The sequence below is a fragment of the Macaca mulatta genome, chromosome 9, assembly GCF_049350105.2.
Source record: "Macaca mulatta isolate MMU2019108-1 chromosome 9, T2T-MMU8v2.0, whole genome shotgun sequence".
Taxonomy (NCBI): Eukaryota; Metazoa; Chordata; class Mammalia; order Primates; family Cercopithecidae; genus Macaca; species Macaca mulatta.
Window position 1 is genome coordinate 92,926,918 of NC_133414.1, and position 72,089 is coordinate 92,999,006.

General features: G+C 36.4%; 1 long non-coding RNA gene across 1 annotated transcript; it reads right to left on the reverse strand.

The window, feature by feature from the left end:
* Positions 1-5,657: 5,657 nt before the first annotated feature.
* LOC144331402 (uncharacterized) lies at positions 5,658-50,464 on the reverse strand. Its single transcript, XR_013398502.1, has 2 exons — positions 50,354-50,464; positions 5,658-6,116 (listed from the first exon to the last, which is right to left on the reverse strand). It is a non-coding gene; the product is annotated as an uncharacterized LOC144331402 (long non-coding RNA).
* Positions 50,465-72,089: the final 21,625 nt, after the last annotated feature.

A 72,089-nucleotide genomic window follows, 5' to 3' on the forward strand; every position in this document is an offset into this window, starting at 1 on the left:
CAAGGGTGAAATTGGATCTGTCGGAGGAAAAAGAAGTCATGCACTTAGCAGTACTGGGAGAGGAAAATGAAATGTCATTAGAGATTCAGCATGGGAGTGAAGGATTTTCAAATAATCCCTAAAGTTAAGAGATGTGACAATGCCAAGGATTATAGTACACAATGCTTGAAATTCCTGAAGGCAGTGTTCATATCCCACACTTGTAATTTTATGGTAATAAATCCCCATTAGGCTGCTGGCTGCTGTAAAGGCACTAGCACCTAGCATAAGTCTGGAAATATAGTGGGCTCCACTAGTTAATAGTTCAGAGAATACTGGGCATATAGAAGACACTGAAGTAAGACCATCTAAATTGAGGTCACATGGCAGTTGTTTACAATAAATGTGATGAATGAATGAATGTTGGATGAACAAATAGAAAAAATTAAGGGAAATTAAGCCTTTTGTGTTACATCAGGGAATATATCACAAATCTAAGAAGATTTTCACAAGTCAGTCACCGTGAACACAGTTAAATACTTTTTAAAGGATTGAGTTTATTACTGATTTAGACAGTGGAAATTTGTATCCAATGCTTGTCCAGAGGAAAGAGAGACAGTTCTGCTAATCCAACTTTTTTTAAAAATTCCGAACAAATACAATCTACTATAGGGGAATAAAATATTATCTTGGCCCTATCATATGTGCTGTATCTCTGGACAACCTACTGTAGGTTGGCTATTTCCATAATCCTCAAAGGACATTCTGATTACAAATTTCACTTTAAAGGTGTACTTAAACTTCGAAAGGGTGGGCTATATGAGACAATGGAGCATTTCAGTCAGTAGAAAGTCTTATCCCTATTGTGGGTTAGAAAAGGGAACTTATAATAATGTTGCACTGTTTTTAGTTCCATTTACAGATTTCATAAGTGTTATATGTCATTGATATAGTTTGGCTGTGTCTCCACACAAATCTCATCTTCAGTTCCCATATATTGTGAGAGGAACTCAGTGGGAGGTCCTGGAATCATGGGGCAAGTGAAATCAGGGGGAAAATTGCTCCAAGAGACAAGAGTAATAACAGTGAGTGTAAATAATTGTAAAATATTTATTAATAATTGGCAATACTACATTACATGCTGCATATGTGCAATTTAGTTTAATCATTTCAAGAAGCCTGAGGATTTGCCATTTGCATACATAGATGTAAAATTAAGGGCAAGAGAAAATTCATTGAATACAACTACCTAAATAACTCGGTTAAATAAGGCTCATTATGTCTATTCAGTGAGGAAGATAAGCTACTCTATTCTAATTTGACAGTGACTAAGTGTAAGAGCAAGGATGGGACCAAGCACTGTCCATGCTCCTTCCTAGAATACCTAGTGTTATTCATTGAATAAACATTTCTGAACATGGATTTCAGGGGTGATTTTCTAAGTGCTGGAGATACAAAATTGGACATGACCTATTGAGAACTCCATAACCGACTTATGTAAATGATACAGTTTGGCTGTGTCCCCACCCAAACGTCATCTTGAATTATAGCTCCCATAATTCCCATGTGTTGTGGGAGGGACCCTGTAGGAGGTAATTTTTTGATGTGGGTGTGTTTCACCTGTGCTGTTCTCATGACAGTGAATGAGTCTCATGAGAACTGATGGTTTTATAAAAGGGCAGTTCCCTTGCATGTACTCTCTTGCCTGCTACCAAGCAAGACATGACTTTTGCTCCTCCTTTGCCTTCCACCGTGATTGTGAGACCTCCCAAGACACGTGGAACTATGAGTCAATTAAATCTTTTTCCTTTATAAATTACCCAGTCTTGGGTATGTCGTTATTAGCAGCGTAAGAACAGATGAATACGGTAAAGCAAAATAAAATCATTGCCTTGTCCCATTTGACTACAACACACCATTTTTGGGATGTGTAGTCAAGCCTGGATTTCCTACATAGAACAGTATCACCTGTGTGCAGCTAATTTCTAACAAAAGTCATGATACATGAGTCGGGAGATACTATCATTTACTGCTGACTAAGGAAAGATTCTCTCTGGTTTCTTCAGATATTCTTAGAGAAGATATCAAAACAATATTCTGACTTTTTCTACATTTAACAATTCAATGATTTCCCTGGAGTCACTTCTGACATTTGAACATGTAAATATAGTAATCTAGAAACTCCTAAATATGTTTGCTTTGGGGATGAAAATATTTTTATTTCTTGGTTTGGTAAAGTAATATGTTTTAAAAGGATAAAAGTTAAGTTTAGAGAGTAAGTAATCAGCTATAATTCCACTATTCACAGATAGATTTTCTATGCATGTGTCTGCATATGTATATACTCCATATTTATATGGTTATATGAACACGTATATATTGTAAAACATTTTATTACTTAATATATGCTAGCCCGTAACCGTTTTTTTGTTTTTTTGGTTTTTTTTAAAGAAATATTACCATACAGGTCTTATCCTATTGTGCCTAAGAAATAACTAGGATCAAAAGAAGTTGCATGGCAGCTCACTCAATGGCAGGTCTGGGGTTTAAAATAAGACATCTGATTTTAAGACATGACACACTAAGGAGTTGGTCATTGTATTATTATTTTTGAGATGGAGTCTTGCTCTGTCACAAGGCTGGAATGCAATGGCACGATGTGGGCTCACTGCAACCTCTGCCTCCTGGGTTCAAGTGGTTTTCCTGCCTCAGCCTCATGAGTAGCTGGGACTACAAGTATGTGCCACCACATCCAGCTAATTTTTATATTTTTAAGTAGAGACAGAGTTTCACCATGTTGGCCAGGATGGTCTCCATCTCTTGACCTTGTGATCCATCTGCCTCGGCCTTCCAAAGTGCTGGGATTACAGGCATGAGCCACCGTGCCTGGCCTGGTCATTGGATCTTTAACTTCAAAATCTTATATTCTGCAATGAGGGAGGTTCCTAGATGCACAGGCTTTAAAATGGTACTTTCAAGTAACCTAGTTTTTGAGTAATGGGATTGGATGCTGTGACTCAGTAATTGGTCAGGTTTGAGCTCTGTGATAGAGCTGGTATGCAGCCAGGTTCAATCAAAAGACCACATATGCAGCAAATGTACCAAAGTACATTTGCTAGAATAAATTGGCATGATTTGGAATGCATCAGAAACTCTGCAAGTTATCTTCAATAAAAGCATACAGAATAGAAACAATCTAAAATTAAAAAAAACAAAACAAAAACAGTCAAAATTATGAATTTTTCAATTAGACCTTTTGGATTAGGTACACTTTGTATTTCCCTTCCAATTATTATTTTATCAATGTCTCTTTCCTCCTCTGTTCTGATTTTTAAATACCGAGGAAGAAGTACATAGTGGCCTGTGTAACTTAAATGATATACCAGCAATGTGTGTTTCAACAGGTACATACACTGAGTTAGCTTAATTGTAGGAGTGCAAGTGGAAAATTGTGCCACAAACTACTTAATTAATAAAATATATGTTTGAAATAAAATGGTAAGAATTTGATAACAGGTTCTTTCTACCCTAGCTATTGTATATAACTTTCATTTGTGGTAAATTAATTGTCAAGATATGAGTTGAATTCCTTACTTTAGTCATGCTTTTATGAAGTCTAATTTATGACTAGAGAAAGTTGGAATTATTTGCTCTACATTCGTTGTAATTACGTGGTAATATTATAAAGAACAAAAAAAATCAACTGAAAAATCAGTAAAACAATGTTTTGGCAGGCTAAAACTCCTGAGGTCTCATTTTTCCCAATCTATAAATGAAGAGGAAGAATCAGTCATCCATAGTTCCTGTAACTGGAAAGAGGGAATCAGTGACTATGAGAGTAGGATTATACATCTGCTGACATGCCATGGCTTCACTATAGCTGGGGAATACTTCTCTCCCCTTGACGTGCAGTGTGACCATTGTGACTTGCATTGATGAATGGGCCAGTGTGGCACAGGACTCAAGCAGAAGTTTGAAATGTGCTTTCACTATTGGGCTTGTTTTCTTATCATCTCTACAAGAACCACATATTGTGGAAAGCTGTTGCTCTTCTATTCTGGCACCTGAGAAGAAGAATGAAACAAAATTGCCCTACTCTACCCACAGATACACATCTTTAAAGAAAACCATCTTAGCTGACTGTTGCGGGAATTCAGGGACCCCAAACAGAGGCACCTGCTGAAGCCGTGGCAGAACATAAATTGTGAAGATTTCATGGACACTTATCACTTCTCCAATCAATACCCTTGTGATTTCCTATTCCTGTCTTTATTTTAATCTCTTAATCCCATCATCATCTTTGTAAACTGAGGAGGATGAATGTCACCTCAGGACCCTGTGATGATCGTATCAACTGCACAAGTTGTTTGTAGAGCATGTGTGTTTGAACAATATGAAATCTGGGCATCTTGAAAAAAGAAAAGGAAAACAGCGATATTCAGGGAACAAGACAGGTAACTTTGAACTGGCCACCGGTGAGCTGGACAGAGCAGAGTTATATTTCTCCTCTTTCAAAAGCAAATAGGAGAAATATCGCTAATTGTTTTTCTCAGCAAGGAGCATCCCTGAGAAAGAGAATGCGCCCTGAGGGTAGGCCTATAAACGGCTGCCTTAGAAGCGCGCTGTCTTTTATGGTCGAAGTCAAAGGGATAAAATAAGCCCCGGTCTCCTGTAACCTGGTCTCCCAGGCTTATTAGGAGGAGGAAAATTCCTGCCTAATATATTTTGGTCAGACAGGTTGTCTGCTCTCAAACCCTATTTCCTGATGAGATACTATCAATGACAATGCATGCCCGAAACTTCATTAGCAATTTTAATTTTGCCCCATCCTGTGGTCCTATGATCTCACCCTGCCTCCACTTGCTTTGTGATATTGTATTACCTTGTGAAGTATGTGATCTCTGTGACCCACACCCTATTCATGCACTCCCTCCCCTTTTGAAAATCGCTAATGAAAACTTGCTGGTTTTACGGCTCGGGGAACATCACGGATCCTGCCGACATGTGATGTTGACCTAGGACACCCAGCTTTAAATTTCTCTCTCTTGTGCTCTTTACCTTTGTTTCTTAAACCAGCCAAGACACTTAGGAAATAGAAAAGAACCCACATAACCATCGGGACCAGGTTCTCCCTATAGCTGACCTGGAGACAAACAAATGTTTCTTTTCACATGCCCCTGAAATGTCAATGTTTTTCATGCAGCAAATTTGAGCAATATGGTAGGAAAAATGAATCTCAGAGTCTATGGATTCTCCAAGGTTTGAAAGCTACTCCTAAATGTCATCATTTTGAGCCCCTAGTCACTGACTTCTGTGATATCACCAGCAATGTTTTCTCTCCTCTACATTCTATATGAAAGGAATGGAAAGGCCCATCAGCCCCATCAAATAATTTATACTTAAGTAAACAAAGGGCAGGCTGTCTAATAGAATGTCATAAGAAACCATTTTCCAAAAAATTGATAGAATGGAAAATTACTCTCATAAACAAATAAACTGTACCAGACGAAGCCATGAAAATCTGAGAACATCAGAGAAAATCTAAGTTCGAACTCTTTGAAGGCTAGCTCACTCATACCTAGGTGTTTCGTGAGAAGATGACAAATAAATGATCTAACAGTAATTCCACAGCGTGTCAAGCTGATTTGCATTGCTATAAAGAAATATCTGAGTCAGGATAATTTACAAAATACAAAGTTTAATTGGCTCACAGTTTTGCAAGGCTGTACAGGAAGCAGGGAGCAGCATATCACATGGCAAAAGCAGAAACAAGAGAGAGAGGAGGAAGCTGCCATACACTTTTAAGCAATCAGATCTTGTATAAACTCAGAAAGAGAATTCTCTCATCACCAAGGAGACGACAATAAGCTATTCGTGAGGGGTCTGCTTCCATGATCCAAACATCTCCCAGCAGGCCCCATGTCCAACAGTGGTCATTACATTTCCATATGAGATTTGGAGAGAAGAGACGTCCAAACCATATCATTCCAACCCTTGGCTCCCCAAATCTCATGTTCTTCTCACATTACAAATTAAAATCCTTTCCTCTTGGTAGTCCCTGCAAATCTTAACTTTTTCCAGCGTCAAGTCCAGAGTCCTAAGTCTCAGATGAAACTCATCTCCTTCTGCTTCTGAGCCTGTAAAATCAAAACAAGGTATTTGCTCCCAAGATACGATGGTGTTATAGGCATTGGGTTAATATTACCATTCCAAAAGGGAGAAATTTGTCCCCAAAAAAGGGATGATAGGCCCCACACAAGTCTAAAACCTATCAGGGCAGTCATTCAATCTTAAAGCTCCAAAATGATCTCCTTTGACTCTAGACCCTGCATTCAGGGCACACTGGTGTGAGAGCTGGGCTCCCAAAGCCTTGGGCAGCTCCACCCCTTTGGCTTGGGCAGCTCCACCCCTTTGACTTAGGTAGTTCCACCCCTTTGACTTGGGCAGCTTCACCTTGACTTTGCTGGATGGAGCCCACACAACTACTCTGATGGGCCGGAATTCAGTGCCTGTGGTTTCTCCTGGCTGACAATACAAGCTGCTGGTAACTCTATCATTCTTGGGTCTGGAGGGCAGTGGTCCCCTTCCCACAGCTCCACTATGCTGTACCCTGGTGGGAACTTGGTATGGGGGCTCTAATCCCACATTTCCCCTTGTCATTGCCTCAGTAGAGTCTCTTTGCAGGGGTTCCACCCGTGTGGCATGCTTTTGCTCAGGCAACCAGGCTTTCCCATATATTTACTGCTATTGAAGTAGAAGCCAGTAAGCTTCCCTTACTTTTGCAAGCTGTGCACCCACAGGCTTAAAACTATGTGAAAGCTGCCAGGGTTTGTGGTTGTGTCCCCTGAAGCAGCAGTCTGAACTATACGTGGGTCCCTTTGAGCTGAGGCTGGAGCCAGAGCAGCGAAGATGTGGTGAGTAGTGTCCTGAAACTGAGAAGGCAGCAGGGCCCTGGGCCTGGCCCCTAAAACCCCTTTTTCCTGCTATGTCTTTGAGACTGTGATGGGAGGAGCTGTCTTAAAGACTTCTGCAATGCCTTTGAGGCCTTTTCATTGTCTTGGATATTAACACTTGACTCTTTTTTAGTCATAATCTCTCTAGCAAACTGTTTGGATTGCAGCCTGTTTGGATTGTTTCTCTACCACAGGGCCTGGCTGCAAATTTTTCAAACGTTTATGCTCTGCTTTCCTTTAAAACATAAGGTTCAACTTTAAGTCATTTCCCTGCTTCTCTATCTTATTGTTGTTAGAAGCAGCCAGACCACATCTTTAATGCTTTGCTGCTTAAAAATTTCTTCCACCAGATACCCTAGTTTATCACTTTTCAGATCAAACTTCCACAGATCCCAAAAGTATGAACACAGTGCAGCCAAGTTCCTTGCTAGGGTGTGGCATATAGGACCTTTACTACAATTTCTGTTAACTTTCTCATTTCCAACTGAGATCTCTTCAGCCTGACTTTTACTATCCACATCTCTATCAGCATCTCAGTCACTACCATTTTACCAGTCAATTGCAATTAAGAAGTTGCAAACTTTCCCTTATCTTCCTATCTTCTTCTGAGACTTCCAAACTCTTCCAATCTCTGCCTGTTACCCAGTTCCAAAGCTGCTTGGACATTTTCAGGTATATGTATAGCAATACCCCACTCCTGGTACCAGTTTTCTGTGGTAGCCCATTGCTGTGTTGCTATAAAGAGATACCTGAGGCTGGGTAATTTATAAAGAAAAGAGGTTTAACTGGCTCACGGTTCTGCACACTGTACACTACAGATGTAGTGCTGGCATTTGCCTCTGGTAAGGGCCTCAGAAAGCTACAATCATGGCAAGAGGTGAAGAGGACCACTGGGAAGAGGTGAAGAGGATCACTGTATCACATAGGAAGACTGGGAGCAAGGGAAGGGGAAGTGCCACATGCTTTTGAACATCCAGATATCATGTGAACTCAGAAGGAGAGTTCACTTATCACCAAGGGGATGGCACTATGCTATTCATGAGGGATCTGCTCCCCATGCACCAAACATCTCCAATCAGTGCCAACCTCCAACAATGGGAATTACATTTCAACGTGGGATTTGGAGGGGACAAATATCCACATCATATCACGGGGGACTCCCATATTCTAATGTTGAGATCACTGAACTCTTCTAACCAATCTCCAATTTACAAGCTCTAATTATTCTCTGCCAAGACCATTTTAGGACTAACTCTGGACCCACAAGCCATGTAGGTACCTCTCCCTAACTCCCCTCTTTTGAGATACCTTGAGAATGTCCATGGTCTTTGTTGAAACATCAATTAATAAACTTAACTTTGTTCCCTAAGTGTATTTTTTTTGTGTTATTTGACTGATGGCATCTACAAAGTAAAACAGCAGTTTATCCATGCCATTTTTTAGTCTTGAATTTTTAAAGCTTGAGCCCAGTGGGACTAACCTTTAGATCAATTATTTCCATAGGGTAAGAAAGGTCTCAGGGTCTTTCACCCTTACTCAAGCATTTCCCCACATGCATTCTTGAAAAAATTAAGGTATTTAACAGAAAAATACGTTTGAGAAATTTAACACAATATAGTCCATTCATAAAGAGTCACAATTCATGTTAGCACAAACAACTGCCAGAGAAGTCCTGCAGATATTTTTTTAATGTAATATTACCTTTACACCAAATTATGTCACCAATAAAGCATGTTTCTAAAGCAACATCGACCAACTTTTCAGGTCCATGAAAATCAACATCTACTCGTGTCTTTGTTCCATGGAAGTTTCTGAGATTTTTCAGTGTATTGATTCACAGAATAATGTCCACTCTATTCCCACTCACATTCCAGGCATGATCCTCCTTTAGTTTTACACAGGACATTCTGTACAGGTGAGTAAGTAGTCACACTGTCAAACATATTTTGGAGCATTATAATACATGTTGTGCATTAGCTGTAAGCATATTGTGCTTTACATATTTCTTTACAGAACATAATTCATACAAGTAGAGTTGGAAAATTCTAGCCCCAAACTAACTTTAACACAAATATAATGACTGTATTGTAGAATTAACCAAAACACCCACGGAAACTAAATTGAGAATGATGGTATGGTATTATATTAATAATAATTTATAATTGAAAACAACAGCAATGAAGACCTCAAGAAGACACTCAAAATTTATTGATAAAACGTCTTTTTACAATTTTGTAATTTCCCAAAGTTCATGTGCATAGTAGAAACCTTGCTAGGTTGTTAAATGTTGCCAAGACTTAACAGTAAGTTAATGAAATAGGTTCATTGTTAAGTTCTTGTCAAATGCAACTTTCAGTAACCATTCTTACAGTTTACAAACAAACTGGTTTCAGTTCCACTTATAAATGAAAACTCATGGTTTGCAGTAACTTAACTTATAGATACTCTGGCTTTCTTTACCAAAATAATGTATCTTTATCTCCCTTGATTTGAAAATAAAATAAGTAAAAATGAATCATAAAGGCTTTCTAGGGACTTATAATTACTACAGTGCAAACTAGGCTACAGTTAGCTAAAGATCAATTAATGGGTTCAATGCTTCACTAAACTCGGCCAAATGACACAGAGTAATTCATCATTTCACAGTTAGACAGTTGTACATAAATATAACATTTACTTTAACTTGGAGTTGCCAGATAAATGTAAAATTGGGATATTAAATAGTTGTTAAAGGGAAACGAAAAACAAAAATGGAATGGTTGCTTTCTATAAAGTAGGTTTTGCTGAGACATCACTTTGACAAACAAAGTCAGTTCAGATCAAACTGCTTTTGACTTCTAATCTTATTAAAATGGGAAGCCAAAGACCTAGTATCATTGATAAGTTTCACAAGGCTCCAAAAATGACTTATCTCATGAGCCAGGCATTCAAGTGCAGTCCACTTAGTAATGTTTTCACGGCAGGATCTTGCAGGCTTTGAGTGATATTGCCATTTTCTGGAGTTCTCAGCGGTGCAGCTCTTGCACCCAGTTGTAACCAATTTCACTGATCAGTAGCTCAGGCTTAGTTTCACCCTCATAAATTCAATAATTCATTTGGCAGCTGCAAAGTAGACAGATTTTTAAGAAATCTCAGGTTTTTGAAAGAATTAGAAGACTCACCGATTCTTTATTTGCTTCTGGATCCTGACATTAGTTTGGAGATAGGGGAGGATTTACTGTTTCCAAAGTGTTTACAAGGATTTTTATTTTATTATTTAATTTGTACTATTTTTCTTTTGAAAATAAAAATGGTTTTATTCTTATGGTCTGTTGAATGCCTTGGGCTATGTGTTTCTCAGATGTGGGCATTATTTGGACCATGGAGTTAGACTTACCAAACATGAACACAGACATAGGGCATTTTCCTTGCAGAAACATCTACCCCAAATATTGTGGCTGGCAGAGCCAATTGTAATTATAGAGACTGGCTTTGTGACTTTAATTTCTTAAGTGATAAATTTAAATGTGCATATATGTAATTACATTGTCCGAGTTCATTTCGTAATTCTTCTACTAATTAGCTGGATAACCTTGTAGACAAGTGTGTAACCCTCTCTGTAATTCATCAATAACTTGGAATAACTTTCAGTTCAGAAGACTAATGATATTAAGTTCAGAGACATAATCATGATAACATATATAAAAAAGCTTAAAACAGTGTCAGGCACATAGTAGAAATTTAAAAAGTGTAATCCCTTTCTATGATTATTATCTTCACTTTTGAATAAGCATATGTCTATCACTTGTTAATTGCTGTTTAATGTGACTATAAGTTGCTCTTTTTTGTTTTTATTTTTTTCTTAATCATGTAATTCCTTAAAACAATTTAAATATTAAAGATAAATAGTGAAAAGTAAGACTTTTTTAATCTCCACAGTGTCCACAGTTGTCATTTCATCCAGTGATATTTTATGCTAAAATCCATTCTTTTAACTTTTTATCTGGAACTTTAAAAGAACATGGTGAATACAAAAGAAATGATATTATCCAAAATAAAATATTACTTACTTGTGTATTGTTTCTAATAATGTTAACATCATAGTAACATCATTGACCACTTGTTATGTAGCAGATATTTTGCTAAGATTACATTTACCAATGCATTATATCACTTTTTGTTGATTACTTATTATATAGCAGGTATTCTTCTAAGACTATATTTATCAATGCCTTATATCATTCAATAATCTCAACAGTCTTATGATATAGGTGTTATCATCAACCTCGTTTTATAGGTAAGCAACTTCCTAAAGGTAACTCACATGGGATTAAACTGTACACTTAAAATTTAGAAGTTTCCAAATAAAATAGAAATCTAAATACATTGACTTTTTAAATTTCAGAGGCATCTTATAGTCTATCTTTGCTTTCTTTCCTTTTGTTTCAATGCTACCTACTTTTTGTAGAGGAGATTACTCCATTGTAGGCTCCTTGCCCAGTCTCTAGCTCACTCTGCACACTGTCAACAGTTTACAATTTCCAAATTTCAACTTTACCAAGAATCTTGTTTTCTCAGCAGGTCTCTCTGATTTCCTACAGCTTAGCATATAAAGTACAAACTACCTATGCTGCCTTTCAGGGCTGTTCTAGGTCTACCTCCACCTTAACTATCATTCTTATTTCTCCTAATGCCTAGAATGACTTAATAAATAAAGGTTACTGGACAAGTTTCTTAATCATATGGCTAAAAAAACTGTTAAAACAATTATTCTTAGACAGTAGACTAAAGGCATTCAAGATTTCAGTGTGAGTAATTTGGATAGTGCAAAACATAGTTTCTTCGTGTTTACACTAATTATTTTATTTGTAGCTATTGATGAATTGCTTGAGAATTTGAAAATGTGAACAAGCATTCATTCTGATTAGATGTTTCTTGGGAGCCAGAGCTTTTTCATGGATGTTAGAGCCTGCTTTTAGAATTCACAGAAACTCCTGCTATAGTAGACTTTACATAGGGGCCTATTTAAGAGGAATCACATTGGCGATCATTTCTACTGTTGGAATTTTTGCAAGGAATCTTTTACATTTTGCAGATAACTCTGTCAGCCAATCATTTTCTTTCTGGTAAGTCAATAGTAGCATGTTTGAAAACATAGACATCCTGTTCATCTCTTTTTAATAAGAATGCTTTGAGATCTCCAAAGGCTGGGAATATATTTTATTCATAAATGTATCCCAAATGCCAAGCACATTTTCTGGCATTAATGAGATATTTTTTGAATAAAGAAATTCATGCATTGTTTGCCTACAAAGTAGAATTGGATATCAGCCTCTTCTGTGTGGGCTTAGGAGGATTGCTGCAAATTTCCAGGAACTGGATAATGTTTTGAGGTAAAAGAGAAATTTTACCCCCTTAAAGTCCAGGGACCTACAGGACTACATATAATTTCTTCCAAGACATGCTGGTGATATAACATGTGTTGTACATAAGCATCTTTTTGGGATCCCAAATGTTCACTGGTATATCTCAGGAGAATGCTTGCAAGTGGACTTCTGAGTGGAGTTGGCCAACATAAATCATGCTTATTTTAATCTGTGTTATCTGTGAATCATTTTGTTTTTGACTTCCTCATACCTGATCTTAACAGAAAACCTGAGATTGTTAGAGAAATTTTATAGATCTTAAACAGAATATTTTATGCGTTTTTTTTGAGAGGAGACCTGGAAATTCAGAAATGAGGAGGAAAAATGGAATGTTAGGGCAAGTTCAAAGGAGTAGAAATAAATTAGTAAAACAGGAAAAAATCACAAAACAAGAGAATCTGTGTACAGCCATTGTCTCTGTCTCCTCTCTCTGTTTCCTGTCATATTCAATAGTGCCCTTTTAGTTTTCTTGGCACCTAGGGAGTTCACACATTTTCCTTTATTGTTATGTTAAAGCTTATCATCAGGAAATAGTAAAATTCCTTCATGTCAGAATAATAAAAATCTACTTTCTCTTCAAAGGAAGTTTCATGTTTATCGGGGATAAACTGATAAAGGAATAAATTGTTCCATATGGCATTTGCAGCAATCGTGAACTGGGTGGGAGGAGTATTAGAGGACGCATGAAAATTGACATGACCAGGCACTTCTGAAACAGAAGATCATAGACAATCCCTGAGTGGTAATATTCCCTTTACTTTGGAAGCAAATAGTTACCTTCCAGAAATTCACTGGACTCCTAAAAGTGGTCCATGAAAATTTCCCTAATCTGTACTGTGAAAATTATCCAAAATAATTACCTCCTCTGAATTCAAATACAATCATAACATAGCAACAATTTAATTAGTTTTGTAGTATAAAGTTAAAAAAAAATTCCTTGATCAGCTCAACTATTTCACTCTGGTGCGCATCTTCCTCTATGGCCAGTGGTACTTTGTTCATATCACGCTGTGCAAAGCACCTTATGCTTAGATCATTGTCATTTCTTTGTTCACTAGTCCATGTAAGTTTTTTTTTTGAAGACAGCAATCATGTTATTTTCGCCTCAGGGATGGCACAGACTGGCACATAGGAGTTGCTCAATGAATGCTTGAACAAGTGAATAAATGAGTCTCTCCTATGTGCAGGGAACTATTATCACAGAAAAAGGTGATAAAGATAACTAACACTCCTTTAGCGAATTTATAACTGCTTTGGACAGGCATGACACATCAAGAGGTATATTTACAAAGCAATTTATTTTTATCTCCTACTAGAGACGAAAATTTCTCTCTGTTGGGCTATTTCTTCCTCTGCTCCACTAAATTCTGGTCACTTAAAAATAAGACAAGATTCTCCAGTTGGTAAATAAAATGTTGACGCCTGTGTTATAGTCAAAACTCTAAACTTTATTATTATTATTATATAGAAATTTCTCCTCAGGCCTACTACAGTGGAGTGGTTGTGGAGATGCAAGAACTAGAGCTGCTGGTTGGCAAGGAGTCAGCCTCTTGGAGGCCTGTGGTTACAGTTGAGGAGTGTCTCACTAAAGCCTTTCACATTTTGGAAAATATAATAAGGTCTCAGAAGCTTAATTCCAGTTCAGTGTATTTTTAAAATGTCTTATTTTTTTGAGGCTAAGAGTTCATTGGCTATAAATTATGAATGACGAGAAAAGGCTAACCTTGAGGAAATCTGGGGAAGATAATTCTAGACAGAAGGAGCAGCAAGGGCAAAGACTGGGGAGCAGTAATGAGTTGGGAATGTTTGAAGGAAAGAAGAAAAGTCAGGGTAGCTGGAGTTCAGTGTCTGATGGGGGATGGTATGGGATGGGAGCCAGAGTTTGGAATGGAGCAGATCATCTAGAGTCTGTGGTAAAGTTCTTTTCTTCCATCTGGAATGCAGCAGATCATCTAGAGTCTGCGGTAAATTTCTTTCTCCTTCCTTCCTTCCTTCCTTCCTTCCTTCCTTCCTTCCTTCCTTCCTTCCTTCCTTCCTTCCTTCCTCCCTCCCTCCCTCCCTCCCTCCCTCCTTTCTTTCTCTCTTTCTTTCTCTTTCTTTCTTTCCTTCCTTCCTTCTTCTTTTCTTTCTTTCTTTCTTTCTTTCTCTCTCTCTCTTTCCTTCCTTCCTTCCTTCCTTCCTTCCTTCCTTCCTTCCTTCCTTCCTTCCTTCCTTCCTTCCTTCCTTCCTTCCTTCTTTTTTTCTTTTGTTCTTTCTTTCTTTTTTTCTTTTTCTTTCTTTCTTTATTGTTTCTTTCTTCCTTTCTTCTTTCTTTCTCTTTTTCTTTTTCCTTCCACATTATTAGGGTATTATTGACATACAAAAAGCTGTAAACATTGAATATATGCAATTTTATGTTTATGGAGATAACTATATACCCATGAAACCATTATCACTGTTAATGCCATCAACTTATCTGTAACCTCCTAAGGCTTTCTCCTGGCACTGCTGTTTTTTGTTTGTTTTTGTTTTCTGTTCAGAGTACTTACGATAAGATCTATCCTCTTAGAAAATTTTTAAGTATGTATTATTTTTAATAATAGGTCTTATATTAAACAATACATCTCAGGATCTTTATCATTTTTCTCCTCTCCTTTTTTCTTCCTTCCTTCCTTCTTTTCTTCTTTCTTTCTTTCCTTCTTTTTTCTTTCTTCTTTTTCTTTCTAAAATTTAATTTGCAAAATGAAGTCCTTAGAGAGTGTAAGAAGGTTAAAGAGGTGTTCTGATACACATTTTAAAAAGATACATCTGGCTGTCGTATGAATAATTTGGTTGGTATAGAGTGCAAGAGAGAAGGGATGCAGGGAAACAACTGGAGGATGTTTCAGTAGTTAATAAGGATCAAGCAGAGCAGGTATGGCAATTCATTTTGTAGTTCAAAAGTAAGATGCAAAATGAGTTTCCAGGTCTTGGTCTTCAAATAACACTCTCTATTAAATGGAACTGGGTCTCCTTGGAGAAATGGTTGATTTCAGGACTGGGACAGAGAAAGTACAAGAAATAACCTGGAAAACTGTGTGGTAGAAATTAAGAACCTACTCCAAAATTGATGGAGACATATCAGAAAGGTATAGAGAAGCCAGCTTGAAATGGCTCACATTGGCCAAATCTAGTACTACCTGAGCATCAAAATAAATGATGGCAGTATCACAATACAACACATTGAATAAAATAGTAAGACACAAATGCATTGTGTATGTAATAAGAAAGTATACAAATTTCAGAGAAAGGAAATCTCTTTAAAGTAAAATGCCAACCAATAAGCAACATCTGCTTTGAGAGGGTTAGTATGCATTCATGCATTCACTAATGGCAAACTTGTGAGGTATCAGTGGATAATTTAATGGAACAGAGCTCTCTTTGCTATAAAACTTTAGCAGGAAAAACTATGTAATAATAAACTTTTAATTTTTTTCTCTCTTTCCCTTCCTTTTAACAGAGTAAGCAAGATTGAGAGTGAGAACAAGATTCATGCTATAAGAAGTAACTTTCCCAAGTAAAAAGTTTTGAATCATTATAGTCTTTTAATAAATTGCAATAAATCACAGTAATTATCACTTGTGCTAAAAGTTTTTAAAATCATCTATTTGAATCAGCCAAATAGTAATGTTTCCACTTGCAAATGAGTGAATTATCAGTATAAAATTGTTTCTAACTGAACAGGGATTAGGCTTTCAAAATTGAGTTTATTGACAAAAATTAATAAAGATAATCTAATTTTGCCTAATGTACTTTTATGCATTTAGTGACCATAACAAATAACTTGTTATATCAGGCCTGAGGTTGATGAGGCAGATATTTTATAATAAGTTTTTATTATTATGGTTATTTTGTATTATAATGTAATTTTATTACATCTTGGAATAAATATAAAATTAATTTTCTTAGCAATTTCCCAAAAAACAATTTTGCTGATACTAATATAAGAGTGATATGAGTTCCTTATGAGTTGTTTACCATAATTGTTCTAGTAATTATATTATAAATGTTTATTTTCAAAGACTTTTTCATTTAACAAATAATAGCATATATGTTTTACCCAAGCAAAGAAAGGTTGTAATAATGATAAATTGATAGCCAAAACAAATCTTTCAGATTTAAGGTTTCACTTTCAATGAATATATTAGGAGCATGAGGAATAATAATTTACTGTAAACTCATCAGTAAAGCACATCATTCACAATTGCATTTAAATTTTAATTGCGTTCTGCAGGATTCCAGAAATTAAGTAGTTCACTAAACCAAAGTACACCTTTCCTCTCTTCAGCCACTAACTTTTCTATTCTTTGCTAATATATCTTTGTGATTCTTTTGCATTGGGGAAAAATTATTTTTTTTTTAGAGTATTTAGAGTCCCTTTAATACCACTTAGTTATTTTTTACATGTACGACCAGTCATTCTAATATGATCTGAGAGAGGTATTTCAGGAGGTCTGTAAATTTTGTACATGTATATAGGAAGTGTATTTTTGTTTTCTTACTTGCTTTCACTATTTCTGTACTGTTAGAGAAATTAAAAAGTTGTTGCATCTAAACGTGTGGATGGCGATTTATAATAATGACTTACTTATGAATAAGCTAACTCAGGTATCTAACTGCCTGTTATTGCATTAAAAAATATTTGTACTTCAAGGGCAAATCTTTATTGCAAGTAAGATTTAATATTTTCTAGAAAACAGGAAAATGGTGCTATAGTAGCAGTTTTAAAATATTTTACAGTATATTACTTACATGAGAAAATTGTTAAAATGCAGATTTAATGGAAAAGGCTTCAATATATCTAGTACCTTCATTTTGTGTGTATATATAAAGTAAATGAGTTTGATTAAATGTTCCCTTGGCCTCTTTAAACTTAATATTCTATGGATATTATTTCTGATATATATATATATCTTATTAAATTTTAATCATTTTGCTTAAGCCTGGAAGTAATTATTTATTTGACATTACAATTTGATAAAGTCAATTTAATATATCAAACTTGATGGCAATCCTATTATGTACAACAAATAAATAAATATCCTTAACAATGAGGTTTATAAGACTATTATTTTTTACTTTTATTCTTTTCACAATAAAGGTTTATAATCAGATATAGTTCAAACTTTACTTATTCTTTAGGGAAGTTCATGGAAAGGACTCTGATGGGTCCTCTTGAATGCAGATTTCTGATGACTTTGGAGATTGTGCCATTGGACTAGGGAAAGAAAAGAAATATAAACCTTCCAAAACTCTAACTAAGAAACTGTGGAATGAATTAAGTAATTGGAACTGAACTACTAGAAGACTAAAATAATTTTAAGTAACTTTTCTATTTGAAACATTGCATTTTGTCTTGATTTTCAGAGTCAAAAAAACTTTTTTTTTTTCCTTTTAAACTTGTGTTTACAGCTTTTAACATTTAAGTAAAGTATAACCTTCTGAGAGAAATTGAAAGCACATTTCTTCCTCTCTACCTATTTTCTCCAGAATTTGGCAACTATATATATTTCTAACTTATGGCAATATAGTTATTTGCATAAGTTTAATAAGAATCTGTTTTCTGTTGTAACAGGGCATAATTAGAGACACTAGTTATTTTATCAAGCCTTTTACTAGAATGGCATATTTTCAGAAATGAGCATACTGTTTTGAGGAATTGATGTGGACTTACAGAACCAATAAATTCTCTTGGAAAAATTAGCCTTTTTACTTATCTATTTAGTAACTTTACAGGGTTTCTAACCTGTGGTAAGCAAAGAATGTAACTTTTTGACAGGCCCAGAAACCTCAAGTTATTCTGGAACCTCAAGAAGAGAGGAATTCACCCAACTTATACAGGTATCTGCAGACACAGATAAACCCTTGGCTGTGCTTAAGAGGCTTTTAAAAGGTCAAATCTGAGATTTCTTATATATTACAAAAAATAAAGTTCCAATATAAAGCCAATTTAAAACAGCCTTTACGGCAAATAATTATTTGTGCTGTACTTTATGCAAATAATCAGACCAAATATAGTAAAACAGAGACTTACTTTGCAAATTAATTGGCCCTGTTTTGATTTGCATCTGGTAGAAAGGTATGACTGAAGAGAGAAAAAGGAAATTATACTACACTCATTATTAGATTATTGTCTTGTCCATTATTAATGAGTTTTTATTGTTTTCTAAAATTTGGACTGAATCCTGAATTGTCTTCTGGTTCTAAGCCTCCAAATTAGCATTTTAAGTTTTTTCTTACGTTTTCTGACTTGGAATAAATGAAATTGCTACTACCTTTTTCCTTAGACCCTGCAAGCTGAAGCTCACACTTGTGACACAGGCAAGAGAAACTTGTCAAATTGCCACAACCTTCTTCCTATTTAATCAGAGAAGTTTTGATTCTGAAATCTAGACACTTCATCTGACTGACTTCCAAAATTGAAGGAAAAGGAAGCTAGTTTATGGATTGTTTCCAACATTAACCTACATTTTTCTTCTGTTTGAAAGACAGTTTGTGATACCATCTTCTAAAATGAGATACAATTGCTTAATGGAAATGGTTTGTCCCCAAACTGGTTAAATGGAATCCATTGCCACTCAGCTTTTAACTTATATTTATTTCTCTTTCACAGCCCCCAACTCAGCTTTTATTGCATAAAAGATCTAGGAAAGCTTAAGACAGGGAAATGCTGGGGCTCAGAAACCAACATCCCAAAATGTGTCATTTTGATATACTGAACTAAGGAAGCCTCAGGGCCTGTCTAACCTTCTCTTTGTCTAGACCCCTCCTTCATGTTTCTTCCAAAAAAACCTGAAGTTTCTTTATCTGCCTGACATTCATACCTACCAAGGAGAACAACTGCTCTTTCTTCCCCTCCTTATTATCTCATTATCTATTGCAGAAAAGAAGGCCAAGATGTGATCACACCTGAGCAGACCTTTTATGATAATAATGACTGTCTCCAAAGATTATTTAAGTCACAAATAAAATTATTCACAAATCAATCTCTGTTCCCTATCCAATCATTCTCCCTAGCAATCATTTATTGCCCCTCAGTAGAATTCGTTTTTGCCTCTTTTCCATAACCTGTTTTACCAGAATCCAAGTCCCCATTCTTTTAGTACTTCACAATGGTATACCAGTTTCTGTATCTCTTTGGGAAGTCAGGTCTTTATTCTCAAGGCTGCCATGTATACAAGTAAATAAATTTGTTTGCCTTTTCTCCTATTAATTAATCTGCCTCATGCCAGTGATTTTTTTAGCATGGGCCTATAGCCATGGCTCCCACAAAAGCAAGAATTTACACAAAAGAATAATAAGGTGGTGATGAGGTAGGAAGTGGTCCCATCTCCTACTACTCTTTGCTTGACACCCATGGGATCACCAATTGCTAATATGCAGCTACTACTTATGAACTATTCTCATAGAATGTCTCTCCTAATGCATTCTATGGCTTGGAGGCGCGGTGGCTCAAGCCTGTAATCCCAGCACTTTGGGAGGCCGAGACGGGCGGATCACGAGGTCAGGAGATCCAGACCATCCTGGCTAACATGGTGAAACCCCGTCTCTACTAAAAAAAATACAAAAAACTAGCCGGGCGAGGTGGCAGGTGCCTGTAGTCCCGGGAGGCAGAGCTTGCAGTGAGCCCAGATGAAGCCACTGCACTCCAGCCTGGGCAACAGAGCGAGACTCCATCTCAAAAAAAAAAAAAAAAGGAAAATATCAAAAGAAGCTTCAGGGGTCAGCAATTACTGACCTTGCTACAGTAGCAAGAAAATTGAAGAGATGTTTCAATAAGAAACCTTATTAATAGACTAGGTTCTACAGCACAGCATTTTGCAGTCAAAAATTTTTCTCTGGGAAATTAATCAATTATCCAGCACTTCTGAAATTACATTTTTTTTTTTTTTTTTTGAGACGGAGTCTCGTTCTTTCGCCCAGGCAGGAGTGCACTGGCTCGATCTCAGCTCACTGCAAGAAGCTCTGCCTCCCAGGTTTACTCAATTCTCCTGCCTCAGCCTCCCGAGTAGGTGGGACTACAGGTGCCCGCCACCATGCCCAGCTATATTTTTTGCATTTTTTTTCTTTTTCTTTCTTTCTTTCTTTTTTTTTTTTTTTTTTTGAGACGGAGTCTCTCTCTGTGTCCCAGGCTGGAGTGCAGTGGCATGATCTTGGCTAACTGCAAGCTCCGCCTCCCAGGTTCGCGCCATTTTCCTCCTGAGTAGCTGGGACTACTGGTGCCCACCACCATGCCCGGCTAATTTTTTACATTTTTAGTAGAGATGGTACTTCACCATGTCAGCCAGGATGTTCTTGATCTTCTGACCTTGTGATCCGCCTGCCTTGGCCTCCCAAAGTGCTGGGATTACAGGCGTGAGTCACCGCGCCCAGCCTATTTTTTGTGTGTTTTTAGTAGAGAGGGGGTTTCACTGTGTTAGCCAGGATGGTCTCGATCTCCTGACCTTGTGATCCGCCTACCTTAGCCTCCCAAAGTGCTGGGATTTCAGACGTGAGCCACCACACCCAGCCTGAAATATATAAAACTTGTGCCACTTACATGCACTTTAGACAACATATATATTTTCTTGTCACTCAAGCAGATTTATAAGAATTCTACTTCTCTTTTATTCACATAGAGAAGCTGATGAAGGGCAGACTTTTATTTTCTTTTTAAATGTTGCCCAGTGTTACAGTCTGTTCTCATATTGCTATGAAGAAATATCTGAACCTGGATAATTTAAAAATAAAAGAAGCTTAATTAACTCAGAGTTCTGCATGAGGACTCATAAAACTTACAATCATGACAGATGGCACCTCTTCACAGGGTGGCAGAAGAGAGAATGACTGCAAGAAGGGAAAATGCCAGACACTTATTAAACCATCAGCTCTTGTGACACTCACTCACTATAATGAGAACAGCATGGGGGAAACCTTTCCCATGATTCAATCACTTCACATCGGGTCCCTTCCACAACATGTGGGGATTGTGGGAACTACAATTCAAGATCAGATTGGGTGAGATCACAGCCAAAGCATATCATTCTGCCCTGGGCCTCCCAAATCTCATGTCTTTACATTTCAAAACACAATTATGCCTTCCCAACAGTTCCCCAAAGTCTTATCTCATTCCAACATTAATTCAAAAGTCCAAGTACCAAGTCTTATTTGAGACAACACAAGCTCCTTCTGCCTATGCGCCACTAAAATCAAACACAAGTTAGTTTCTTCCAAGATACAATGCTGGTACAGGCATTGGGTATATACACCTGTTCCAAGTGCGAGAAATTGGCCAACACAAGGTGGCTATAGGCCCCATGCAAGTCTGAAATCCAAGAGGGCAGTCATTAAACCTTAAAGTTTCACAATGATCCCCTTGTCTTTATGTCCCATATCCAGGTCATGCTGATGAAAGAGATGGGCTTTCACAGCCTTGGGCAGATCCAACCCTGTGGCTTTGCAGGGTGCAGCCCCTTTCCTGGCTGCTTTCATAAGCTGGCATTGAGTGTCTGCAGCTTTTCTAGGTGCATGGTACAAGCTGTTGTTGCATCAACAATTATGGGTTCTGGAGGACAGTGGCCCTCTTCTCACTGTTCCACTAGGCAGTGGCCCAGTGGGGACTCTGGGTGGAGGCTCTGACTCCACTTTTCCCTTCTGCGCTGCCCTGGCAGAGGTATTTCATGAGGGCTCCACCCCTGCAGCAAACTTCTGCATGGACATGCAGACATTTCCATATGTGCTCTGAAACCTAGATGGAGGTTCCCAAACCTCAAATATTGACTTCTGTGGACCCAGACGCCCAACACCAGGTATAAGCCACAAAGGTTTGGGGCTTGTTCCCTCTGAAGCAACAGCCGAGCTGTATGTTGGCCCATTTTAGCCACAGCTGGAACTGAAGCAGCTGGTATGCAGGGTGCCATGTTGTGGGGCTGCACGGAGCAGGACGTCCCTCAGGACCTTTTAGGTCTCTGAGTCTGTGATGGGAAGGGTTGCCATTAAGGTCTCTGACATGCCTTGAGACATTTTCCCCATTGTCTTGGTGATTAACATTCAGCTTCTTGTTACTTACGCAAATTTCTGCAGCACGCTTGAGGTTCTCCCCAGAATATAGGTTTTTCTTTTTTATTGCATTGTCAGGCTGCAAATTTCCCGAACTTTTATGTTCTGCTTCCTCTTGAATGTGTTGCTGCTTAGAAACTTATTCTGCCATATATCCTAAATCATCTCTCTCAAGTTGAAAATTCCACAGATCTGTAGGACAGTGGCAAAATGCTGCCAGTCTCTTTGCTAAAGCATAGCAAGGGTCACCTTTGTTCCATTTCTCAAGTACTTTTTCATCTTAATTTGTATTAGTCGGGGTTCTCTAGAGGCATGGAACTCTGAAACTAATGGAATATATATACATATTTATATATATTCCATTTATATATATAGGAGTTCATTAAGTATTAACTCACACCATCACAATGTCCCACAATAGGCCATCTGTAGGCTGAGGAGCAAGGAGAGCCAGTCTGAGTTCCAAAACTGAAGAACTTGGTGTCTGATATTCAAGGTCAGGAAGCATCCAGCACAGGTGAAAGATGTAGGCTGGAAGCCTAGACCAGTCTCTCTTTTCACATTTTTCTGCCTGCTTATATTCTAGCCATACTTGCAGCTGATTAGATTGTGCCAACCCAGATTAAGGGTGGGTCCGCCTTTCCCAGCTCACTGACTCAAATATTAATCTCCTTTGGCAACAGCGTCATAGATACACCCAGATCAATACTTTGTATCCTTCAATCCAATCAAGTTGACACTGAGTATTAACCATCACACCATCTGATATCACCTCACCTTGGACTTCATTGTCTATAGCACTATCAGCATTTTGGTCAAAGCCATTCAACAAGTCTCTAGGAAGTTCCAGACATTCCCACCTCTTTCTGTCTTCTTCTGAGCCCTTCAAACTGTTCTAATCTCTGCCTGTTACCAAGTTCTGAAATCACTTCCACATTTTCAGGTATCTTTAAAGCAGCACCTCACTCTCAGTACCGATTTACTATGTTAGTCTGTTCTCATGCTACTACGAAGAAATATCTGAGACTGGGTAATTTATAAAGAAAAGAGGTTTAATTGACTCACATTTCCACATGGCTTGATAGGCCTCAGGAAATTTACAATCATGGTGGAAGGCACTTGTTCACAGGGCAGGAGGAGAGAGAATAGTGCCAGTAGTGAAAATGCCAGACACATATAAAAGTATCAGATTTTGTGCTCACCTGCTATCACAAGAACAGCATGGGGGAAACTGCCTCCATTATCCGATAATTTCCCACCAGGTCCCTCCTATGACATGGGGGGATTATGGGAACTACAATTCAAGGTGAGATTTGGGTGGGAACATGGCCTGACAATATCACTTAGGCTGATCTCAAATCCCTGAGCTCAATCTATCCTCCTGTCTCAGCCTTATTAGTAACTGAGACTATAGGCTAACATCACAGTGCCGAGCTGTATGGGGGCACAAGTTTAAAGTCATATAAACCTGAGTGAAATCCTTAGTTGGCTATGTATTAGTTGAGTTATCCCAGCCCAATTATTTAGCTCTTGTGGGCCCCATTCATAGATGGGAATTCTATTCCTATTTACTGTGGGGAATAATGAGAGTACTCATCTCATAGAGTTGTTGTGATAATTAAATGATAAAATACACTCTAAGCCAATATCAGTTATCATTACTATTATTATTACTATTACTGTTAATTTGGGTCAGTAACCATAAAGTATTGAAGATATGATTTATAATCAGGCGGTTTGGTTCTAGTGCCTGGGGTTATAGAAACTACGTTATTCTGTCTTGTTGAAAGAAATATAAAAGGCATGCTTGGAGAAGAATGGTCAAGTACAAAGAAGAATGCTTCTGCTCACTGAAGTATCATAGATCAACTTAGAGATGGAAACATTTAAAATGGAAAGTAAAAGTTTACTTACAAAGAGTTCAACTCATCCTTCAGACAGTCTGGCTGGCCAAGTTACAAATACAAGTATTGGAGGAAATATAATTGCAAAATTACAAAGGCTACCAAATTGTTTGTTTATGGTGGAAAACAGCAACTGCCACATGATCATGACACTCAGAGTTTATAACAAAGATCTTCAGACATCAGTAAAGCCAAAATCAGAGCTTCAGTGATTATTGCTGTGGGATTCAGGCTTAAGGGACATATTTAATATTTTGTGACTTTGGAACCGAAAATAGTCAGAGTGACCCTATATCTGTTGTTATTGTTAACTTCTTTCATTGCTATTTTTTATTGTTTCTTTTGTTTGTTTGTTTTTTCTCAGAAAGAAAATGATTTTCATTTGTATTTATTTATTTATCCATTGTAGATGATAGACTTAGTGTTACCAGAGGCAGGCCAAATTGTTAGGTCTTTCTGTTCTAAGAAAAGATCGTAGTGCCTTGGAGTAAAAAATTATGTAAAAGTAGGCAGTTTCAGTGTGGTTTTTAAATTCAATTTTAAAATTCTTAGCAGAATATGTCATAATTATCTTATAGTTTGGCAATGATTTACACAATTACACATTTTTTAATAAAACAAATTACATGGTTTGCAAATCACTATCTTTATTTTTATTCTGTATCATGAGTGGCTATTAATATTATTTGTATTCATGCCAAATGATCCTATTATAATGTGTACATCTAGCTAATCTTTATTTATTTATTCCAAGATCACATTAGAAAGAATGTTGTTGGAAATGATGGCCTCCAGTGACTCTGATCATTCACTTCTGAGTCTTTACTGCTGGAATTGTGAATTGTGCGTACTTTCTTATTTTATTATGTATTCTGTTACAACAAGTTGGTCTTGGAAGCAGTCTCTTATTTGGGATTTTCCCTGCTGGGCTTAGTTTGTTCATAGTTATATGTCAATTCCAAATCAGGGCCAACCTCCAGCCTTGCCTGTCCAGTAGATAATTGAAAGAGCTGCTTCAATCTAAGAGAGTTGTGTAACTAATGTTGGTTGTTTCTGGTGCCCAAAGCTATTAATTATCAGGAGAAAACAATGTAGTTTGATTAGAGGCAACATTTTATAACAGTAATATTCTTGCCTGAGAGCAGTTAATAAGATTGCTTTGGGCATATTAATGTGTAGAAGCTTCAAACCAATTCAATAACAAACTATACAGGGGATGTCCTAAGAAATTCACTCTTGCCACAGAAGAAGGACCAGGAATGACATGTGAAAAAGAGGTCTATTGTAGTCTTTTATCAAAGGACTCCTGGAGGCTCTTCTGACCTGGAATGAGGCCTTTTGTACAAGAGGGATCTCAGTCCAGTTTAATCGGTCTGTCTACAAAACAAGTAGTTATTGTTTCCATCTCTAACTTGCCATTATAGCTCTTTTCTTACAAATAGCAGGTCTGAGTCGGCCTACTTGGTAGTTAAGTAAATGACTTACAGACATGAATGCAGATAATTGGTACAACTAATTCCTAGTCACAGGAATTTTCTAACCCTATTCTCATTTCTCCCCTTAATGCAGTGCATAGACGCTATGAAAAAGGTGATTAAAGGAAATCAGAATAACAAAAGGAGACTAATGTCTACAAATAATAAAACTGTTTCTATCAGTGTCCGAAGATGTAGATTAAAGGAATTTAGAGGGCCATGTAAACAACTGACAACTGACCAGAGCCCTAATATTACTGTCCTCTAAAACAAAGTCAATAACTGCCTATGTCCAGGCATAGTATTGTAAGTATACCTGATGTGTTTAAACCACTGTGAACTTCTCTGTGTACTAAGAAAGATGAAATGCAGTGGACAATTAAGGATATGATTTTTTTCAGGCTACTGCCATAAGGAAAAGGCTCATTAATGAGGAATATCTCAAAGAAAAGAAGGGACCTCTGATCAAAAAGCTCACAAAAGAAGAAAGAGATAATCTTTACAGAACTATAACTATTAAAAAAACTTTAATCAGTAATTCATAATCTTATAAAACAGAAGCATCAGGTTAGGATGATATCAATGGTAACTTTCACCAAACAGTTAAAGAAAAAATTATACCAATTTTTCATGATCTCTTCAGTAAAATAGGAGCTGAGAGAATTCTCCCTAATTTATCTTATGAGGCCAGTATTGCCCTAATACCAAAACCAAAAAAAGGCATGAAAAGAAAGGAAAACTACAGACCAATATCTTTTATAGATGCAAAAATATTCAACAAAATATTAGTAAATCAAATCTAATAATATATGAAAATAATCACACATCATGATCAAGTGAGATTGACTTCAGGTATGTGAGACTTTCTCAACATTCAAAAATTAATCATTGCAATTTACCACATCAATGAGTTAAAGGAAAATTGTATGATCATACCAACTGATTCAGAAAAATAATTCGACAAATCCAACATCCATTCATTATAAAGCCTGTCCTCAAACTAGAAATAGGGAGTAACTTCCTCAACATGACTAAGAGCATCTACAAGAACCTATGGCTAACATTATACTTAATTGCGAGAAACTAGATACTTTTCCATTAAGATTGAGAGCAAAGTGGGAAGATCTTTTGTCACTATTTCATTTCAGCATCATACTAGATATTTTAATTAGTAAAATAAGATAAAAATTAAAAGTATATTAAGAAGGAAGAAGTAAAACTGTGTGTATGGATGGCATTAGTGTCTATCTAGATAATCCTAAGGAATCTGAAAAAAAAGAAAGAAAAAGAGACAACCTCCTAGAAGTAATGCATGAGATTAACATGGTCACAGGGGCAAAGATAAACATATAAAAATCAATTTGTTTCTGTATATTAGCAATAAACTGTAAATGCTAAAATTAAAAATGCAATACCATATATAATCACTGAAAAAAACAAAACCTGAAGTGTACATTTAACCATATATGTACATGACTCGTATGCAGAAGATTTCTTCAAAATGCTAATGAAAGAAATCAAAGAAGATGTAGATAAATAGATAGTTATATGGCTTACAAAGTTTGGAAGATTTGATACAGTGAAGATCTTAATTATTTACAAGTTGATACACAGGTTTAGCATAATTCCTTTCAAAATTCCTGCAAGGTTTTGGTATACATAAATCAAGAATATCTTAAAATTTATTTGGAAAGGTAAAGGAACTAAGATACATTAAATGATTTTTAAGTGAAGAATAAAGTGGGAAGCATGAGTCTACTTGATTTCAACACTTTGTAGCTACAATAATTAACCCTGTGTGGTACTGGGATTGGGATAGACACATAAATCAATTGAACAGAACAGAATCCCCGCAAGCAGACCCTCATAAGTATGGCCAACTGATTTACTTTTGAAAAAGTAAAGGACCTAAATGAATAATTAGATAACTCTAGGCAAAAAAAAAAAAAAAAAAAAAAAGCCTCACTTGAAGTTTTGCATCTCATACAAACATTATGTCCAAAAAAATCACAGAGTTAAGTATAAAACATAAAACTATAAAACTTGTATTTAAAATAGGAGAAATTCTTCAGGATCGATAGTTACTCAAAGCATGCCTAGACATGACACAAAAAACATGATCCTTCAAGGAAGATACTGATACATTGGACTTAATTAAAATGTTTTAATGTTGCTTTGTAAAATACTCTGATAAAGATCTGTACGCTATGAGAAAATGTCATCATCTTATTTTCTCCCAGAGAGGCTAAGGACAGAATTGAAACCATCTTGAAATGCCCTCATCCTTCCCCTTGTACGATTTGGAGCTATTTTCCAGATTCAGTATTGAGCTTTGGGGCAAATCTGACCCTGATTAATGAGAAAGGCATGGTTTTGAATAAAGGAGCATTTAGTCCAGAGGTCAGTGATTTCCTGTTCACCCTGCTTCAATCATCTCTGGAGGTTTTTGTGCTTTTCTTTTTATGTGTTGTGCTTTTCTGGCCGTGGAAGTAGCTGTCAATCCAAGGAACTCACTTTCCTCTTAACCAGGCCTCAACTTTGTACTGGCAGCATTTTTAGTTATGGAACAATAATGAGGTGGTTCTTTCTTTCCCTCCGGCCCTTCTTCTCTCTGTCTCATATGATATATTTTTTGTTTCCTATCTCAACAAATATGAGTTCATTTTAATCATCAGAGTAGTTACCTATGATTGATGACTGACTCGGTGACTGTAATAAAGGCATCCCATCCAGTATTATTTTTTATACCTCACAACAATAGGGTGGGGAATATATACTCCCATACCCCCTCGATCTTATAGACACAAACACTCTGGCTGAGAGAGTTTCAGTTGTTTGCCTAAGTAACCCCTGCCACATGGCCTACTGCCACACAGTAGGCACTACTACTGTGGGACTCTCCAAAAACTGTCCTGGGTCTCAGGTAAGTCAGAGGGAATCTAGGTGGGGCTTCTGAGAACACTCCTCTTGTCTTTGCTTCCAAGGGAGACATTATCCAGTGCAGGGGCAGGACTTCAGCTCATCACAATGCCATATACATACATGTGGCTGTTTGAAATAATCCTGAGAGTAGTTTGAGATGGTTCTTCCAGAAGAGTGACAAACTGGAGGCCTCAGTCTCAGGCCTCTTAATAAACTAAGAATCTAAACCTAAGGTCCACTACAGAAGACACTCGTCATGCAGAATCTTTTTTCTTCTGTATTTCATATCCATAATCTCATAATTCCATTATCTCATTAATATATTATAGATGATAAAAATAGTACATACATATATAAGATAGAGAGAGAGAGAGAGCGATCACTCTGGAAATGTTGACCTGAGTGAGCCGTGTCATGGGAGAAATAGGGATAGAGAACAACCCAGACAGAGCACAGTGCCATGATAGATCATGATGCTTTGTAAGGACTGAAAATAGATTGGTTTGTTGAGGGGGAAAACAGCCAGAAGAGAGTGGCAAAACATGTCTGGGAGGCAGGCTGGGCCAGCCCACAGAGGCCCTTGTGCTATAGGATGAGTATTGTAAATAAGAGAAACATCAGAAGGTTTAAGCAGTTGTGTACTTTGGAAAGATTATTCTGGGCCGGGCGCGATGGCTCAAGCCTGTAATCCCAGCACTTTGGGAGGCCAAGGCAGGCAGATCACGAGGTCAGGAGATCCAGACCATCCTGGCTAACACGGTGAAACCTTATCTCTACAAAAAATACAAAAAAATCAGCCGGGCGTGGTGGCGGGCACCTGTAGTCCCAGCTACTCAGGAGGCTGAGGCAGGAGAATGGCGGGAACCTGGGAGGCAGAGCTTCTTGCAGTGAGCCGAGATCGTGCCACTGCACTCCAGCCTGGGCGACAGAGCCAGACTCTGTCTCAAAAAAAAAAAAAAAAAAAAAAAGAAAGAAAGCAAGAAAGAGATGATGAGCTCCCGAACTAAGGCAGCTATATTGAGATGGATAAGAGGAAATGAATTCAGAGATCCTAAGGAAAAAGAACTGACAAGTCTTGTACAAATCAATGGAGAATTACATTTAAAACATCGTCTTTTCCATTGATACTCTAAAAAAAGTGAGGTTTTTTGTTTTGTTTTTTAAACAAGAAAAACTATAGTTTTCTCCTTAGAGTAAAATGTACTTTCCCCTCAAAGTAAAAACAAAAAGAAAAAAGAAAAAAACCAGTTTACCTTTAAATAGATATTAGCCTAATGTGTCATTTTGAAACACACCTTATATCCAGGACATCTTTAGTTTTGAGAAATATTCACAGCTCCTAAGCAATATTTTCTGGGCTGTACTACTTAATATTCCTCAGATGTCCTCTTACTATTACAAAATTTAGATTAGGAAGTGAACTTGTCAGAGTTGATTTTTATAGTTTGGACATATTAAAATGTTGTATTAAATTTAGGTGTGATGTGTTTTCCAACAAAGAAAAAAGATTCTAGTTTTTAAAAGTATCTTCTCTTGGTAACAAGGGAGCCCCAAAGTGCCAAGTATCTAATCATCTCTGTAGCGTTGAGGGATGGGAGGCCACTTATGTATCAGGGTATCTTTTTTAGACAAAAAATAAACCATTTGTTTTTTGGAAATGCTTTTCTTTGTGTTAAATACAGAAATCACTTACTCATTAAACTAACACTTTTTTGTCATATCTGTAATGGCAGCAAGGGAGAGAAAGTTTAATTTTTGCACAAGCAATTTCATGCAGTTGTCATTAATATCTAGGAAGTAAATGTTGAGTTTAATGCTGCCCTGGTTTCCAAATAAAAAGAAGTCAGACTGCATCCCTGGCAAATGAAAATCAGTACCTTGTTTAGCACTGTGAGGATGACAAGAGAAAATAATTGACTCATTCCTCTTGAAACATTCCAGCAAGGGTTATTTGCTACTCAAAATGTGCAAAGAAATGAGAGTCTCTTGTAATAACAAGAGGAATATGAAGATAAAAATTTAAGTTTTATCCTTTTTTTCCTTTTACCATTGAAAATAATTACAATATTTGTCATTGCATTTGGACAATATGTGCAAACTCTTTCTGACACAATTCAGTACAGAAGAGGCAGAAACTTTTCCTTCAGCTGGCATTTACAGGATTAAAACAAACAAACAACAACAAAAACACACAACAAAACAGAAAACAGAGCTTTTTTTTTTTTTTTTTTTTTTTTTTTTTTTTTTTTTTTTGCCTTCCTTGAGCATGATCTCTTTCTTGCCTCAGTTGGAGTTATTTTCCTAACTCTACAGTTGTTATGTGTAATGATTTGGCAACATGCCACGATCTTTTCAGGCTTCACTTTCTTTATATCTGCAGGATGGTTGCAGTTCCAGTCATGAAAATCTTTTTTATGCTTTGGAAGAAAATAGACAAATTCAGAGATTCATACAATCTAAGAGTTGCAAAAGACTCTAAGATCTAGTCCATTTAGGTTACAGAAATGTAAGTTCCTCCCTATTCTTTTACAAAAACAAAAAAACAAAACAAAAAAACAAAAACAAACAAACAAACAAAAAACATAAAAATAGAGCCTATGTGATTTTTGAACAAATAAGTGTTCTGGAGGAGATTCGCAGGTACCCATGGTTCCCCCTACTTGCATGACTGCAGTCTGTCTTCTGGAGATGGGCACCTGCCACACTGTGTATGCTATTTAAGATCAAAGTCTGATTCTCATCAAAAGAAAAAAATTGTTAAGGAAGATTATTCTAACTACTAGAGTCTTTCAAGAATTAAATAAGCTGGAAGTTTTCAAGTGCTTGGAAATATTCAAAAGAAATTACGTAGAAGGCATCTTGGCCCTGGGGAGGTAACTGACTCTAAGGCTCAAATCTCCAGCCCCTTTCCTAATTACACTGTGCTATGGCCATTACTAAAGTCATAATAGCAGTTTTAATGTAGCTTATGTAAATTAAATTTCAAGTGAAATTCTAAAACTTTTAGTACACCCTTTAAGCTTTGTGAAAATATAAACTTCAAAGGCAACTAATGTGTCCATGGCTTGATAAATGAAAAGGTGGTGTATAATTGAATTATTCATTAGATTACCAGGTAGAACATGATAAACAGCTTTATTAAGGGAAGGGAGTCAATACCAACAGCAAGGATCAGGACACCTCTTTTCTGATTTTTGTATTAAGCCCACTAGAACATATTTTTTAATATTCAGAGGAGTAATCCTTTGTGAATTATCTCTAGCATTACAGCTGTGATTTGGCTGCACACCCCCCACTAACAGAGGAGTTATTGCATCCTCCCTAATCTGACCTTACTATGGCCTGTTTTATTTGAGTCTTAAATGAGTGTGAAATGACATTCCCAAGAAAATGAATCCAGCATTACTGGATATTGGCTATATTCATTATTATGGCTTTTGCAGTACACATTTTTGTCTCACAGTAAAAATGAAATGTGAATCACTGCTTTATGAAACAGATCATGTCTGTTTGTTAGAGTCACAAACATCTTGAATGACACTGAAGGGAATTTCTGTGCCTGCGAATGTAGATCAATAGGTTCATTAAAGGTCTTACAGTTTTAATTAATTTTAATTCTCTGTTATTTACATTTGGGAGGGTCTTAAAGGAACTAGAATGGGCTGAACATTGTGTTACTTAGTTGTAGAAACAGAACTCTTCTGAAATAAATAAGGATATGCTCTGATAGTAGACATGTTATATATTCAACAATAAGATCTATTAGGTAATAAGTACGTGTATGGGGGAAAATATGGCAATGATTAAGCAATAGATGTAAGTGCAAGAAGTTCCTCTAAAAACATCTAAATATTAGTTAAGTACATTTCTTAGATTGGTGACATTGGCCCATTTATTTAATCTCTTAATTTATAAAATGAAGATGATAATTGTATTTTTTTCCCACAGTTGCTATGGAGAGTAAATGTGAAAATATGTGCAGGTTGCATAACAAGTTTCCAGGAATATAGTAAGAGTTGATAAATAATAATCCTTGTTGTTATTCTTGTTGCTAAAAATCATACAGGACAAGGAGTGTGTGAAGCTGTGTATTGTGGTGGTAGGAATGGTACAGAATGTGAATCAGCAGACCTGGATTCTAAACCTTTTTCTGCACCTAAAAATTACTGAGTAACAAACAGCTAACAAATCACTTATTTAAGGTGAAAGTAAGATGTTGTTGTTTTCCTGCCTATATAATTTTGTTTCCTTGCATTCCTGTTTCTTTTTCCTTCGTTGTTCTTTTTGTCTGTATTATAGAGAGGCAGTTTACATAGTCTCTTTCTTTTTCCCAAGCACCTTTTTGTAACAGCTGTAAAAATCTATGATTCCATAATCATATTGTTTATGAAATCAACTTGTAAGTGCCCTACTGACTTTAAATATTGATAACTATACATTAGAACATTATGAAGTAAGGAGGATATAACAGCGTAAGTCAATCAGGTGTTTAGAATAGCAATTCTCAACTGAGGTCCATTTTTACCCAATGAGAGACATTTGGTAATATCTGGAGACATTTTTTATTGTCAAGATTGGCGATGGGGTAAGACACTATTTAGAAGACAAGGATGCTACTCAACATTCTACAATGCACAGGACAGTCTTTTTTTTTTTTTTTTTTTTTTTTTTTTTTTTTTTTTTTTTGAGACAGAGTCTCACTCTGTCGCCCGGGCTGGAGTACAGTGGCCGGATCTCAGCTCACTGCAAGCTCCGCCTCCCGGGTTTACGTCATTCTCCTGCCTCAGCCTCCCGAGTAGCTGGGACTATAGGCACCCGCCACCTCGCCCGGCTAGTTTTTTGTATTTTTTTAGTAGAGACGGGGTTTCACTGTGTTAGCCAGGATGGTCTCGATCTCCTGGCCTCGTGATCCGCCCGTCTCGGCCTCCCAAAGTGCTGGGATTACAGGCTTGAGCCACCGCGCCCGGCCGCACAGGACAGTCTTTTACAGCAATAAATTATCTGGTACCAGTCATCAATAGTGCCAGTGTGTGAAACTGTGGTTTAGAGCATTATTTAACAAAAACAATTCCATAGACTTTCACTGAAAGCCAACTGTGTTCCATGCACTGGATAAACAGAATTGATAAAACAGTTTTTGCCTTCAAGGAGCTCAGTGTTTCTGATGTGTTAAGTCCTCTTCCATCATTTTTCTATAATCATACCCTTTTCTATAATCATAGCCTTGCCTTTAAAAGTGAGATTGGTCGTAACTCCTACCAGAATATGTATGAAGAGATGAAGGTCATAATATTTGGGCTTCTCTCGTGAACAATAAGAATGGGTTTAAACAGTAATAGTCTTATAATTCATCCCCACTTCTGGTACAAATACCTTGGAAGAAACTAAATTCTAAAAAATTACCATGTGAGGAAAGTAATATGTATTTATGACATAAGTTCATAAAATAATAATGTCATTTCTACAACTCTCCTGGAAAAGAACTATTTAACGAGTAGATACAGGAGCACAGTTTACATAATCTCTTTTAAATAGAAGAGACAGGAACGAAGAGGTAAATGTCTACTCATCTCTATAAAAGATAAAGTCAACTTTCCTGAACAAAACTGAATGATAAAGAAATGCAGATCTTGAAAAGTCAAGCCTCTGATTTATTTTTCACTTAAATAAACTGCCAGAGGGAAAGATTTGTGTTTTATTATCTGACAATACAATAAAATTTTATTTGAGGACTACTGATACAGTCTTTATTCCAAGTAGAAACAATTTTTTACAAAAAGTGTTTTGGTAAAACTGTCAGTGTGAGTGTCATGGTAGAGAAAAAGGCATGGGGATAAATTAGAATTAAACTTGTAATAACTGTCTCACAGGTTGCCAAGAGGGCAATTGTGATTAACACTCACAAAGTGGAAGGTGGCAGTATACAGGAAGAGTGAGACTCTTTACAAAATACTAATTAGGATTGCAGAAATAAGAAAATCAGATACTAGGTTAGAAGCCTGGTGTTCTATTATGAAGAAATACTCTTTTAAAGCAGAGACCGTAAAGAATGGTGTACTGAAGATTCAAAAGAAAATTTAATGGGAAACCTGGATCTCTTTCATTTAAATTGCCCATGTTCATGACATTTATGTGAAGAAATATCCGGGAAAATGCTTAAAGCTTGCAAAAATGCAAATTTCTGTCTATGCAATTCTGTTTTCTAATCTTTTTCCCATATTGAAGCCCAGGGGCCAGGTAGATGGTGCCATTTTAGACAAACAGAAAACAGAGAAAAAATATAAAGCACTGATTTTCAGACATTGAACAATGGGAAGTTCAGGACTGTGATTTTTGATTGAAGTGAGACAAAATTGGCTGAAATTTACGATTGCCTTAGTTTAAGGCCCAAAGACAACTTTTAGGACACAACACAGAGAAGAGAAAAATCAAACAGAGCCTTGCAAAATCATTACAGTGAAGAGAAACATTGAATATGGGGAGGCCAGAATGACTAATATTTGTGAGGAAGAGTACAATAAGAGAAAGGGCTTCAGAGAGAGAGAGAGAGAGAGAGAGAGAGTGCTCTGGAGGTCTGTAGGAGTCTCCTTGAGCTATCTAAACAAGCATGTGAAGAAATTGCTCCTGATTGAGGAGACAAACAGCCAAAAACAATTGGCTAAGAAATTCCTGGAGTTCATGCAGGGTTGGAAAGTTTGTACATTAACTAGCCAGAGTAGAATTACACATAGCATCAGCTAGAGTCCTCAGAAATATATTGTCTTAATAGTATGGATGTATTAACAACTATCAATACAAGGCTATTCTGAATCTGTCCTAACAAAGCATAAAAATAAATTTCAAAAGGATTCAACCAATTTCAAAAAAATAATGTGTGCCAGAATAAAGGCCAATAGTATTTACATAAAGACATCAAAATCCAGCATATAACCACACAATTCACAATGTCATGCATCTCATAAAAATTGCCAACACTCAAAGAAGCAGGAATGTTTAGCTCATGATAAGGAGGATAATTTATCAGTAGAAATAGACCCAGAAGTGACCAGGATTGTGAAATTAGCAGACACAGATATAAAAACAGCAGTTATACTTCCATGTCATTGGAGAAAAAAGAAAAAAACAAAGCTATTATAAAGATGTTCCCTATGTTTGAGAAGACGGGGGAAAGTTTAAATTGATGAGAAGGAAAAATAAATGTAAAGAGACATAAATAGAATATCTAGATGTATTTTAAATAATGGGAAATAAATCTGGAAGAGACAAGCATCAGATTAGACACTGTAGAAGAAAAGATCAGTGAACTGAAAGACATAGTAATAGAAATTATCCAAAATGAGGTACAGAAAGAATGAGGTACAGAAAGAAAATCACTGAATTAAAAAAAAAAAAAAAAAAGACCATAGATAATCTGTGGGACAATTTTAAGCAGTCAATTTTTCATGTAAGTGGAGTCAGAGAAGAAGAAATAAAGTTGCAGGAAAAATATCTGAAAGAAAAATACCCAGGCCAGGCACAGTGGCTCATGCCTGTAATCCCAGCTCTTTGGGAAGGCAAGGTGGGAGAATCATTTGAGCTCAGGAGTTTGAGACCAGCCTGGGTAACATAGCGAGACCTCCATCTCTACAAAAACAATAGCCCCCTAATTTTCAAATTTGATGAAAACTTTAAATGCAAAAAGGGTCAAATGCAAGAGGGTCAACAAGCTAAAATTAAGATACAAAAATAATTTTAAGCCACATCATAATCAAGTTTCTGCATACTAGTGATAAACAGAAAATATTAAAAGTGCCAGAACAATATATTTAATACAGAACAATAAGAAAAATTGCTCATTTCCCATCAGAAACTATGCGAGCCAAAAGACACCAAGCTAAGTAAAATAAGCAAGAAACAAAAGGCTACATTTAGTACCATTCCAAAAACAAAGGAATCTATAGGAACCAACCCTATAGGGACCAAAAACTGGTTAATGGTTGCCATAGGCCAGAATAATGTGGGGAAAGGATTGATTCCAGAGGAGCAAGGGAAACTTTTTTTATTTTTATTTATTTATTTTTTAAATACGGAGTTTTGCTCTGTCGCCCACGCTGGAGTGGAGTGGCATGAACTCAGCTCACTGCAACCTCCACCTCCCAAGTCAAGCAATTCTTCTGCCTCGGCCTACCCAGTAGCTGCAATTATAGGTGACTGCCACCACGCCCGGCTATTTTTTAAAAAATACTTTTAGTAGAAATGGGATTTAACCATGTTGGACAGGCTGGTCTCAAACCCTTGACTTCAAGTGATCCACCCACCTCAGCCTCCCAAAGTGCTGAGATTACAGGTGTAAGGCACCGCTCCCAGGCAGGGAAAATTTTGATGTGATTGAAATTAAGATAGTGATAGTAGTTACATGACTGAATACATTTGCCAGAACTTACAGGATTATACAATTAAATTCAGTGAATTTAAGTAAAGTTGCTTCATAACAACAAGACTATCAAAACCATAAACAATAAAGTGATAACGTATGGTAAGTTTTTTGGCAAAACTTGTTTGCCAAATCTTTATTTGCAAATTAATATTGTATGTTAAATTAGATATTTAAATATGTGTTTTTATTATACAATGAAAGGTTTGAGCTTGGTATTTTCTCATTTGACCCTTGGTTATTTGCTGCTTTTTCTTTTTTTTTTTTTTTTTCTTTTGTTATTATTATATTTTAAGTTCTAGGGTACATGTGCATAACATGCAGGTTTGTTACATATGTATAATTGTGCCATGTTGGTGTGTTCAAATGGTGATATTTAGTAAGAAATTTTAATCTCAGTGGGTAAGGAAGGCTTTCAAATTCTTGAAATTTTGCAAACTACTTTTTTTTTCTATGATGAGAAAAATCCCTAGGTGTTTAAATCTAGTTGTGTTCAAATCAGAGATTAACACTTGGTACTAACTTATTGCTGGACTTAATTATTTGAATGCTTAGGGTAAAAACCTTAGTTTCTTGCCATTTTTATTTCTTGTCACCAAATTCTCCTATATTAGATCTGAAGCAGGTAAGAAAGATTTGTTCCTGGATGACCTAATGGTATGCGTCTACTTGGTGGTATGGACTAATGGACTTACTGAGTTGAAAATGATATTAATCTTTTGCTCATGCTCACCCTGGACATGGTTGATTTGCCGAAACCAACCTCATTTTCTAGTTTATTTTTGAATTGGGTCTGAGCTGTGATCTGAATGTACTATTAAGTCACCAATAAATCAGAACAAAATGATTGGTACTAACTTAGGCAGCAACTGGCCTGATTTGATGGTCTGCTTAGCAGTTGAAGAGTCATTCAATGTTGATTCTTAAATGTGCCACTATAGATGCTTAATATACTATTTTACAATCTATAGATATATAGTGATCATTTATTGATAGGAAGATTTAATGACACTTAAAGGAGAGATAAGATAAAATGGTCAAAAGTGAGGAGGTTTTCCATACTTTTTATAACACCTTAACAATGCTATGGGTAATTTTGCAAGATTTCATAAGGATCAGAATCATGGAGTCTAAGCTTTCTGGCATAACTTAGATAATAACAAAATAGCATGCATAATAGGCAATCATTAATGAAAATAAAAACCATCCACTGTTATGACAAATGATTAAAGGTTCTCAGCCATAGCAAACTTACATATTAGCTTGTAGAATTTTGTTCAGTAGAATGCAAATCTTACCTGTCCAGTAAATCAGCCTGCTTTTCATCTAACACAGCAATCTTACCTTAACATTTCTTTATTAAATTGCCTATAACCACCTAGCTCCTTAAATATTCTTTTAACCAATTTTAACATGTTACTTGTTCCCTCATTGATAAACAAAATATTTTTCCTGTTTACTTTTTACTTGTATGAAAGCCTTTAAAATTTCTTGAAAATTACATTTTGTACACCTTTCATGTTATTCCAAAGCTTAGAGGCTCTAGCTCATTATATTAACAATGATTAATTCTCTCCAGTACCAAACACTATTCTACTCATTAGTTCCATCTTTAAAATCATCACAGTGTAGTTGGGGAGTTTATAATGTTATGTGGTAGAATCTTTAATGAAATTACTTGAAAGTGTAAGGGTACTAGTTAGAGCATATGATTCTGACTGTAGTGTTGAGATCAGAGAAATACAAAGAAGCTGTATTTAGTCTAAGCTTTGCAAGTAGAATTTAAACAATAAGCCACAGGTGGGAAGTGTGCAACAGAGAAGAAGAAGACATTGTAGTTAGTAAAACATATCCAGTGAAAAGAGAATGCATAGACGAGTTTGGAGCACTCATTTAACCAAAAATTTCAGTGTTGCCAGAGTAGATGGTGAGAAGAGTAGGGAGTGGCTAGAATGAGGCTATAAACAAAGGCTGGGCACAGTTTGGGAAAGGCATTTTAGTGTTAAGGGATATGACATTATCCTTTTGTCAGTGGGAATCTATGGAAAGTTTTAAAAGTATCCTCATTAATTGTAATATCTGCATTTTAGAGCATGTTATCTGTGGCAGTGTGGAGAATTAATAGAAGGAAAAAGGGACTAAATTTAAAAAGAGCAAAAATTGTTTTTTTCAAAGTATCCAAGACAGAATTAAGGGCTACTTTAGAAGCAGTGCCTTAGAGGTGTAGTAATTTTCAGATTCATCATGGAGATAGATTACACAGGAGCTGATGAGGTGTGACTCATAAGGATGAGTTAATGAAACTTCCTAGGTTTATTGCTTGGGTGATAAACTGGGGGATGGTCTGGAGTGACAGTTACTCCAGAGAGGTGAGACAGAATTAAGAACAACCCAGTGAATGAAGTGAGTGAAAACATTATATATAAAATGAAATACAGCTAGGTTATAGAGCTGGGGAAAAATATGCGCCCCATCCCAAAGACATCATTATCTAAAGGAAATTGGGTTTAATTTAACATAAAGATAACAGTGCTAAGCATATGCTTTGGAGCTGGGCAGACAGTTTAGAACTCTGGCTCATTGTTTGGGCGCGGTGACTCAAAAGCTTGTAATCCCAGCACTTTGGGAGGCTGAGGCGGGCGGATCATGAGGTCAGAAGATTGAGACCATCCTGGCTAACACGGTGAAACCCCGTCTCTACTAAAAATACAAACAATTAGCGAGGCATGGTGGCATGTGCCTATAATCCCAGCTACTCAGGAAGCAGAGACAGGAGAATCGCTTGAACCCAGGTGGCAGAGGATGCAGTGAGCCGAGATCACTCCACTGCACTCCAGCCTGGGTGACAGGGTAAGACTCCATCACAAAAGAAAAAAAAAAAAATTCTGGCTCACTATGATCCAAGTGATGTGGAGCATATTATGTGTAACACTTTTAAGCTTTAGAGAATTTATCCTACTTTGATGTTGTGAGCTAACGACTTTATAGAGATTAACACAGAGTCTGACAAATAGTGGACCCTCAACAAACAAGAATGTAAAAGGTGAAAATTCCCTTGCTCTTCTAGGAATAGTTACTTTTTTCATGCTACTTTTATTTAGGCTAAATTGTACCAGCATTTGCCAAATTCCAGCTTTTGTATAGTTATTATTTCATTTTTTGCCTCCAAAGTTGTGCATTTGTTCGTCTTGCTAAGTATTATTTCATTTCGTGTGTTGATTACAGTTTTTTGCCAAATTGGTGGTTCGTAACTCATGAGATACTAGTAAAAGATTTATTTATGCTTTTATTGAAAGTTTAGTCTTAATTTAAAAAATAATGCAAGCTTGTTTTAATAATAAAGTCTAAAAATGCTGAAACAAATAATAATTGCACACTACCCCATTTCTACTCCACCAACTCTGAAATAGCAAATGTTAACAATTTGGTGGGTATCTTTCCATCACATTCTTGATGACACAAAAATTGTATTCAAAACAAGTTCATATGTTAACACAAATACATGCACATGTATAAAAATCCTGATTTAGTTCCAAATATAGGATTATTTTCGGCATTTAGATTTCTTGCTTGCTTAGGTTCTTCATATCAATGGACATCCCCATAGTCATTATATTGTTTATTATGGAGTACTATAATTTAGTCAACTTTTTACTTTTCATTCTCAAAACGTTGTTGCTGTTGTTGTTGCTGTTGTTGTTGTTTTGAGACAGAATCTCACTCCATCCCCCAGGCTGAGTGCAATGGTGTGATCTTGACTCACTGGAACCTCCGCCTCCCGGGTTCAAGCGATTCTCCTGCCTCAGCCTCCCGAGTAGCTGGGATTACAGGCCTGCACCACCACACCTGGCTAATATTTTTGTATTTTTAGTAGAGACGGGGTTTCACATGTTGGCCAGGCTGGTCTCGAACTCTTGACCTCAAGTAATCCGCCTGATATACTTTCCTTTTCCTTCCATACCTGTGACCACGTTACACACTTCTTTTTCAGCTAGGTTTTAGATATTTTAAGTTTTAAAATATTATGTCGTCATACAGGACTTAGAAGAGAAGCACAAGAGAAGAAATTGTAGTAGACAGATGCACAAGTACAGAAATGTAAAACATTTTTCCCAAAATTTATTCTAGGAGTACAATTTACAAATTAACGAATGCACAGATTTTCAGTGGTATGGACTGATGAGTTTTGACAAATGCATGCAGTCATGTAACACTCAAAACCCTGTTAAAATACAGAACATTCAGTTGCCACAGAAGACTCCTTGTGTCCTTTCCCAGTCATTTCACAGCTACTACCCCTCAGTTTCTCCAGGAAAACCTGTATTTCTTTCACCATAGATTAGCTTTTCCTGTACTAGAAACTTCATAGAAAGGAAATTATAACAATGCAGTCTTTTGTATCTGGCTTATGAATCTTTGAGATTCATTCATTTCATTGTGTGTACTAGTTCTTAGTTCCTTTTCATTGCTGAGAGGAATAATATTGTATAATTATACCACATATTGCTTATGGTTGTCTCAATTGCTCTGAAATGCCTAAAACACACTTCTACAGACTTCTCACACTCTAATTAACAGATAACAACTGTCCACTTGGTTAATAAATAAGAAAAAGGAAGACAAGCATCCTCATTCCTTGAGTAATCAGCACAGATTGCTTGAAGGAAGGTTAAGGAAACCACCTAACAACGTAATGGAATAGAAGACTCTGCTGACCAACAGCCAGAGTGACTGATTTGGACCACAATGGAACAATTCTTTTCCTGCCATGGGATCATCTGCATTTCTCTGTGCTATGGTTTAGATGTGATTTGTTCATCCCCACCAAATCTCATGTCGAAATTTGATCCCCAGTGTGGCAGTGTGGGGAGGTGGAGCCTAAAGGGAGGTGTTAGATCATGGGGGATGATCCCTTATGAATAGGTTAATGCCCTCCCTAAGGGGTGAATGAGTTCTCATTCTACCAGTTCCCAGAGAGCTGGTGTTCAAAAGAGTCTGGCACCTTCCCTTTCTCTCTTTCCTCTTCTCTCTTGGCATGGTGATCTCTGCTCAAGCCAGTTCCTTTTGGTCATCTGCCATGAGTAGAAGGAGCCTGAGGTTCTTACCAGAATCAGATGCTCAATATTGAACTTTTCAGTTATCAGAATCTGAGCCAAATAAACATTCTTTCTTTATAAATTACCCACCTTCGGGTATTCCCTTATAGCAACCCAAAATAGTACTAGGACACTCCTTCTTCTCAAATTAATTATGGTCCCTCAAGATTTTTAAAAGACCAAGAGAGTCTATAGAGAAATAATTTTTTTTCTTGCAAGTCTTTACTCATTTTTTTTTTGCTTATTAGAATAAAAATTTTAATAAAGTTTTGTATATGCATGTAAGAATCTTACATAACTATTTTAAGGGAGCATATACTCTAAATCGGATGACTTCACCAAAATTAGTAGCAGATTATTTCTCCATTGACCAGGATGATAAAATAATAGTTTATAAAATTCTATGCCTGGGAGAGCAAAAAGATAACATTTCCTTTCAACTACAAATAAAATCTATATTTTATTTTATTTTATTTTATTTCATTCATCTCACTGTGTATACTATGAATACACACACTGTATGTATATTTATGAATCCCAGTTTTCACATTAAAAAAAGCTTTGTTTTTGTTTATATGGAAACTGCGTATGTTGATTCATTCCACACAAATTCCACAGTAAGGTTGTCAAATGTAAAATAAGTTTATGAGATCTCACTTAAGCACCACGTGTTTGTTTCCCATTTTTTGTTGAAGAGGTTGCTTTTTGATTTTAGGCAGGTAAATTGATCATTGCACTGCTCTAAGAGAGAATTCCTTTAACCTTTCCTAATTTAGCAAACCAGAAGTAAGCTATGTTTTGCTCATTTTGGTCAGCATTGCTAGATAATTTGAAAGATATTACTTTATTTAATCATCACAGCAACATTATTGGTAACAGTAGTAATAAGCATTTATTAAGTACCTATTGTGTTCAAGCCACTGTGCACCTAGGCATTTTTTTGTATTTATCATATTTTTGCTAACAAGAAATCTGAGGTTATGAAACCCAAGGTTTTAGTTACATTATCAGAGTTAGACTCATTCTGAGGACTTTTGTCAACAAGATGAAGGAACTCTAAAAAGCAAGGAGAAAAATAAAAATGGTATATACATCAGCAACACAATTCTATACTTTTTCAAGACCTAAAGTCTGGAAAGGGTAATGGAGGAAGAGAAGAGAGTATTATTTTTTTACCATTAATTATGAGTTATACCCTCTTACTCCACTACTGTCAAGAGATTTTTTTAACCCACTTTTATTTAAACATAAGTGAATCTCTAGCGCTTGGTGAACACTTTGAGCAAAGCACTTCCTTTCTGTAGACAATCACCTCAGACTTTGTTGAAGGCACTTTGGCCAGTCCCAGATTTAAGTGTGAGAACTGGCTGAAATGTAGACTATCGGTATCACATACAGTATCATTTGTGAAGAAAGGTTATTTTTACACTAGATGGAGGGAGTTTAAGTAATTGTTTTCCTAAATTCAGAGGTAGAATAACTTATGGGTTACCATCATCCCTAGCATGATGGGTAGCTCTCCCTCTTTACAGACTGTCTGCTCATAGAATGGGTAGTCCAAGAGTCTATATTATTTGCAGGCTTTGATTCTTCTTTTCTAGACATTAATAAGGGTGTTTTGTGATGTTTTTAAGAAAATGAGTTCCCTGATATTAAAAATAATTTAGCATAAATTGCAGTTTAAATTGAAAAAAGAAGCCAATTTTGCAAGCAGTTTTTTTCAACTGATCAAAATGTGCAGTGTTATTTCTAAAGGAAATAGTTATTCTGGATATAATATGAAGGGTGTGTTAGTTAAACATTTACTCATTAATACAGATATTCATTTTCTGCTTATTTCAGATTGTTCTTAAGAAGATGAAACACAATAAAATAACTAAAATTCAAGTAGTGTATTTTCAAAGAAATAAAATATTGTTCATATGTCCAATTCTTCATTGACATTACTCATATTATATATGTATATATTTCTATATTTTACATAGATAGAAAAACTAAAGAGGCAATATTTGCCTAAACAGTATTGGATTTATTGGTATAAAATCAATTAACCCATAGAGATTACCCAACTTCTAGAAAACTAATAGGGATTTTTTTCAGTCTTACATAGCTCTGAAAGATAGATATTATTTACATTTTCAACTGAAGAAACTGACTCAAATTTCATGAGTTAAAGATATGACTTAAAGACATATATGTGTCTTTGATTCATTTATTTAAACAGTAAAGTATTTAAATGGTAAATGGCAGAACTGAAATGCAAACCATTGTCTGATGCATCATAATACTGTATACTTTCTCATAGAAAGAAAACATGATCTCATTTAAAGATGACATAACCACTTAATATATGAAACCAAAAAGCTGAACGCATGGATTATGTAAGTAAGGGTGAGTTACGCTGTTGGGGTAAGCTTTAGAAAGAGTTGATTTGGTGATTGTGTTGGTGAGACAGGCAGAAGGGCAGGAACAGTAGTTGTAGAAATATTTTTTGTATTGATTACAGAAGTTAAAGTGGTTTCACATTATCCTTAGAAGTATAAGCACTGCAATTTGTTTATTAATGTCTTTAGCCCACTTTTCGATGGGATTTTTTTCTTGTTGCTTTGTTTGAGTTTATTGTAGAGTCTGAATATCAGTCATTTTTCAGATATGTAGATTGTGAAGATTTTCTCCCACTCTGTGGGTTGTCTGTTTACTCTGCTGACTGTTCCTTTTACTGTGCAAAAGCTCTTTAGTTTAATTAAATTCCAGCAATTTATCTTTGTTTTTATTGCATTGGTTTTCGTTCTTGTTCATGAAATTCTTGCCTAAGCCAATATATACAAATGACCAACAAACATACGAAAAAATATTCAACATCACGAATGATCAGGGAAATGCAAATCAAAACCACAATGTGATACCACCTTACTCCTGCAAGAATGGCCATAATCAAAAAATAAAAAAAGAGTAGATGTTTTCATGGATGAGGTGAACAGAGAATACTTCTACAGTGCTGGTATAAGTATTCTGCTAGTTTACACTATAATGTAAACTAGTACAACCATTGTGGAAAACAGTGTGGAGATTCCTTAAAGAACTAAAAGTAGAACTAACATTTTATCCAGCAGTTCCACTACTGGGTATCTACCCAGAGGAAAAGAAGTCACTATATGGTAAAGATACTAGCACATGCATGTTTATAGGAGCACAATTTGCAGTTGCAAAAACATGTAACCAACCCAGATGCCCATCAATTAATGAGTGGATAAAGAAACTGTGAGATATATATATATATATATATATATATATATATATATATATGACGAAATACTACTCAGCCACAAGAAAGGAATGAATTAATGGCATTCACAGCTACCTGGATGAGACTGGAGACTATTATTCTAAGTGAAGTAATTCAGGAATGGACAACCAAACATCATATGTTCTCACTCATAAGTGGGATCTGAGCTACGAGGATGCAAAGGCATAAGAATGACACAATGGACTTTAGGGAATCAGGGGAAATGGAGGGGAAGGTGGTGAGAGATAAAAGACTACAAATAAGGTACAATGTATACTGCTCGGGTGATGGGTGCACCAAAATCTCACAAGTCACCACTAAAGACCTTACTCATTTAACCAATACCACCTGTTCCCCAATAGCCTATGGCAATTTAAAAAAAATTAAAAATGAAGAATGATCACTGAAGGGAGTCCACACCATATTGACTAACTTCCAAAGTGCCAGGCTGTGTTTACTTAAGCTAGTTGCCATTGGTCAGTCAGGCTTAAAACGTTTGGTCTTTATATGTATCATTGTTATAGAACTAACATTGATTGATGAAAGAAGCTTAAAACCGTTCCTGGTATTTACTTGTTAACCCATGCATTGGCAGTCCCATTGATATGGGAGTGCTGGGAAGGGAAGAGCACTGTCCCTTTAAATGATAGGGAAGAGAGGCAGGGAAGTGCTGGGCAGAGAAAGGCGGGTCCCTGACTAGGACTCCACCCCCAGGGACCTAGGTGAGGACAGGCAAGTCTGCTTTCACACCTAAATGTTGCGTTTTCCAAGACCACTCTGGTCCAACACACCCCCATCCTTGGCCTATAAAAACCCAAGACCAGACATTGAGAGGAGCACATCAGCAGAAGACATAAGCAGCTGTACAACGAGAAGACATTGAAGGAGCACATCAAAAAACACCAGCACGTGGGCAGGCCATTGACGGTGAGGGGATGAGGTGGAGTTTGGCTGGGGCAGTCAGAGGAGAGCCAGGGCCGCTGAGTGGCCCAATTCTAGGGAAAAACCATCCCCCTTCTGGCTCCCCAGCTGGCGGACAGCTACTCACACTCAATAAAACCTTGCACTCATTCTCCAAGCCCGCATGTAATCCTATTCTTCCAGTACACTGAGGCAAGAACCCAGGATACAGAAAGCCCTCTGTCCTTGCTACAAGGTAGAGGGTCTAATTGAGCTGGTTACCACAAGATGCCTATAGACAGTAAATTAAAAGAGCACCCTGCACATGCCTACTGGGGCTTCAGATGTAAACATTTGCCCCTATACACTGCTGTGGGGTTGGAACCCCACAGCCTGCCCGTCTTTATTCTCCTCTAGAGGTGTGACCAGCAGGGCATTGAAGAAGTAAGCCACTCTCCCATCGCTTGCCCTGCAAGGGGGACAAGGGAACCTTGCCCGTTTCACCATAATCACCTATTACTTTAGTAGTTCATTGGAAAAACTCACATGGCTCCACAGAAAGCTACATATATAGCTAACATTTATTAGTATAATGGATATAATGCAGTAATAGCAGGAAAGAAAAATACATTGGTAAAGGCCAGAGAAGTTGACCATAATGTTTCTTGTCTTCTTTCTGTAGGAACAAAAGGAGATATTTTTCCCTCTAGCTATGAACTGCAGGGTTATATATGGGATGTTATTGCCCAGGAGACCCTGCTTGAATCTTGGAGTCCAACTTTCTTAACAGAAGCTGTCTACCTTGTGGTTAGCTCTGGTAGGGACTCCAAATCATACAGCAATTTGCTCATCATTAATCTTTAGATTTACTTTAAACATGCTGATGACTTGGCTCATATTTACATACTGTTTCAGGCATATAGAACAACATCAATACTCAAGATCTGTGAAAACATTGCAACAGTTTACTTCACAGGATCTGATCAAGAGTCATTGTCATGGCTACAGAGATATGCAGACCATGTGAAACAGATCTGTCACATTCATTACCTTTCCTCTCACCATAACCACAGAAAGCACAGACCTATGTGGGGACATTTCAAGAAATCTATCAGCCTTTACCCTCCCATGTGGACCACAGATATCTCCTAAGAGTGTACAGAGGGATAACTTCTTAGCTATTATTTACAAGGACTTTCAAGAGTGGCTCGTAACGGAAGCAGTTTACTGTAGCACTTGAGTCTTTACTGTCATCATACTGCCTTAGTTTGTATCTTGGCTGAGTGCTTTGTGGGTGGATGATTACCCAGGTGCCAGGCAAGAAACTGAAGGCACAAACTGTTTCAGTATAATAAAAAAAATAGAATAAGAATAGTTACAATACAAATTAGATATAGAGATGATCATGGACATTATCAATCATTAGTATAGACATTATTAATCATTAGCTTTTAAATTTTACTCTTTGTTGTATTACTAATATAACCAAGGAATAACCAGCAGGTATGGGGTCAGGTGCTGAAGGGACATTGTGAGAAGTGACCAAGAAGGCAAGAGGTGAGCCCTCTGTCATGCCCGCATAAGGGCCGCTTGAGGGCTCCTTGGTCAAGCGGTAACGCCAGTGCCTGGGAAGGCACCTGTTACTTAGCAGATCACAAAAGGGAGTCTCCCTTTGCTTGGAGGAGTCAGGGAACAGTCTACTTCACCAGCTTCTTGTAGGAGGTTGGATACTATCCAGGCCTGCCCACAGTCATCCGGTAGCCTAAACCCCTCCCTGTGGTGCTGTGCTTCAGTGGTCACGTGTCTTGTCCACTTTCATGTTCCTCCCATACTCCTGGTTCCTCTTTGAAGTTCTTAGAAGATAGCAGCAGAAGAAATAGTGAAAGTCTAAAGTCTTTGATCTTTCTGATAAGTTGATCTTTCTGATAAGTGCATAGAAGAAAACACTGACATATGCTGCCTTCCCTCTCTGCTTTGGCTACCTAAAAGGGAAGGGGCCTGTCCTATGATCACGTGACTTGCTGGACCTTTTCAATCACTTGGACAACTCACCCTCCTTACCCTGCCCCCTTGTCTTGTGTACAATAAATAGCAGCACATCCAGCCATTCAGGGCCACCACTGGTCTCCGCATCTTAGTGGTAGTGGTCCCCCGGACGCAGCTGTTTTCTCTTTATCTCTTTGTCTCGTGTTTTTATTTCTTATGATCTCTCATCTCGCACACAGGGAGAACACCCACAAAGCCCCGTAGGGTTGGACCCTACAGTGCCTTACTGGTTCTTTTACCTTGTCATTAAGTTTATGTGAGGATTAAATAAATGTATGTATACATGCTCCTTACAAAGGGTTTGGCATATAGTATGGGATCAATAAATAATGACTTTTAATGATAATAATTACATGCATGATCTCATTTGATTTGCACAACTAGCTTGTGATGAGACAAAGAATATGTTTTCATCTTAATTTATAGAGAGGAGAAATTGAAAGTCAAAACAAAATCTAAATAATTATTTCCAACAAAGAAAACTAAAATAGATAGGTTTCTACACTAATAATTTTTTTTCTTCTCACATAGGAAGAAACATTTTAAAACTGAGAATAGAAACAAACACCAAATAAAGGTTTGACTGAGACAAAGGAAGTGAATATTCTCAGGTAAATCTCAAAGTTCTGTGGCAAAATTTGTGTTGGTAGACCAGCAGGACCAATTGTGAGAGGTATGTGGTCAAACTCCTTAGTGTCTTATTTCAGAAAAACACGGGTAGGCACTGGGAATTCACAGCGCATTACTGGATGTAGCTCTCTAATGCAAAGTTTCTTAACTCTGGGCTCATAGATCTCCTGATATGTTACATGGATTTGGTGAAAGGTGCCATAGCTTCATAAGGGAGGATAAGGGAGGCCACTGAGTTGATACTGGGCAGATCAGGAAGAATTCCTAGTGAAAGCAGCATATAAACTGGGAAATAAAGGATGGGTAGGAATCAGCAAAGTAAGGAGAGTAGAGTGCATGTGAAGAAACGTCCAGGTAATAAGCAACTTCCAGGTAGAAGCAATTGTGTGGATAAAGAAACTAGGGGAAAAAAGGGTTGTTATTGTGAGAAGCCAAAGTTTTAGCTGTGGGTAGTCATAAAGCCTTGTTAGGTCTTACCCAAAAAGCCATACTATATGCACAAAAATATTCAAAGTCAAAATACAACGATGCATATATATCAAAGTGTCTTATTTTTTCATTTTCCTTTTCTGTATTGTAAAACTGAACATGACAAATAGTAGCATCTTCCCTCCCCTTGGTGATGTGATACTTCACACATGAAAGCAAGTTCCAGGCAACTTTTGGCTGCAATGCACTAAGCTCTCTCGCCTGTGTAAAGTGTTCAATCTTCATGTATGTGACCAACAGTTTATCCATGTTGATGGCAGTCAAAAGCAAATACTGCTTTTTTTTTTTTTCCAAATATATTGGGAACATAACTGTCAAGTGATTGATTTCATGCCTCTAGCCTTTTTGTAACATCTTAGATTAGCACAGGAACAAGCTGAATGAAAATAAAACCTTTTTGGTGCTAAGGTTTCCAAAAATCAGTATAAATCAAAGCTATATCCATCCAAACACACTGATCATTTAGCAAGATCCCTAAGGCCAACATCATGTGCAGCATGTGTTGATTCTTCTTCATGTCAAACCATTCCTTAAGACCTATCTTCTCACATTCTCATCACACATACATATTTATGTTATTGGGGTAGGAAGCCACTTTCATTTAAAATTGCCTTATTCTTTTTTTATATTTTGGCTTTTTATAGAATCTTTTCGACAAATGAAGCTGCTTCTCATATCTAGGAAACATGTTTCAAATTCCTGAACGAATGCCTGTCTCTGAAACACAAATATTCCATACATGGGTGGAGTGTAGGATGAAGAGGCTGCAAGCTTATTCAGTGTTGGTGTAATCACTTACTGGTTTTGTACTTTTCCTTAGCAGGAGGATGAGAGACTGGAGCAGGGGGTGTGAGGAATGACAGACACATTTGTTTTTCTTCGCTTCGTCTTGGTGGTGAGCTGGTACCTGAGAATAAAGAACACTGTGAGATGTAAGCCGTGTCTGGATTCTCCATTCTGTGCTTGTTCCTTGAAGTTCCATTGTACTGCCTTTATGCCTTCGGCATGATATTTATATATTAAAAATGTTTGTATTTTCTCTGCTCTACTGAAAATGCTCTCCTTGTAAGCAGAGACTGCTTCTCTCTCATTATTTCTAGTACAACGTCTGACACCAAGTGGACTCACAATATATCTTTTGGGCTGAATGGCCATTGCATGGTATTTACTAAATAGACCCAGATTCCAAATCTAAACTTAGTCTCCTATGCTGTGATGGTGGGAAGATCGCTTAAGTTTTTTGAACTTCAATTTAAATTAAAAAAGGTAAAATGAGGACAACCTGCTTTGCAGTGTTATTGAGATCATTATATAGAACATATGCATTTTGTTTAGCATTTTGCAATTGTGTTTCTCACACATGGCAAGCATGTAAAAAGTTTTTATTGAATAAAGACAGGGTATCTATTGCCTCTTAAAAAAGCATCAGGTGCTCACGCCTGTAATCCCAGCACTTTGGGAGGCCGAGGCGGGCGGATCACGAGGTCAGAAGATCGAGACCACCCTGGCTAACACAGTGAAACCCCGTATCTACTAAAAATACAAAAAAAATTAGCCAGGCGTGGTGGCGGCGCCTGTAGTCCCAGCTACTCCAGAGGCTGAGGCAGGAGAATGGCGTAAACCCGGGAGGCGCAGCTTGCAGTGAGCCGAGATCATGCCACTGTACTCCAGCCTGGGCGGAAGAGCGAGACTCCCTCTCAAAAAAAAAAAAAAAAAAAAAGCATCAGGTTTGACAACTGTCTGCATTTCTGACATGTAACAATAATAGAGTAGTTCCCCTTTGTCTTATTATGATGACAAAAAATCTAGTGACAATACCAAATACAATACAAAATGCTGATAAGAATGTAGAGAAACTAGATCACTCATACATTGCTGTTAAGAATATCAAATGAACTTAAAGTATAATAATAAAAATAAATAAATAAACTACACACACCTATAACACACATTTATATATAGATATACACACACAAATATTATAAATATTACATATCCTAAAGAGATTCTCCCATGAATTGGATAACAAAGATAAGCTACGTCGAATCACAATTCAATAAAATTAGAAATAAAAATGTTGTAAGTTTCAAAAAAAAAAAAAAAGAATATCAAATGGTACAACCACCCTGGAAAACATGTAAATACCATATAACCCAGCAATTGCACACTAGGGCATTTATCCCAGTGACATGAAAATGTATGTTCATCAAAAATCCTATACAGGAATGTCCATAGCAGCATTTTTTGTAATAGTCCCCAATTTGGAAGCAACTCAGAAGTTCTCCAATGGGTGAATGACTACATAAATAGACCTGGTACATTCATACTATGCAATAGTACCCGATAATAAAAGGGAGCAAACTGTGAAATATACAACAGTCTGAGTGAATCTCCAGAGATTTGTGCTAAATGAGTAAATCCAATCCCAAAACCTTACATACTGCATGCTTCCATTTATTTACATTCTTGAAATGATTAAATTATAAAAGTGGAAATCAGGTCATTGGAACCCGGTGGTAATAGGGGATCAGTGCATGTGGGAAGTGAGTGTGGTTATAAAAGGGAAATCTGAACGAAATTTGTATGAAGATTATGCCTAGTACGTGGTCTTTACCAGTGTCAACATTCTGGTTGTCATATCCTGAGATAGTTTTGCAAGATGTTACCACAGGTGGAAACTGAGTATAGGGTACATAGTATCTCTATTATTTCTTACAACTGCATGCAAATATGAAATTATTTTTTAAATGTTCAATAATAACTAATAAAATTTTAAATAGGAAGATTGGTCTTGATTTTTGGCCAAATTTAATTATGTAGAAAATAAATGTCAGCCTAATGTATAACGGTGATCTTTCATTGGAACTGCTTAAGTAAGGCTGAGTGAGTAATTCTGAATGATAGAATGGAAGGAAACCATGAAAAGGATAAAATGTTACACAAGGGAAATTTCAGTCTTTTAAATGACTGAGGTGTTCCTATGTTAGCCAAGATAAGAAATAAAGTGATAGAGGTGGCGCACGGTGGCTCACACCTGTAATCTCACCACTTTGGGAGGCCAAGGCAGGTTGATCACTCGAGGTCAGGAGTTTGAGATCAGCCTGGGAAACATGGTGAAACTCTGTCTCTACTAAAAATACAAAAAAAAAAAAAAAAAAAAAAAAAAAATTAGCTGGGTGTGATGGCAGGCAAATGTATTCCTATATTCTCAGCTAATTGGGAAGCTGAGGCAGGAGAATCACTTGAACCCAGTAGGCAGAGTTTGCAGTGAGCTGGGATCACGCCACTGCACTCCAGCCTGAGCGACAGAGTGAGACTCCTTAAAAAAAAAAAAAAAAAAGAAAGAAAGAAAGAAAAGAAATAAAGTATTAGAAAGATTAGAATTTACAGATCTTAGTTCAGATGTGTTGAGGAAGTTAAAACGAAATACAAGAAAAATTATTTCCTATATACCTACATAGACTGAGCTCACCTGGCTCTGAGTCAGGGCTGTCTGTCTCTTTTCATCTATAGCAAAATGAACTATAGCTGTAAGGTTTAAGTTAACAATCTTCTTGTATATTCTCCCTACTGATTAGTACCAAATCCCTAGAGTAGAGTTCTATTTTCTATAAGTCATTTGCTTCATTTTACAATTTGATTTCCCTCAACTAGATGAAATAGTAAAACTAAAACCAAAGAAAAACAAATATTAAAATATCCTGTAGTTTGAATTTCTCAAACGCTATTGCCATACCTTAAATAGCATATATTTTCAGAACAAATGAGATGAATAGAAACATAAATAAAAACCAACACTGTATTGAACTATGTCTTTATCAACTGAAGACCTAGACAATAAAGTCAAGCATATTTTCATGCATTTGTAATCCAGGGATGAAAGTGGGAATACTATAACACAGATATTCTGTAAGATTAATTACTATAGACATCACAAGGTAAGAAGAATAAATGAAAAAATTTGAAGGACCTTTCAATGAAAGTAAATTTAAGAACAAGAAGGCAGAAACTTTGAGGAAAAATAAGCTATGGTGAGAAAAATCATTGTCACTATTTTCTTAATCCTGGTAGTAATGAAAACAATTTAGGAATCTCACAACTTAAATTGAATTCTGTAGGACTCCACCAATTATCTCCATTTAAAAATAGTTTATTTATATTTCTATTAAGTTGAATCCTCAGAACTTAAATTATGTCTGCACATTTGATAAAACCAATTTACTGTAGGCCCTAAGACATGTTCTTGCTGACTATAGCAAGAATCCAAGGCCCTGACCACTTTTTACTGAGATTATTTCTCAGGATTGTGCTTTCATCAAGCAATCTTGAGGGATGAAGTAATGCCTTCCTCCAATACAAAGAGAAGACATTCTTTACACTTACCATAAAAGCGATGAGTCCCCAATCTCACTGTTTTCAAGGTTCAGTACATCCATGCAATGAATAGTACTCAGCAATAAAAAAAGAATGAACTATAATACACACATTGTAGGCTCTAAAACTAAAAACAAACTGTAGGCACAGCATCCACCTGGGCTCCACTACTCACCCCTATGGAACTTAAGGATCAATGAGAACTAATACAAACATTGTGTTTCTTGCCGTGCTGTGAGCAATAAAAGCCTTCATCTCTGACTCAAAAGTGTCAAGTCTTTTGCCAGTATCTATGCACTAGTAGTAAGCTAGTTTATTACCTTCTAAGTAAAATAAAATTAAATCCCAGAACTTGAGATGCATTTTTATGAGATTTATAAAACCATTTGTTTCCCCCAATTTAAATGATTGATAGTACTGAAAACATATCACTTTGGGAATCAATTTATTTAAGTGTCTTTGAGAGGATATAAGGGAAAACAAGATCTTTAAACATTCAGGGACAAGAAACAAGTGTTTTGTGACAGTTCTTTGCTTGTATTATGCAATGGAATTTACAGAGCACTCATATATTAGTACACAAATACAAAATGCACTTCTGTATGCATTTAAAGAATAGCTTGACTTTTTAATCCTATACTTAAAATAATACAACACAAGGTTGGCAGGCATTATAAAAGCATATCAATAGGATGAATATCTTTTTATGAAATTTAAGAATTATTTTTCTCCTGTTGTAATAATTTTAAAGTTTTATTTCTCTTTCATTATACCAATGACATCATCAATGATCTCAGCAAGCGTTATAATGATTCTAGTGGTCTAATGATGAATTTGATTCTATAGGACCTCATTAATTGTATTCATTTAAAAATAGTTTGTTTATATTCCTTTTAGGTTGAATCTTCAGACACCCCTATATAAGTAAAACCCTTAGGAATTTATACAATCTGAAACATAAGTATAATAGTATAACAGATATTTGCAATCTCACTAGATTGTTTCATGAATGACAAGTATTTATTGGTATCCTGTAGTAATTTGTAGAATATTAATTCAATAAGGAACTAGTAAAATAAGTCTTTCTGACTCTACTAACATATTCAATATCTGCCTAGTTTATTCCAGTCTCTCTATAATGCCTTCTTCCAGTTACTATTACATCTCCCCTAGACCAATGTAATTGCTTTCCATCGGGTCTACCTCTATCCTTTTCTTTCTGTAAGTTATTTTCAATATAGTAGCCAGTTACTTAAAAGCACCAAAGATTTGTCACTGCATTTGGAATTAAATGTAAACTTGTTACTTTGGCTTCTGCTTTCTTCTCCCTCTCTACTCAAGTATATGGCTTTCATTCAGATCAAGGTCATACTTTATACTGAAATTCTTCCCTCTGGTTTTGAGATTGTGGGCTTTTTGTCATTCTCAACTCTGCATAAAATGCCCGTTTCACAGAAAGAACTTCCCTGACTCATCTGCATGTGAAGTTCCTATTTTCTCTTTTCACATCATCCTATGTTATTCTGCACAGAAATTATTGGTGTATGATGTTTTCCTTATTTTATGTATATAATCACTTCTTTATAGTGTGCTTTTCAGGTATAACCCTTGGAACCAGATACATGTCTCTCCTGTTCATCACATAATCCACAGCTTCTAGAAAGTCAATTACACAGTAAATACTTCATAAATATTGAATGGGTGAATGAATGAAAAAAATAATGCTTTGGCATAAGACAGATCAGATTTAAATCTCTAGCTTTCTATTTTACTGCCTACGTGGCATTGGGCTAATTGCTCAGCATCACTAAAATTTAGTTTTGTCACCAAAAAAGTGAAGACAATTACAATTTCTACTTCTGAGTAGTATATGAAGAAAAAACACAATGAGTACAAATTATGTTCCTGCTATCTCAAAAAGTAGTATCCCTTAACAATCCAAGCAGTGATTTGACTATGAGTACCTTCCCTGGATAGCTCCTTTTTAATATTTATGGCCTTTGGAATTTCAGAGTAAACTTCAAAATGAAGCTGGTTGAATCTTAAAAATTATTCCAGGAAATGACGTTACCCATACCAAGGAATCTAGGCAGCATCATAGTTCAAATCTGATTAAAAATACATTTTAACAAAGTTAAATATGAAGGTATTTTCCTCAGTCTCCTTGAAGTATACTTTCATCATTACGGCAGTGCAAATAACTAATAATAAGGGGAGAAGGAGTTTCTGATCCTAAATTGTCCAGAAACGTTGCTTCACACTGAGATATTTAAAGATGCACATTTTCATCGAAGCATTTTGCTTTGGAAATAACAGGACTTAAAATTATCAGTAGGGCTACTTGAGATCTGACAATTCATCAGGACAATTTAAAGCAATTTGTCAGGGCAACAAAAAAAACAAATGAAAAAAAAAGTTACTCAACTCAAACATTTATTTTTTTATTCACAGTTATTTATTTGTAGAGGACTTGGAAGAAAAGGAACATTAGAAGATTCAAATATTTTCTGAGATATTAGACATCACTCTAATTAACATAAATATTTTGAGTTAATATTATTCTAAGGCATGTATTATTGAAATTATTATGTAAAGTGGTGACATGTTGAAAATAAGAAAGTTTGTGAAACAGTGGAGATACTGATAGATAATAAAAGAAGAATTTTCAGAAGGCAGAAGTGTGTTTTGAGATGGACTTGGAATAATTTTGATAGCTATATCTCAAGGGGAATAAAAGCTCAAAGGGACAAAAAGAAAATTTAAAAACACTCTTTATGTCAACACAGAGGTAACAAATTAACTCAGCCATAAAAATCTACATTTTTCACCTATAAGATTCAATAAATTTCTATTAATGTTTAAACTAGTTTGAAAATGTTTTCTGTTGTTTACAAATTAAAACATATAAACTGATGTACTGAAGTAAGGAACTTGTCATGTGGAGAAGAACAAGAGAATAGCATGCATTGATGCAATGAATTATAAGAGGATTATCTTGGGAGTGTGATGCATATTGAATCTGTTGTAAAGAGGGGAAGAAGATAGAATTGTGGAATATGAAGTCAGAACAGTGGCCTGGGTCAAGATTTTTGATTAAAACAATCCAACCAAACATTTAAACGAGTAACTTAAGAATTGTTTTGTCAAAAAGACAGAGTTGGGCCACTGAACAATAATGGAGACAAACACTGATATAACAAGATCCATTGAAAACTTTGTAATAAAATGACCCATTTTATGTGTAGTCTTTATTACTGATCACCTAGAATGTTGTAATTGCACAACCACTTGAAAACTCGATCTCTCTCTCTTTCTTTCTCTTTCCCCAATCCTTCAGTTATCATTGTCAGACTTTAAATAATAAAACACTGCTTTGGTTACGTAACTCTCCTGATCAAATCCCATTAAGTGCCTTCTCAATCCTTACAAAAATTTCAGAAAATTTTAATCGATATATAATATTTTCTAGACTCAGAATCTATGTTTCTCCTTGTATTTTAGAGTATCCATTAAAAACATTCCGCTTCTTTGAGTTTATTATTTTCTCACTGGAATATAATTCTCTTATCCCTTCATTCATCTCCTAACCATGAAACTTATACCCACCTTCAGATCCTTTTTCAAACATCGTGTCTTTTATTTCCTACTGTTCCTCCTCTATTGAATTTCATGCTTTCTTCCTTTCTTCTATCTTCGTGCTTTTAGTGTCTTTTAAATAACATTTAATATTATTTTATTCATGTATTCACTAGTCTTATTTTCCTTTATAAATTATGAGGTAGTTCCTTACAAAGTCCATGCCTTACTCATTCTAGAAATGTGTTGTAAATACTCAATTTGTATTTGCCCAACTGACTAAATAAGTGAATATGGACTCCCATCCACACATTCTAGATATTTAGAAATCTAGACAAATAGTTCATGAACTGCTTTTAAAATTGCATAACAACTAGAAAGTTCCCATAAGTGGGGAAATAGACTTTCTGCTACATGAGCTCATGCTCTGCATCTTCTTCAAATGATTGTTTTCATATGCAGGATGATGCAAAGTCTTGAGTGGGTAAAGCTGAGCCATCTTGAAGGGACATCTACTCTACCCCAACATACAAGCCAGATAGAAGGACTAGATTGATAAGTTTGTGCAACATGGAAGAACTCATGAAAATAAACGTATTTTTAATAAAATGAAGCATATCATCAATAATAAAGAAATAAAGAGTTGTGCTTGATTACACTGAAGTACAAAGAAAGGTATTAGAGCAAACATCATTAATTCAAAACACACTTAACAAACCTCTATATTTTCCCAACTTGTTGCTAGTACAAGGAATGCAGCAATAATCATGTGATTTCCCTTTTCTTTGAAAATTTCACAGATTTTGGCGGACAATATAGATAAACACAGGTAATTTTATACGTAAAAAATACATGTATACATACAGTGATCACATGAAAATCACAGCAGTTGAACTTGAGTGGCGACAGGTAGATAGTGATTGTGTATATAACAGCTATATGCATTTGTTAGTGATTGTACATTTTGAGTAATAGTAGAATTACCACGTGTAAAGTTAAACATATGTTACTTAATTTTAACTTGCATAAGGCAGAAATGCATATGTAAGGATACTATGTACTTCTGAAATTTCACTTCCTTCAATCAAATATTAAAATTAAAAAAAATTCAAAATATCTGAGTAGCAATTCATAGAAACTACAATAAGTACTAGTGTTACATTAGACAACTATGTGTTTCATATTCAACTATGAAAATCAGATGAAATTCTCTATCACCTAACATGGAATAAAATGGAGTAAAAAAGAAATGAGAAGCATAAAAAGACTGTAGGACTATTTCAACTGAAGTATTATATACATATTCATCAAAAATGATAATCAAAGTATAATATCATACAGGAAAACTGAATTACAGCTATGAGCATAGCAAAAGATTTGTATGTGTTTCTCATACTGTGAGTACATCTCATTCCATCTGCTCAAATATATATTTTTATATTATATGGATGATATTTTCCTATTTCTATTTTCTTTCCTATACCTAGTTTCTATTATTCCTTAAAAAAATTATACAGATTTAGACCAAATCTATTTGATAGTTATTATGTCAGTAAAAGACAATATATATTGCTTAAAGAACTAGAATATTAGGTGGTTTGAATAAAAAGTATTTATTTATTATTTTTATATAAAGTAAGAAAAATAAAAGCATTAACATGTTATTTACAACAACTAAGATAATTTAGAACATCATATTAGTTGTGTTATAAAGATCGGGTACTTAAGTTCAATAAAATACACTTTAATTATGTTGATTATGAATTATACATTAACATAAATTTACTTATGCATAGTTAATAGGTAATGTGTTAAGTATGAACATGGTAGTAATTTGAGTGATGTTTCTAATATTAGTTATGTCTTCTTAAGGTTGCATGGAATAAAAAGCTGACCTTGATTTCCGTGCCATTATTTTAGAAGAGAAGATAAACATCTAGCATATAAGACTTAACCTTTTTTTTTCCAGCTGAAATGAGTAAAAAATTGCTCTCTAATTTCTATTTAAAATTAAATGAGCAGTGACTTTAAGTTTTGGTTTACTTCATCATAATGAAGCACTCACCAATTACTGACTAATTAGAGTTCCTCTCAGAAATAAAGAGCTTGCTAATTCTCTCACTCAGATTATCTATAGTGGCTATTTTATCACCATGAGGGAGGTTTATGCCATAGAGTAACAACCCTAATTTCTCAGCATAATTTTACATCTTGCTTGCTGTATGTTCAAAATGGGTTACAAAGGAGGTTCTGCTAATTTGTCACTCAAACACTTCATATTTTAGCACATGGTTCTAAACATGTCATGTTAGCAGAGGAGAGAAGGTAATTCTTTTTCTGGCTCTTGAAGTCAACAGTCCACAGTTGACTATTTCTGCTAACATTATAGAGGAAAATAAAAAAGTCACATTGCCATATCTAACTTCAAAGGAAACAGGAAAGTACGATTCTACCATATAATAAAGTGTATTTACGGCTTAAATTTAACACAAATATTTTGGTCTTGTAACAACTCATCATTGTAACACCTCATCATTGTTCTCTAACAACTCATTATAGTCTTATGTTAGAAGTGTTATCCTCATACATAGGCATCACCTAAATCCTTGTTAAAATGCAGAAAGGAAGCAAGGTCATCATAGGAAGGCCATAATTACAAGACTGCTCTGGAAGAGAATACACAGCTTAATATAAGCTTGTTCTGAGATTAATACATGCATCAGATAAAGTGCCTGAAATGGCTAGTCAAAGGACCAAATTTGAATCAGGCTCTGAAACTTAAGAGTCAGGTCAAGAAACAAAGAGTTGACAAAGTATACAGCGTAAACAGACGAACTGTTTTGTTAAGAGTGGGAATGTAAGAGGCACTCTGACCAGAATGGGCAGAAAGTAGACAGCTGAGGTAAAAGACAGACATTGAAACAAGCAGAGGCATAATTATCTGGTTGAGCATAACAACCTCATAAGTTGCCAGATAAAATCCAGGATGCCCAGTTAAACTTAATTTCATTTAAACAATGAATTTTTAAATATTCATTATTCTCTTAATTCAATATTCTCTTAATATTAAAGAGACAGACAAATATTAATGTCACAAATACTGCCCAAATTATAACTATAATAAATAAATTTACTTTTTAACTGAAATTCAAATTTTCCTAGATTTTATATGTTAAATCTCACAATCTTAACCACACATGAATTTAAAATGAACTCAAAAGCTTACTAAGGGATAATTCCTACAACTGAAAGTTTATGGCTTGCCTTTATTGCATGAATTTTTTTTTTTAAGTGCATGTTTAGATTCTGGGATCTTAGAGCATCTAATATACAAAGCAAATATCAACATAACTGAAGAGTGACAACACAATAACAACACCATAATAGAGACTTTACTAATTCACTTTCAATTATGGAAGGAACAACCAGACAAAAAAATAATAAGGTGATAATGTACTTGATTACTTTGAATTATAACCTAAATATTGTGGGTATTATGTTGTGAAGATTCTGTATTTTGTCATATTCCTCTGAAAAATGTTGGTATTTTTGTTTTAGCAAGCAGTTGGCTATACTCTTCCCTGCTGCTGTGAACTTATTTGAAACCTCAGTTTAATGTTTTAAGTCTTTGCTGCATCCCCCTTAAGTCTTTCTAAAAAATGTGTGGCTCAGGGATTAACCAGAAACTTTAGAAGTAATCATATAGAGTTGGGGGATTTACTTCTTTCACCTCTCATTACCCTATACTCCCTGTCAACTAGCTGTCATTGTCTGGGCTCCATTCTCTGGTTTATGTAGCCAGAAAACAACAGCAACAGCAACAACAAAAAAACAACTACCTGTATTATACCCTACATGACTTCAGCCTGCCTTCTTGCAAAGATTAAAAAAAAAAATGGTGGGAGTGGGTTCAGCCTGACTTCTGGGCAAATATTCAAATGAAAAGAAAATGTGGTAGTGGGGAATTATTCCCAGCCTAATCACTTTTCCACATTTTGACTTCCCTCCTGAATATACTTGCTTTTCCTTACTCTCCAAAATACCCAGGTATACCCAGAAATTCTAGTTGCTATCTGATGGAATGTTGGTTAATAGGGAGCTTATACTCTCGTGCTGAGTATAAGCTTAAAAGCATTACTCTGGCTGCTATATTGATATTGGACTGACAGAGAAAAAGATTAAAAGGCAGTTAGAATAGTATTGAACTAGCATAGGCAAGAGAGCTTGGTGATTTGAATCAGTGATATAGAAGTACAGATAATTCTAGAAAAATATTTCAAAGGGCAAACCAATAATATTTATCAACAGATTAAATTATTTGTATGAAATAAAGAGATAATTCAAGAATAACTACAAATTATCCTCTTCAGAAATGGGCATTGTTACTAAGATGAAGAAGATAAAAAAGTAGACTTTTAGGGTGGGAATAAAATGAATTAGAATTTTGAGTATCAATTGTGGTATTAGATACACAATTAGAAATTACAAGTAGTATAAAGTATTGGATTATTCAACATTTTAAAATTATGATGTTAAAAATCATCTGATGGACAAAATTCAGTGGATGGGGATAATTTTGGCACCCCACTATGATAAACATGTTGCATCTTAATTCAGAGCTTCAGTGCTATATAAGTCTATTTGCATCAGTATGTTCTTGTCATGATATGGGCATTCTACTAATTAAAAGCATAGGACCTTGAGCCATGTTGCCATGTTCAAATCCCTGTTCACTAAGCTATGTAATCATAAATACGTGTTTTTGGTGATATACTTGGTGTAATTAGCTGTCCCAAATCTTTTTCATTTTTTCCCTCAACTAATTTTTATTTTTCATAGAGATAATGTTTCACTATGTTGCCACTAGTTCAGGTGGGTCTTGAACTCTGGGCTCAAGCAATGAGTCACTTTGACATTCCAAAATGCTAGGATTATAGATGTGAGCCACCATCACCAGCCTCCAAATCTTACTGGCTTAAAACAACAAGCATTTTATTATTTCCCAGACTCAGTATGTTGACTGCAGTTCATATATATGGTTTTTTTTCCTGGTTATGTTTTCGATGTCTCATGTAGGTTTAGTAAGATGGCAAGCGGGGAAGAAAATTAAAGATGGCTTCACTTTCATTTGGTACCTTGTTGGGGTGGCTTAAAATCTGAGCTCAGCTTGTTCATGAGGTCAGCTGGGGGTGTCTGTCTCTCATGATGGTCTTTCCCACATGCACACATATGTTTATTGTGGCACTGTACAATAGCAAAGGCATGGGACCAACCCAAATACCCATCAATGATAGACTGAATAAAGAAAATGTGGCACATATACACTATGGAATTATATGCAGCCATATAAAAGAATGAGTTCATGTCCTTTGCAGGGACATGGATGAAGCTGGAAACCATCATTCTCAGCAAACTAGCACAGGAACAGGAACAGAAAACCAAATCCTGCATGTTCTCACTCATGAGTGGGAGTTGAAAATGAGAACACAAGGACAGAGGGAGGGAACATCACACACTGGGGCCTGCTGGGGGCTGGGGGTAAATGGAAGGGAGAGCATTAGAACAAATACCTAATGCATGCAGTGCTTAAAACCTAGAGGATGGTTTGATAGGTGCAGCAAACCACCATGGCACGTGTATATCTATGTAGCAAACCTGCACATTCTGCACATGTATCTCAGAACTTAAACAAACAAACAAAATGGTCTTACCATATTCTTTCCATGTAGTATCTCCAGTATTGTAGATAAATGACTTACATGGTGGACCAGGGCTCCCCAAAATGCAAAAGTAGAAGCCATCATGCCTTCTTGAGTATTAAACCTGGACAATCTCAGTGTCTACTGCTGTTTTATAGTGGTTAAAGTGAGTCACAACATGAGCTCAGAATCAATGTGGGAAGTAGCTACACAGAGTCTAAATAAATGGTAGTAACTTGGGAGGCAACCAGAGCAAGATACCAGGCCTCTTTGTTTACCAATTTACACATATGTAATTGAAAATATTATTACACAAGACTTTAGTGAGAATCATAAGAAATAATTTATGAAAAGCACACAGATTAAAATGGTACATATCCAAAACACTTTAATATTACTAGTTTTCTGTGAAAGGGCAATGTATGCAAAGGGGTCCCCAGATACCAAGGATCCAAGTAAACAAAGGAGGCATACAAATCCAGCTTGTGTGTAAAGGTGGTATTATTGGGTAACTTACAGACAGAAGCATGTTTTTGGGCCACTGCAAGAAAGGTGGATCTTCACACCAGACTCAGGAATAATATCCTATAGGGAGAGCATGTAAGCGCTCTGTGCAATACAATTAAAGGTAACTGTTCAGAACAGACAAGAATGCTATCCCCCTCACAGCCTGTAATTTCTGTGACATCAAGGTTGACATGTTCTTATACTAACAACAGTAAATGAAGTAGGAATCAGGAGGCATTCAAGGGACAGGGGCTAATCAGAAATCAACATGGTGGATTAGTATCCAACTTGAAGTTACTTTTGTCTTCAATTACCTCAACTGTACTCTAAAACTATATCTTGTATAGCTTGGAAACCAGAGAATATAATTTGCCATCTACCAATTTTTTTTTTGTGGTTAAAAATATAACAATATTACTGCATTTGCCTTATTTATTAGGTTAAATTATGTATGACTTTTGTCTATTCCCCAACTTAAAATAAATAAAGGCTATTTGACATTATCGTGTGTCTGGAATTGGTGGGTTCTTGGTCTCAATGACTTCAAGAATGAAGCCGTGGACCCTCAAGGTGAGTGTTAAAGAGTTCTTAAGGATGGTGTGTCCAGAGTTTGTTCCTTCTGATGTTCAGATGTGTCTGGAGTTTCTTCCTTCTGGTAGGTTCGTGGTCTCGCTGGCTTCAGGAGTGAAGCTGCAGACCTTCCCAATGTTACAGCTCATAAAGGCGAAATGGACCCAAAGATTGAGCAGCAGCAAGATCTATTCTAAACAGCAAAAGAACAACCCTTCCACTGCACCAAAGGGTAGGGAAGCAGGTTGCCCTGTTGGCTTCCGGCAGCCTGCTTTTACTCCCTTATCTGGCCCCACCCACATCCTGCAAATGGTCCATTGTACAGAGAGCTGATTGGTCCATTGTACAGAGAGCTGATTGGTCCGTTTTGACGGGTTGCTGTTTGGTGCATTTAGAAACCTTTAGCTAGACAGAGTGCTGATTGGTGCGTTTACAATCCTTTAGCTAGACAGAAAAGTTCGCCAAGTCCCCAACCGTCCCAGCAACCCAGCCAGCCTCACCTCTCACCTGTGCTAGCCGCCAGACTCTGTGGCAGCTAGACTGACCACTCCGCAGCACAGAGGGAGCTCGTCACCCGATCAAGCCCAGCAGCCCGCCGAGCCCACGGAGCCCGCGCACACCGGGAACCCGCGCACACCGGGAACCCGCGCACACCCGGAACCCGCGCACACCCGGAACCCGCGCACACCCGGAACCCACGCACACCCGGAACCCGCGCCGGCCCATGAGCGCGCGCAGCCCTGGTTCCCGCCGGTGCCTCTCCCTCCACACCTCCCTGCCAGCAGAGGGAGCCAGCTTCAGCCTCGGCCGGCCGCAGAGAGGGGCCGCCACAGCGCAGCAGCAGGCTGAAGGGCTCCTCAAGCACAGCTGGAGGGGATGCCGAGGCCGAGGAAGTGCCAAGAGCAAGGGCTGCTGGTACGTTGTCATCTCTCAGTTGAAGCCATTATATCCTAAAAGAAAAGACTTTTTGAAGGTAACTTTAAAAGAGAACTTTCAAACACATTTCTTATATCCGTTTTTAATCTAAGTGGTTAATCCCGACGACATTTAATCAACTTTTTGACAATTCTTTATATAGCTGGATTCTGAACAGATTTTATATAGAGGAGTGCCCTTGTTTACTGTCTCACTGGACTTACGTGACAAGTCAAAAATTACATGGCGACTCTCTAAACATCAAAATTGAGAAAAAGTTGGTAGTAGATGGCAAGGGGATTAGTAGTTGTGTCTTCCTGATTCCTTCCTCTAAGAGAACATTGGTGGACCTTGAAGATATTTATTATGCATAAGAATAGATTAACTGTGTAGATCTTAGCAAATTTTCCGTGATGGAAGGAAATAATTAAAACCCTACCAATTTTCTCTTCTCCCAGTGACAAGGCTGATGTTAGCTATTATTTTGACAGATGAAGTTGTGCTCTGAGTAACAAAACCTGAGACTTCTCATCTGAGAAGTTTTCTTAAATGTGTCCACCCTCAATTCGGCAATCAGCTCTCGTTTATCTAACTTGCATACTGGGTTTTGGTGTAAATTTTTTTTTTAAATAAAAACTTGTTGAGAAAAAAATAGTCTGAAAACCACTGTTTTAAAAATCTGTATAACAATTTAATTATATATTTTTATAATTAGGATTAAAAGGGCTTTGGGAGGGCTAAAACATTGTGTAAGAGGAGAAGGTATCACATCGTAAATTCTTTGATTTTCTAACAAATTAATTTAAATCCAAGTGAGGAATGGTGAGTTTGTGAAAGGAAAAAGCTATAATTTTGGAACATGTGATGTTATAGAGTCAGGCAAGCCCAAGGGTCACATAGGAAAGCTGATAATAGGCAAAGGGCAATTAGAAGGTGGTAAATTCTCAGGAGGTCACAGAATGGGTGCAAAAAGATACTTGTCACATAATGATAATGATGTAACGCAGGGAAAATTTGCTTTAAGATTATGCCTTGAGTTAGTCACTTTACTTTTTGAAAACATTTTCTGAAATGATGTGTAAAGTCATTTACCCATCATTTTTTCTGTATAAAAAAACACAGGCCTCTAACTACATGACTGGGTCCAGGATTACATCTGTAGAAACCAAAGTGTATGCATATTTTGTAAAATATATGACTGAGTTGGCCGGGCGCCGTGGCTCAAGCCTGTAATCCCAGCACTTTGGGAGGCCAAGACGGGTGGATCACAAGGTTAGGAAATTGAGACCATCCTGGCTAACACGGTGAAACCCCGTCTCTGCTAAAAAATACAAAAAACTAGCCGGGCGAGGTGGCGGGCGCCTATAATCCCAGCTACTGGGAGGCTGAGGCAGGAGAATGGTGTGAACCGGGGAGGCGGAGCTTGCAGTGAGCTGAGATCTGGCCACTGTACTCCAGCCTGGGCGACAGAGCGAGACTCCATCTCAAAATAAATAAATAAATAAAATAAAATAAAATTTTATATATATATATATATATATATATATGACTGAGTTTACATGCTGCTGAAAAGAGATTATAGTTTCATTCTGAATTAAAATCAGCTGATCAACTATTTGAGAATGTGCTATGTGAAATGGATATAGACCAAACACGCTATTTCTTTCATTGACTTTTTCGGAGGCAGAATATAAATTTAGTCTTTGTCTTTCTCATTAGAAAACATTCAGGGATGTTGATGGGTCAATAAGGAAAAAAGTCCAAGTATGTATACCCAAACTATCGACTGTAGCGAATGTTCCTAATCGTGGCCTAATTACTGTAGCTAAGATCGGTGGTATTCTCAAATCTTAGAAAAAAATATACGAAAGTGTTTTGGTTTTTTTGTTTGTTTGTTTGTTTTTTACATTCACTAATTAATGGTTATCTGGTTGTCTTCTATCTTATTTCCTTTTATAGGAAAATAATAAGTCCCTGAATATGAGAGTATTACACTTCAGATAATGAGTACTAGAATAGTAAGTATCAGAGAAATAAAGATAAAAAGAAATGAGTTATATTTCTGACACTCTCTTGTTTTATACAAAGTTGGCCAAAGCATGTTACATCTCTGCATCTGCTACACTTCACTTCCACCTTATCAATAGGAGCTGCAAGTTTACTATGGTCAATGATTTACTGGAAAGAAAACAGCTCCAAGATGGAGAAGAAACATTCAAGTGTTTCAGCAAAGGTGACGCCTGGCAATTAGAGGCATCATTTGCTATTAGAGGTAGTAATGCTCACTCCTGCATATAACTTTCACAGAGTAAGTATGCTATTTGAAGTTTCTGAGTGCCTCTAAAAGAACCAAGTCAGTTTTACAATTATGTCACTTATTCTAGAGTTGTAGCCTCTGTTCCCTAGATTAGTTTATTCATTGCAGTATTGGTGTTGGTATAGTGCAAACAATAATTTCTCACTCATCCAAAGCAGTCTTATAACGGCTTTCCAAGTTCTGACAATTGTGCTGAATGATTATGAAGTGTTTGGAACTCCAGTTGTTAAACTTCACACCTGGTCAAAAAAGAAGGCAGTAGGGAAGCATGCAACATTTTTATTTTTTTCGGAGCTCATTCTCCTCTTTTAGTTCAGTGAATTTAATCAGGCTTATTGAAGCAGCAAATATTTCTCACCAAGCATCACTTTTGCTGAAACACTTGAATGTTTTCTCTCCATCTTGGAGCTCTTTTCTTTTCAGTGAATTATTGACCGTAGTAAACTTGTAGCTCCTATTGATAAGGTGGAAGTGAAGTGTAAATTTGGGGGTTCAAATTTTGCATAAGATAAGACTTGAATAGATTCTGTTATATTGTGTCAAGGCAAAAGTACAAATAAATCTAGCTTAAGTAGTTTTGTCAATACAACATATTATAGGAAAACATTTATTACTAATAATGACAACTAGTTACCACTTTCTCTAATAAAAGTGTAGAAAATATAGAGTCTCCAGTCTTTATCAATCCTTACCCATTCCAAATTCCAATTCTGTATAACCTTAGGTACTTCCAATGAAATTACTTCAACCATTTATGAGAATTTCTTCTTTAAGTGCATATGTGATGTTTATAACTTTTAATGTAGATAAATATAACTAGATAAAATACTCTTAAGCTATCTTCTTGTGAGCTGCTAGTCTGGTCTTTAAAATGTGAGAAGAATTACTATTTCTGTGATTAAAAGCCAATACATGCTTACTCTGACCTGTCTGTTGTAGAAGTTGCTTTATATTTAATATCACAAAAAACTGGAGTTAAGTTTAAGTATCATGTCTATTTTATATAATGAAACTGATGTTTAGGAAGACAAAATAACTGGCCTAAAGTTACAAAACAGTTAAATAGCTCATAAAGAATCTGAACTCAAGACTTTTATGACACGAATCTATGTACTTACTCACTAGACTGTATAGACTGATTAATAAAAGAGAGGATGTTTTATATTTGACTTGGTGAGTTGTAACACATTTAACTGAAAAAAAAAAAAAATCTTCCAAGCAGGACGAAAGGAGCCAGTATCTTTTGATTTAATATTTGTGAAGCTTAAGGTAATTGAGTTCCAGAAGAATTTTTTTTACTTATTTTTCAGAGAATTTTTATTACATTTTGTCTCTGAAAAAGTAAACACCAAAGTCTCCACTTCACCTTTTATTTATTCTCCCACTTTGCCTGTTTTCTATTTTTCTTATTTATGTATTCTTACTATACTTTAAGTTATGGGATACATGTGCAGAACGTGCAGGTTGGTTACATAGGTATAAACGTGCCATGGTGGTTTGCTGCACCCATCAACCCATCATCTACATTAGGTATTTCTCCTAACGCTATCGCTTCCCTAGCCCCCTTCCCCCAACAGGCCCCCAGGGTGTGATGTTCCCCTCCCTGTGTCCATGTGTTCTCATTGTTCAACTCCCACTTATGAGTGAGAACATGTGGCATTTGGTTTTCTGTTCCTTTGTTAGTTTGCTGAGAATGATGGTTTCCAGTTTCATCCATGTACCTGCAAAGAACAGAAGCTCATCCTTTTTTATGGCTGCTTAGTATTTCATGGTGTATATGTGCCACATTTTCTTTATCCAGTCTATCATTGATGGGCATTTGGTTCCAAGTCTTTGCTGTTGTGAAAAGTGGGTCATTGATGGGTTGGTTCCAAGTCTTTGCTATTGTGAAAAGTGGGTCATTTATATTCTTCTCTAAACTGGTTATTCTAGTTAGCAATTCCTCTAACGTTTTTTTTAAAGATTCTTAGCTTCCTTGCATTGGGTTAGAACATACTCCTTTAGCTCAGAGGAGTTTGTTATTACCCACCTTTTGAGCCTACTTCTTTCAGTTCGTCAAACTCATTCTCCATCCAGTTTTGTTCCCTTGCTGGCGAGGAATTGTGATCCTTTGGAGGAGAAGAGGCGTTCTGGTTTTTGAAATTTTCAGGCTTTTTTGCACTGTTTTTTTCTCATCTTAGTGGATTTATCTACTTTTGGTCTTTGATGTTGGTGACCTGCAGATGGGGCTTTGGTGTGGACGTCCTTTTTGTTGATGTTGATGCTATTCCTTTCTGTTTGTTAGTTTTCCCTCTGACAGTCAGGCCCCTCTGCTGCAGGTCTGCTGGAGGTTGCTGGCAGTCCACGCCAGACCCTGTTTGCCTGGGTATCACCAGTGGAGGCTGCAGAACAACAAAGATTGCTTCCTGTTTCTTCCTCTGAAAAAAAATTCACTATGAATTTGTGTTTTCTTTTTGATAGCTGTATAATGACTATATTTATTGTCCTATTTATTTTAGTTTTGTTTATGTTTCAGCTTTTTCATTTGGGGTAAAACATAATATTAAATTATGATTTTCAATGTTCTCTTCAGGGGGATAAACCTTATTAAGAGCATCGCTATATATGAAACAGTTGTAAATACATGTTTAACTTCTGGGCTTCATTCATAATGATTTAGAAATGGGTAAGGCTCCTTCTTATTAAAATAAATAACTACTTTTGAGGTTTTTGTGTGTTGCCAGAATGTTGAAATTATTTAAATATTTATACCTAACATCTAGTCTATAGAAAATGCAGGAGGCAGGGGAACATGTTATACAGCACTCAGAGTGTGCAATCAATAAAGTCCAGAATAAAGAAACTTTAAAGATAGTTCAATTCATCTAGTATCTCTAAAATATAAATTAAAAACCAAAACATGATGGCTGTGGTTCAGAGGAGACGTCTCACACCAATCAAATGCAATATGTAAATATTGTTTACACAATTCAAATACTATTCTCATCTGTGAAAACAAATAAAAGGAAGAAAACATTGGAACCTTATTATTTTCATTCTGACTACAATCATTCTAACCCTCAATTATCTAATTTTTCCCCCAGAGATAAATTTATAATGAATTCTTTATTGCACATTCTCTGACTTTTAGTGAGACATATAACACTAACTACTTCACAATCTAATTTTCATTGGAGGTTTTTCTCCAATGGAGTCATGCATGGTATTTTAATAATAGGCAATCTTTCCTGTTGCCCAGGAGGGCCAAGACGTTGTTTTTTCTACAACAACCCAAGAACTTTGAAAAATGCCTTTTACATGGAAGGTTATTGATAAATCTTTGCTGAATAACTCAACTGAAATTGAACATAAATTGAAACATACATGAAGTTTGTCATTATTAGTAAATACGTGACTACTGTAAGTTTAGTGGCAAAGTCAATTTTATGTAAGAGGTAAAGTGACTGATGAACTAAACTGATACAAGGAGAACCAAGAAGTTCATAAGTTAAATATGATTGCTTAACCACTGAAAACTTAATGGCTTAAAACAATGATAACTTAATGCTCCCAATTTTACTAAATTTAAAAGTGATACAAAATTTTTATTTAATATAGCATTCATATTTCAGTTTTGCTCTCGGACTTAATAATGTTCTTCATGGTGTTTGCTTCCCTCCAGTACATGAAGTCTTGCATTCAATTGTTATGTCTTCTGTGTTTATATAATCTGGCGAAGTTCACAGCCATTCCTGCCTCTCTTATGCTGATATACTTGAAGACTATGTTCTGTTTGGGGTCTGTCTAATATTTTCCCACAAATAGATTGAGATTCTGCATTTCAGGTCAGAATACTTCCAAAGAGTTGTTATCTTTGTCAGGATATGAAATCATTTCCTCTGTTTCAAATTTTCTCTCCTCTTTAATAGCCATTCTCTTCAATAGCCATTCTCTTCAAGTCCCAATTCAGAACCAGATTTTTTTTTTTTTTTTGAGTCAGAGACTCGCTCTGTAGCCGAGGCTGGAGTGCAGTGGTGCAGTCTTGGCTCACTGCAAGCTCCGCCTCCTGGGTTCATGCCATTCTCCTGCTTCAGCCTCCCTAGCAGCTGGGACTACAGGGGCCTGCCACCACGCCCGGCTAATTTTTTTCATGTTTAGTAGAGACGCGGTTTCACCGTGTTAGCCAGGATGGTCTAGACCTCCTGACCTTGTGATCCACCTGACTTGGCCTCCCAAAGTGCTGGGATTACAGGCGTGAGCCAACGTGCCCGACACAGAACCAGATCTTTTAGGTGCTTTGAGATTATATTGGCAATACTACAGATCCAGTCACCATTCTAGTTGGTAGCTTGATTTAATTCTGTTAACAAAGCTGAGTTTTTATGTTCCACGAGTTATAGTTTAAAGCAGAGATTGAGTTTCATTAAACTTCCAGGAATAGGAGTACTTTACCTTGCGTCCTGGATTTAGCTAGTGAGCAAGTCTGTCCTAGGGAATACTTTTAGCCCTTGTTGTCAGTAGAAGCCAAATTTCCCACTGTCACAGACTGGTTTCAGATTGTGAGCCCATCAAATTAATTGCGTTAGCCCTAATTGCTT